Source organism: Pelodiscus sinensis, chromosome 1 (assembly GCF_049634645.1).
Source record: "Pelodiscus sinensis isolate JC-2024 chromosome 1, ASM4963464v1, whole genome shotgun sequence".
In the NCBI taxonomy this organism is placed as follows: Eukaryota; Metazoa; Chordata; order Testudines; family Trionychidae; genus Pelodiscus; species Pelodiscus sinensis.
Genome location: NC_134711.1, coordinates 68,059,104 through 68,130,979, shown reverse-complemented (window position 1 = coordinate 68,130,979; position 71,876 = coordinate 68,059,104). Strand labels below are relative to the sequence as shown.

Below are 71,876 nucleotides of genomic sequence, written 5' to 3'. Positions count from 1 at the left end.
CATGGAGGTTGGGTCATGGAGTGCTATTAGCCAGGGGGTAGAAATGGTGTCCCTGGCCTCTGTTTGTGGAAGGCTGAAGATGGATGGCACGAGACAAATGGCTTGGTCATTGTCTTTGGTCCATCCCCTCCAGGGTACCTAGTGTGGGCCGCTGTCGGCAGACAGGCCACTGGGCTAGATGGACCTTTGGTTTGACCCCGTACGGCCGTTCTTATGTTTTTATGTTCTAAGCTCAGGGCTCAGGGTTGGGGGTCTCACTGGACCACCTTGATTTTCATGCAAACCTGCTCCTGGGTGGCCAGGCTGGCAGCTATCCTGCCCTAGACGGCCACTTTCCTGTCCCTAGTGTGGAGGTTGTGGATGAGGTCCACGATGTCCACACTAGACCAGGCGGGCGCCCGCCTCTTGCGGACCTGGGCAGGCTCCCGGGAGCCCCCAGCCTGGTCACGGGAAGAGGCGGAGGGCTGGGTGGTAGCGGGTGGCTGGCTCGTGCCGTGCCAGGTGCAGGGTCTGCTGGCTGGGTGCTGGCAGGCTTGCACCTGGCACGGGCACCGTAGCCAGCCCGTGCCCCTTTAAGGGCTCCGGGGCCGCGAGGGGGGCAGACAAGTTTCCCTGGTGGTGCCCAGAGTGGCCACCAGGGAAAGCTGGGGAGGGCTAGCCTCCCACTCTTTTGAATTAAGTGGCTACACAGCCCTTAATTCGAACTACTTAATTCGAACTAGGCGTTAGTCCTCGTAGAATGAGGTTTACCTAGTTCGAATTAAGCACTCCGCTAGTTCGAATTAAGTTCGAACTAGCGGTTTGCATGTGTAGTGCCTATGAAAGTTAATTCAAACTAACGTCTGTTCGAATTAACTTTGAAGTGTAGACATACCCTGTAAGATCCAGGATCTCTGCACCTGTTCAGCATGGGGCCCACCTCCTCCGCCCTTGGGCAGGGGCTTGGGAGCTGGCTGGAATTGTGCTGGAAGCTGTGGGGGGCTCAGATTGAGCACTGTGGTCTGCCATGGCAGCAGGGAAGGCAGAGCGGGGCACTACTGTGTGCGACACACTTTTTCCCTTGAGGCTGCACTTTTAAAGCCTGCAGGGGAAGGGAAACTATAGAGTCCTGATGAGTGTGGACAGAGTGAGCAGCAAGGAACCTGTGGGAAGCCCTAGAGGCCACTTATTTTGAAATAACCACAACTACTTCATCTACACATGGCCTATTTCAAATAACTATTTTAATATAGGCATTATTCCTCGTATAATGAGGGTTACTGATTTTGGAGTAAAATGCCCATTATTTCAAAATTATTTCAAAATAATGGGTTTGCTGTATAGATGCTCACCTAATTATTTTGAAATAATGATGCTGCATACGCATGTGCTGGCAGTGCAGGTGCTAGGGATTTGATCCCCTCTGAGGCTGAGGAAAACCTTGCATGGGAACAGACGTTTTGCTTTTCAATGCTGCATGTAACACCAAAAGGCAGAATTAAACTGGCAGTCTCTGGAGCTTGGTGGGTGAACCACCACATGAGCTGAAAAGCCAGCTGGCCCTTAGCTGAGGCTGTAGAGAAGACTCATTATTCTCTCTCTCTAAGTGCCACTAGGTGGGATAGGACATCACACCCAAAAGGTGTATGGGTTTCACACAAACAAACATTTTGAACAGTCTGTTCTGCTGAGTAAGCAAGGAGGGGGACGGTTAAGTGTGTTTGGATCATACAGCACGATGCATAAATTGTCTGATTTTAAAGATGGCTTCAAATTGTGCAGCTTCCCTGAAATAGTGCTGTACCAGACAGGAGCTGAAACAAGAATAAAACAATGCACTCATCAGTCTGGTTTCTTTTCAGTGTCATGTTTAAGAAACAGGTGGCATGAGAAGAAGAGCAAACTATCATATAGTACAGTCTGGTGCCATAGAGTTGCCTGGAAGCATTTCTGTCCTTCTTGTCATTCTTTGGCAGGTGGCTCCTGCCAACAGAGAGATGCAAGAGTTCACATTTTGCACCTCATTCAGCAGGTCACATCGTATCTGAGACACTTCAATGGCATGTCGTAGGAGGTAATAGTTGCAATGGCACTAGAAGCAGAAATGTTCACAGTGGGCTACTGGAGGTAATTACAGCAACATCTCACATGAAAAAAGAAGTGAAACTAAAAGTAGACACTCTGCAGGTACATTACTGTAATTGCCTTGTACCAACCAGGAAAAATGGTAGGGCTGGAACAATTAAAAAAAAAAGCAATATCAATGAATAGATGCTAAAAGAAAACCCACCCATATTCTGAAGGATTTGGAACTAGTTGGGCTTTTTCACAGTAGAACACATTACAGGGAAATTACAGTTCTTTGACATTCCAATTTTTTAATGGATTCTTCATTCTTTAGCACTCATTACTGTCGTAGCTAAAGGCTCCTCTAAACAGGGAGTTGGTACAGTTATTCCAGAGTAACTTGCTATGGGGATGTTTTTATTTCAGAATAACAGCAGCCACAAGGAATTAACCAGCAATAGACATTTTGCTTTAAATTCATGCTCTACATAAGAACATAAGAACGGCTGTACTGGGTCAGACCAAAGGTCCATCTAGCCCAGTATCCTGTCTACCGACAGTGGCCAGCACCAGGTACCCCAGAGAGGGTTGACCAAAGACAATGATGAAGTGATTTGTCTCCTGCCATCCCTCTCCAGCCTCTGACAAACAGAGGCCAAGGACACCATTTTATCCCCTGGCTAATAGCCTTTTATGGACCTAACCTCCATGAATTTATCTAGCTTCTCTTTAAACTCTATTATAGTCCTAGCCTTCACCACCTCCTCTGGCAAGGAGTTCCACAGGTTGACAACACGCTGTGTGAAGAAGAACTTCCTTTTATTAGTTTTAAACCTGCTACCCATTAATTTCATTTGGTGTCCTCTAGTTCTTCTATTATGGGAACTAATAAATAACTTTTCTTTATCCGCCCTCTCCACACCACTCATGATTTTATAGACCTCTATCATATCCCCCCTCAGTCTCCTCTTTTCTAAACTGAAAAGTCCCAGTCTCTTTAGCCTCTCCTCATATGGGACCCATTCCAAACCCCTAATCATTTTAGTTGCCCTTTTCTGAACCCTTTCCAAGGCCAAAATATCTTTTTTGAGGTGAGGAGACCACATCTGTACACAGTATTCAAGATGTGGGTGTATCATAGTTTCATACACGGGCAGTAAGATATTCTGGGTCTTATTTTCTATCCCTTTCCTAATAATTCCTAGCTTCCTATTTGCCTTTTTGACCGCTGCTGCACACTGTGTGGAAGTTTTCAGAGAACTGTCCACGATAACTCCAAGATCTCTTTCCTGATTTGGCGTAGCCAAATTAGCCCCCATCATACTGTACGTATAGTTGGGGTTATTTTTCCTGATGTGCATTACTTTACACTTATCCACATTAAATTTCATTTGCCATTTTGTTGCCCAATCACTCAGTTTGGTGAGATCTTCTTGGAGTCCCTCACAGTCTGCTTCTGTCTTGACTATCCTAAACAGTTTTGTATCATCTGCACACTTTACTACGTCACTGCTTACCCCTTTCTCCAGATCATTTATGAATAAGTTGAAAAGGATTGGTCCCAGGACTGACCCTTGGGGTACACCACTAGTTACCCCTCTCCAATCTGAAAATTTACCATTTATTCCTACCCTTTGTTTCCTGTCTTTTAGCCAGTTCTCAATCCAAGAAAGGACCTTCCCTCTTATCCCATGGCCATGTAATTTACACAAGAGCCTTTGGTGAGGGACCTTGTCAAAGGCTTTCTGAAAATCCAAGTATACTATATCTACTGGATCCCCCTTGTCCGCCTGTTTGTTAACCCCTTTAAAGAACTCTAATAGATTAGTAAGACAGGATTTCCCTTTACAGAAACCATGTTGACTTTTGTCCAACAAATTATGTTCTTCTACATGCTTCACAATTTTATTCTTTACTATTGTTTCGACTAATTTGCCCGGTACTGAAGTTAGACTTACCGGTCTGTAATTGCCAGGATCGCCTCTAGAGCCCTTTTTAAATATTGGTGTCATGTTGGCTACCTTCCAGTCATTAGGTACGGAAGCCGATTTAAAGGATAGGTTACAAACCATAGATAATAGCTCAGCAATTTCCCATTTGAGTTCTTTTAGAACCCTTGGATGAATGCCATCCGGTCCCGGAGATTTGTTAACATTAAGTTTTTCTATTTGTTCCAAAACCTCCTCTAATGACACTTCAATCCGGGACAGTTCCTCAGATTCATCACCCACAAAGGACGGTGCAGATTCAGGAATCTCCCCAACATCCTCAGCCGTGAAGACTGAAGCAAAGAAATCATTTAGTTTCTCCGCAATGGCTTTATCGTCCTTGATTGCTCCTTTTATAGCTCGATCATCTAGGGGACCCACAGGCTTTTTAGCAGGCTTCCTGCTTCTAATGTACTTAAAAAACATTTTGTTATTTCTTTTTGAGTTTTTGGCTAGCTGTTCCTCAAAATCTTTTTTTGCTTTTCTTATTATATGTTTACACTTGATTTGACAGTGTTTATGTTCCTTTCTATTTATCTCACTAGGATTAGACTTCCACTTCTTAAAAGATACCTTTTTGTCCCTCACTGCTTCTTTTACATGGTGGTTAAGCCACGGTGACTCTTTTTTAGGTCTCTTGCTATGTTTTTTAATTTGGGGTATACATTTAAGTTGGGCCTCTATTATGGTGTCTTTAAAAAGTTTCCATGCAGCTTAATCTAAATTAATTTCCCTGTGTAGAGAAGTGCTACCAGCATTAATTAATGGTCTCTGACAACAACCTTGTGAAGTCAGGAAGTCTAGTAAGCCCCATCTTGGAGAGGAGAAAAGTGAGGCAATGAAGAGCAGATAATTTACTCAGGGTTGCAAAGGAAATGTCTACACAGCAGGGCAAAAGTTGAATTAAGCTATGCAACTTCAGCTACGTCAATTGCATAGTTGAAGTGGAAATAACTTAATTTGACTTTTGGTTCTGTCTTCACAGCAGGAAGTTGAAGGGAGAGCACTCTTCCTCTAATGTCCCTTACTCCTCATGCAATGAGGGTTACAGGAGTTGGAGTGAGAAGTCCTTCAGATTGACATTATTTCAAAATAATGGCTTGCCGTGCAGATTCACATTTTGTTATTTTGAAATAATGTCAGTTATTCCAAAATAATGCTGCTGTGTAGACTTACCCTAAGGGAGTGTGGGACAGGGCTGAGACATGAACCCAGATCTCTTGGTTCCTACTCCAGTCCCACAGAAACAGTCCCTACTTGGGTTAGCCAAGTATTTATTTCATTTATGAAAACTGGAGCATTCTAAACAAGTCATGAAAAAGGCCATGGGTTCAGGTTTTGGCTCTTCAAGCTGTGGTATGGCAGATCCACATGGGCTGTTGGCCATTCCCCTTTCCTCCTTCTACTCATGATCAGACACCCATGATCAGAGAGGGTGTGTGGCCCCTAATGGATGAAGGAGGTAGCCTAGTGACAGATGATGTGGGGAAAGCTGAAGTACTCAATGCTTTCTTTGCCTCTCTATTCCTGGACAAGGTCGGCTCCTGGACTTCTGTGCCAAGTGACGCAAGATGGGATGAAGATGGACAGCCCGTGGTGGGTAAAGAACAGGTTAGGAACTATTTAGAAAAGCTAAACATACATAAATCCATGGGTCTGGACTTAGTGCATCCGAGGGTACTGAGGGAGTTGGCAAATGTCATTGTGGAGCCTTTGGCTATTATCTTTGAAAAGTCGTGGAGATCGGGAGAAATCCCGGATGACTGGAAAAAGGCAAATGTAGTGCCTATCTTTAAAAAAGGGAAGAAGGATGATCCAGGGAACTATAGGCCGGTCAGTCTTACCTCGGTTCCTGGAAAAATCATGGAAGGGATCCTTAAGGAATCCATATTGAGGCACTTGGATGAGAGGAAAGTGATTAGGAATAGTCAGCATGGATTCACAAAGGGCAAGTCGTGCCTGACCAATCTGATTAGCTTCTATGATGAGGTAACTGGCTCGGTGGACATGGGGAAGTCAGTGGATGTTATATACCTTGACTTTAGCAAGGCTTTTGATTCGGTCTCCCACAATATTCTTGCCAGCAAGTTAAGGGATTGTGGATTGGATAAATGGACGGTAAGATGGATAGAAAGATGGCTAGAAGGCCGGGCCCAGCGGGTAGTGATCAATGGCTCGATGTCAGGATGGCAGTCGGTTTCTAGCGGAGTGCCCCAAGGTTCAGTTCTAGGACAGGTTTTGTTCAATATCTTTATTAATGATCTGGATGAGGGGATGGATTGCACCCTCAGCAAGTTTGCGGATGACACTAAGCTGGGGGGAGAGGTAGATAAGCTTAAGGGCAGAGCTAGGGTACAGAATGACTTAGACAAATTGGAGGATTGGCCACAAGAAATCTGATGAGGTTCAACAAGGACAAGTGTAGAGTCCTGCACTTATGATGGAAGAATCCCAAGCATAGTTACAAGCTGGGGACCAACCGGTTAAGTAGTAGTTCTGCAGAAAAGGACCTGGGGGTTACAGTGGATGAGAAGCTAGATATGAGTCAACAGTGTGCCCTTGTAGCCAATAAGGCTAATGGCATATTAGGTTGCATTAAGAGGAGCATTGCCAGCAGATCCAGAGATGTCATCATTCCCCTTTATTTGGCTTTGGTGAGGCCGCATCTGGAGTATTGTGTCCAGTTCTGGGCCCCCCACTACAAAAAGGATGTGGACGCATTGGAGAGGGTCCAGCGGAGGGCAACCAAAATGATTAGGGGGTTGGAGCATATGACTTATGAGGAGAGGCTGAGGGACTTGGGTCTGTTTAGTCTGCAGAAGCGAAGAGTGAGGGGGGATTTGATATCAGCCTTCAACTTCCTGAAGGGAGGTTCCAAAGAGAATGGAGAGAGGCTGTTCTCAATAGTGACAGATGGCAGAACAAGGAGCAATGGTCTCAAATTGTGGTGGGAGAGGTCCAGGTTGGATATTAGGAAAAACTATTTCACTAGGAGGGTGGTGAAGCACTGGAATGGGTTACCTAGGGAAGTAGTGGAGTCTCCATCCCTAGAGGTGTTTAAGTCTCGACTTGACAAAGCCCTGGCCAGGTTGATTTAGTTGGAATTGGTCCTGCCTAGAGCAGGTGGCTGGACTTGATGACCTTCTGAGGTCTCTTCCAATTCTATGATTCTATGATTCATGTAACCTTTGAGTGTCCAGAGTTCACCTCATTGCAATTCTCCAGTGCCTAAAAAATAACCCCCAGTTCTTATAGAACAGTAGCTGGAGAGTCACAGGTCAGTCTCCAGGGCTACATCTACACTGGCAGCTTCTTGCGCAAGAACGGCTGTTCTTCCGCAAAAACTTGCTGGCTGTCTACACTGCACGAGCATTCTCCTAGAAGTAAATTTACAGTACAGCGTTGTAAAATAGGGCTTCTTCTGGAAGAGTTATTCCTCTCCCCACAGGGAATAAGCCCTCTTGCGCAAGAGCTCTTCCAGAAGAGGCCAGTGTAGATAAGCAACATTAATTTCTTGCGCAAGAAGCCCCCATGGTTAAAATGGCCATTAGAGCTTTCTTGCGCAAGAGAGCGTCTACACTGCCATGGATGCTCTTGCACAAAAACACATCTCTTGCACAAAAGCACATGGCAGTGTAGACGCTCTCTTGTGGAAGAGCTTTTGCACATGAATTCTTCCACAAAAGAGTTCTTGTACAAGAAGCCGCCAGTGTAGACGTAGTCCAAGGGTTTTCAGTCAGGAGCGCAAAAGGGCAAACTTCCCCACCCAAGTCCCAAAAGATGTGCATTTAATTAAACAACATTATGAAATCTTATGATGAAGAAACAAAAATCTAAGTTTTACAAAATAACTTGGCTATTTTTAAACTATCCTCACAGTTACACAGAAACATAATCAAAGAAAACAAATGAAAATCTGAACAGTTCAGTTCCCACAGAAACACACCGAGAAGAAACTGAAAGTTCCTAAGAGTTTAGGTTGAGTTCACCTAAGGCCTAGTCTATGCTACACCTCCTTTTCTCCTGTTGATCTAACCTATGCAACTTCAGCTATGCAAATAGTGTTGCTGAAGTCAAAGTACTTACCTCAGTGTCTTCCATGCAGTAAGGTTGGAATGGGCTGCTCTATGGTCGACTCCAGCTACACTTCTTGACTGATGGGTACCAGAGTCAACGGGAGAACGCTCAGAGACGACATGATAAATCGACTGCTGGTGGATTGAGCTACCATGTAGTGAAGATAAGCCCCAAGCCTCAGTCTTTGATCACCAAATCTATACAGTTTGCTGTGTCTGAAACATCATCACCTCCACTTGCTTGTAGGAATCCTAAGTTGGAATCCATGCAGACTCTTCCTTTGCTGAAAGTACTGTTTTAGTCAATCTCGCAGTTAAGTGTACAGATTACAAAAAAAAACCCAAAACCCTGTTACAAGAAAATACTAAACTGAGAATAACAAAATATAAATGATTCTTTCCCCATTACAATGTTTAAAGAAAAGTTGGTGAATCATACTGTTTGAGCCAATTTAACTTAAACAGTCTGGCCAAAAATAAATAAATTAAAACCCTAGTAGCCAGACGATCTGGATACTAGGGTATCTATCTTAGGTATATAAGTGGCCCCCATCACTATAATATCTTAGTACTTAATGATTTTCATATGTATTCTCTCTCACAAACACCCATTTGAGATAGTGCAGTACTGTTATCTTAATTACACAAGTAGGAAACTGAGACACAGAGACTCTAAGTGACTCGGCCAAGGTCACACAAGATGTCTGTGGCAGAGCGGGGATTGACTCTCAAGCTATTATTCCAACCACTCAGCCATCCTTCTTCTTTGAAAGGACTAGCTCCTTGCCTTTAAAAAACATAGGCATAACCACTGTAGGGATATGTCTACACTACAGTGTTATTTCGAAATATCTTATTTCAAAATAGAAATAGCTTATTTAGAAATAACACATCTGCACACAAAATGCATTTGAAAATAGCATTTTGCTATTTTGAAATAGCGCATCCACACTGAGTGAACTCTGAATAGCATTTAAGGCTGGCTGGAACCAGTTCCAGCAGGGCACCAGGTCAGGACTTACTGTGTGGGGCTGCTGCCTGAGGCTATATGAGATCTGTGCTTAAAAAGACCCCCCCGCTCCCCTCCCCGACAGCCAGTTCTCAGGTTTCCCTGCTTGCTTGTCTACCTCAGTGAGGGACAGCAAAGCATTTTGTCTCTGTGTGCTCTGATTGCCCTCACTTGGGACACCACAGCACTCTGCAACATGGAGCCAGAGCTGCCTCTGGGCACTCTGGTGCTTCTCGTGGACACGTTGCTGCGAGCCTGGCTGCACTTTCTACAGGCTGCCATCCGGGAGGTCCATCGGAGGGAGGAGGCGGGGGAGGGGGGCTGTCAGTATCCAGGAGGCTCTGCGGGAGTGTTTCCACCCTGAGGAGCACTAAGAGCCTACCTGGGCTGCCCCACTGGGGGCTTGTGCCTCATTCCTCCCTCAGGTGCTTCCACTTACCCCTCCTTTGCCCCCCTTCCTGATGTCAAATAAAATACATGTATTTTCAGAAATATAAACTCTGTTTATTTAACAAAACTGGGAGTAGGGGGGTGAAACTTTGGGGAAACTGGGGAAAGGAGGTGGGAGAGGGGAAGAGAGAGGGTGGGAGAGAAAAAAGGGAAACCTGGGAGGAGGGAGCTGCAAGGGGGAAGCAAGGGAAGAAGTGGGAGGGGAAGCTCAGGGTTCAGGGGTGGGGGTCTCACCGGGCCAAATGTCTCCCAGCACGGCGGGTGCGGGGGCCTCAGCATCCCTGGGGGGATGGGGAGGAGGGTGTGGAGGTTGAGGAGGGAGAGGGAGGAGGAGGAAAAGGAGTGGGAGCAGGAGCGGGAGCTGGGGCGGCAGCAGGCACTGGAGCAGCACAAGGCAGCACGCTCTGCACCAGGGTCTGCAGATGGGCACAGATGGCATGACCCTGGGCAAGCAGCTCCCGCTGGAACTCCCGTTCGTCCTGCACCCACTGCTCCATGGTGCGGTGCAAGGTTCACAGGGCCCCCAAATGCTGGTCTCCATACCCCTGCAGTGTTGCAGTGGACCTGCTGAGCCCTCGGGTGCGGGAGGATGTCCTGGGCGGGGTGGTGCACACTGCATGTGCAGCTGGTGCAGCTGTGGAGAAAGAAGAGAAGTGGACAGTTCTCCCTGGGGACATAGTGAGTGAAGCCCAGCCCCCCTCTGCAAGGTGAAGATGACCGTGCCCTGCTCCGTCAGAGCCGATGTGCTTGCACAGAGGCCATGGTCGGAATGTCCAGCTATCCCCAGGAGTGGGAGCTGCCCCGAGACCGCATCCATACCTCTGTGCTGTGTATAGTGCAGCCAAGGTGGGGGGGAGATGTCCCCTGCCTCTGTGTAGAGGAAGATTGCGAAGGGAGGGCATCCTGCTGTGTCCTGCCCTGGGGTCAGGAGCATGTCAAGTCTCTTCACACACGTGTGTGGCTATCAGGCCACAGTCCCTGTATGTAACGCAGCTGGAGCCACCTGCCCAGTGGTGGCACCGCACATGATAGCAAGTGCACAGGTTGCTGTATGATCCGTGGTAAGCAAGGCCCACGCACGCGCTCCCTGGTCTCCCTCCCCACACCCTGCGGGAAGGGGACAGTGATGGCACTTACACCAGACAACCCTAGTGACTCCGCTGCTGGGACAGCTCAGGGATCCAGCCAGCGTGGTACCCTCTGTGGCAGCTCCTCCTCTGAGCCCTGGTCAGGGCCCTCCGGTCCCGGATCTCTGGTCCCGGGGTGGCACGAACCATCCCGCCCTGCATGATGAGGTCCAGGGCGTCGAAGTAGGGGCAGGTGTCTGCCCCTGCTGAGGAGCTGCCCTGAGTGGCCCTGGCGTATGCCTGCCACAGCTCCTTGATCTTCATACGCACCTGTTCTTGTGTGCGCATGTGGCCTTTGGTGGCCATGGTGCCAGCTATGCATCCGTAGATGGCAGCGTTCTTCCATCTAGTGCAGAGATCATGGAAATTGGAGGCCTCCCCCCAAACCTGAATGAGGTCCATGATCTCCGCACTAGTTCAGGAGGGCTCCCACCGTCTCCGGTCCCTGGCTGGCTCCTGGGAGCTGGGGGACTGGGTGGGGGACAGATGACTGGCACTGGTTGCCCGGCTCATTCTCTGGCCACTGGGTGAGGGGCAGCAACTGCTGGCAGGCCTGGCTCTGGCATACAGTGTGGCCAGAGTCTACCCCTTTAAGGGCTCCGGGCCTGGGGGAGAGGAGAAGAGTTTTCCTGGTTTGGCCCAGAGTGGCCACCAGGGGAAACTGGGAAGGGCTGGAGGCCCCCTATTTCGGAATAAGCGTCTACACAGCATTTATTTTGAATTAGCAATTTCAAATTTGGCATTATTCCTTGTAGAATGAGGTTTACCAAATTTGAAATAAGCGCCCCGCTATTTCGAATTTATTTCAAAATAGCGGTTTGCCTGTATAGCTGTTATTTCGAATTAACTTTGATGTGTAGACATACCCTAAGAGTATAAGATAATTCATCCCTCCATCCCACAAGACATGTGAGGACGCCTAATAAGGGTGGTGGGGGGGGAAAGGTTTACCCTCTTCCTTCTAAAATCTAGAGGTAAATGAGCATACTATTTCCTCACCTTGAAAGCAGGATAAGGAGTCTCCGCCAAGAAAGCCGATGAGAATGGCAGAGATTTTTGTTGTTGGTCGGCGGGGAGCGGTAGAGGTGGGTCTGAAGGAGCATGGAGGCTCACGTGAGTACCCTCTGTATTTCTGGATGAACATCCACACTTCTTGGTTTATTAAAACCCTGAGACTTTGGAGGCCCAGAATAAATAAGGATAGTCACAACAGCCTGAAAGTAAGCAATGGGCACCAGACCTCTAGATTTTCCAGAGATGGGTCTCTGGAAAAAAGATTCCAAATGTTGGCAGTTCTGGAGATGTTGAGAGACAGATGAAGACGTCTAACTAGACTCTTGCTTATAAAAGATCAGTGAAAGATGCTGACACGGGTACTATTTTAGGAAATCAATTCAATATCTCTTTAGGATCACTCACATTTCAGATGGAAAGGCCTATTAGGTCATCTTGTCTATCTCCATGCCAGCACAGGATTATTGTGGTTGTTTGTTTTTGAATTTGTGTCATCTCCCCTCCCGCACATACCTTCAATGCAGCCACATAAAACCATTGGCTTCACACTGTTCATTAATTTGAGCTTCTGTGACACACAGTTGCAAATCAGTAATTAGGAAAGCCCAGGGGACAAGGGAGCAACCAACTTGTGTGAATCTGCAGGTGAAATTTTCACTCTAGCTAGTTTGGTACATGTGTATCAATGGGATGGAAATTATAAAAGGAAGACTCCAATTACTGATACCAAACTTCATGAATGTATATCTCATCACACCTCATCGTCCCAGCAAAACAAGTAGCCATCCATTGTGCTGGAACAGCACACACTGAGCTTAAATCTGCATGGAGTTGAGATATGGAGGAATTGCCCTGCTCCACCCACACACCTGGAGCCCCTAGGAAGATGGCTGGGGAGCATAGAGCCCTGTTGGGGTACATAAGAAGCCTGCATACCCCACCCCCAATTATCCCAGCAGGAGTGCTGGGGGATGGAGGGACAAAAAGTGGAAACAGTAAGGCAGGGCCCCCACTTGCTCTGGCCCAGTGCCCCACAAACTCCTAATCAGCCTCTGGGCTTGCAAGCGAAGGTAGAACTGCTAACCTGCAAAGCAAAGTAAGAGCTGTCACCCACCAAGGCACCAGCAAGGCTCCCTCTGAGTGGAAGCTGGGGTGGAGGGAACAAAGTAACTCAGGCTACGTCTACACTGGCATGATTTTCCAGAAATGCTTTTAACGGAAAGTTTTCCGTTAAAAGCATTTTCAGAAAAGCACGTCTAGATTGGCAGGACGCTTTTCCACAAAAGCACTTTTTGCGGAAAAGCGTCCGTGGCCAATCTACACGCGCTTTTCTGCAAAAAAGCCCCAATCACCATTTTCACGATTGGGGCTTTTTTGCGAAAAACAAATCTCTGCTGTCTACACTGGCCCTTTTGCATACAAGTTTTTCGGAAAAAGACTTTTGCCCAAACGGGAGCAGCATAGTATTTCCGCAAAAGCACTGACAATCTTACATGAGATCATCAGTGCTTTTGCGGAAATTCAAGCGGCCAGTGTAGACAGCTGGCAAGTTTTTCCAGAAAAGTGGCTGCTTTTCCGGAAAAAGTGGCCAGACTAGACACTGCTCACTGTCCTGGTCACTCGGAGAAAGCATCACAGTACAGTTCAATTGATTCCTAGGGAAAGAGAAGGATGTGTATGATTTGAATGATAATTGGAATATGCTATGTTCTTGCGGGAGAGATTGCACACTGACCATCTGCAGAGAGAGGGCTGTCTCTCCAATTGCATTTTAATGCAAACTAATCAATAAGTAGGGTTTGAATGGAAGTGTTTCTCCACTAGTGCCATCACTGCAGTCTGACGTGAGCAGAGCTATTTAAATGATTTGCAGCCTCGTATTAAGCCCAGCATCCATCTGTCATCCTGTCTGTAATTTAGTTCTTGCTCCCAAGATGAAACATCTCTTCAAAATTCATCTTAGTTAGTGAATCAGAAATAGCTACGTTTCCATTCAGCCTTTAATTCTTTTCTTCAGATTTTTCCTCCATTCCGAGTATAATAATAAAGTGAAAACAATCAATTTAACAAATGGCCTCTTTGTCCTGGAAACTCCATATAATCCTAGACCATGCAGTTGCCTTTTCTCTCCCCTCCTTGTGATCTGCTGAGGAATAGGATTTTATTAATACTTTCCCTACAGTATGGGGATTTTTTTTTTACACTTCCTGCCTTAGTAAAGTCACATAAATGGTGACTGGGAAATGACTTTTCTTTGTCTATTTAGCAAAAAAATGACACTGCTTACTAAGGAACCAAAATGACCTTGTATCAGCTGGATAGCTCTGGATCCTGTGTTTGACTTTACTCCTGGGAATATTGCAAAATAAGCAATATCTTTATGTCCGTATACCTATCACCAGCAATGGAGGGGCTATGCATACACAGCAGAGTTTTGTTGCTATAAATGGGCAAATAATTAGCTTTGTTGGTGAGGAAAGCATATCCCTTCCTCCCATCGCTTGCTTTCTAGCCAAACTCTTTTCCTTCCTCCTTCACCAGTCGCACTGACCCCACCGACCAGTCATCCCCTTTATGCTCTTCTTCAAGAACCCCCCATCCTTCACATCCTCAAAAGGCCATTCCCCTGGGCTGTGTCTAGACTGGCCACTTTTTCCGGAAAAGCAGGTGCTTTTGCAGAAAAACTTGCCAGCTGTCTACACTGGCCGCTTGAATTTCCGCAAAAGCACTGATGATCTCATGTAAGATTGTCAGTGTTTTTGCGGAAATACTATGCTGCTCCTGTTCGGGAAAAAGTCTTTTTCCGAAAAACTTTTGCGCAAAAGGGCCAGTGTAGACAGCAGAGATTTGTTTTCCGCAAAAAAGCCCCGATCACGAAAATGGCGATCGGGGATTTTTTGCAGAAAAGCGTGTGTAGATTGGCCACGGATGCTTTTCTGCAAAAAGTGCTTTTGCGGAAAAGCATCCTGCCAATCTAAATGCGCTTTTCCGAAAATGCTTTTAACGGAAAATTTTTTCGTTAAAAGCATTTCCGGAAAATCATGCCAGTCTAGACGTAGTCCTGGTGCCTACACAGCCCACTGTGTGGCTGCTCCTCAGGGCCAATCTGGGGATTGGTATGTGTGTGTGTGTGTGTGTCTGTGCTTGTCGGCCAGTGATTGCTCCCTGGGTGCTGTTCCTCTGTAGTCATTTTGGGGTATGACTGTTCCACAGCCTCCCTTTCCTTTTGATGGGAAACAATCACATTCCAAACCCATCCCACTGTCCAAGCACACCCAACCCCAGACCCTGTTTTAAGTTATGATAAGAGGAAGCTACATGACAAATTTAGTGGTCCTGACTCTTATCCTTTAGGAGGAATTCTTGAAGAAATGGACTCACGAATGAACGGACAGACAGAGTAAGATTATATAGTATATAGTAAGATTTACAGTTTGACTCAATATCTCTCAGCACACCCATTATAAAAATTGTCCTAGCATTCCTACCTAGTGCTAGCTTTAATTGTTAGACAAAGCTTCCTTAATATTTAGCTCTACTGTCTGGAATAGGATCATCATACAACGTCAAACCCACAGAATCGGAGGGTGAAATCCTTGCTCAAGCAGCTTTAGGGGTAGAGTTCCTATCAACTTCACTGAGGCCAGCATTTATCCCTTGTGATTATTGTGATATAACTATCAATAGAGGCACTTTTACTTGTGAGATCAATCTCTGTGTAAGATCACTGATATTCTTCATTTGTTCATTAACAGTTTGGTAGGCAGAGCGCTGGTTTCTCAGAATAAGCTCATGAAAAAAGAAACAATAGATATAGACAAGCAGAGTCCTTAACCCCATCCTCAACAGATCACTTTATTAGTAGATAAATTCACTCCTTATTGGGGCTTGCCTTTGCTGGTACTCAGACATTAGAACGCATAATATAAGCACCATGTTCTGAGACAGTGTGGCCTACTGAATTGGTACTCAGGAGACCTGCATTCTATTCCCAGCTCTGCCATTGCCATACCAACTGACACTGAGCCAGTCACTTCCCCTTGGTGCCTCAGTTTCCCTGTACTTCGTAAAGTGCCATGTGATTTATTGGTGAAAAGTGCTTTTTAAGAGTTAGGTATCATTTTCTTAAGTTTCTTCCTTGAGTCAACTCTCCTTCCGTCCCAACTTCTTAGTTTCCAATCTTGGCTCCCCTGTACTCAGGAGTGACAAACAGGCAGAACTTCAGCAGTGTTAATTCCAATACCTAATGACGGCATGGGTTTACAACAGAGGCCTTCCATTTTATGCAGAGGAACCATGGGCATAGAGCTACCCCATGGCTGTGTCTAGACTGGCATGATTTTGCGGAAATACTTTTAACGGAAAAGTTTTCCCATTAAAAGTATTTCCGCAAAAGCGCGTTTAGATTGGCATGGATGCTTTTGCGCAAAAAGTGCTTTTGCTCAAAAGTATCCGTGGCCAGTCTAGACGCGATTTTGCGCCATCGGGGTTTTTTTGTGCAAAACAGTTCTTCCCTGTCTACACTGGCCCTCTTGTGCAAGTATTCTTGCGCAAGAGGGCTTTTTCCCGAGCGAGAGAGTGAAAGTATTTGCGCAAGAAGCTCTGATTTTGTACATTACAAAGTCTTGTGCAAATTCAAGCGGCCAGTGTAGACAGCTGGCAAGTTTTTGCACAAATGCGGTTGCTTTTGCGCAAAATCTTGCCAGTCTAGATGCACCCCATTGTATTCAGGCTAAAGCCTTGTTCTAAGTACTCCAAACTTTAGCAGGTCAGGCCTTTCTCTAGGAAATACAGACAATGAACATGAGAGAGTGCTGTGAAAGCCTGCCTGGCAGTTCTGCTTGTGAAATATACAGCAAATGAGACAATGCCTAGTTCAAGGCTGTCCCTGTGGGTGTTCCACCTTAGGTGTTTGGGCGCCCCAGTGCTGCCCGGCCAGAAGATTTCTACAGCAGTGCTTTGGATAGGCTGTTTGTGCATGCGCAGAAATCCTGATATGCCAGCAGCTAATGCGCATGTGCGAATCCCGCGTGGAAGCCAATGGATTTGTATGTAGCCATTTTGACCTTTTGGTTAGCCTAACCCATGCTAACTCTGAGACCTAACAACGCAGAGTACTGTGAGAGACGCTGTTTTCGCCTCTCTTGTGCTTGAGATAAGGATAGAATGCTGGCTCTAGTGAAGACCTTGAGATAAGGTGGCATCTGAAGGAAACTGTTATGGAAAGGGGAATAATTGTTTATTGTTATTATATATAAACAGTCAATATATATATTGGCTTCTAACTGTTTTGTATTTGACGATCTGCCTAGCAGCAGCTTCTTCCCTTGCAATATTGCTCGAATAAACTGTCTCTGACTATTTGTTGCTTACAAACGCAGAGTGAAGGCCTGTTTTCTTCCACACCCGATCCCCTCAGTTCCTTCTCTGCTACATCCGGTGCTGGTCAGAACCCGCCGTGAGCTCTGCATTGAGCTCTTCAATGCGCTAGATAGCCTTTTTACTTCACCTTTTAGTCAGATTTAGCCTTTTAAAACCTTTCTCCTTCACTCTGCATGAAAAAAGATTTTTTTTCTTTGCGTCACACCGCGGAACTGCGAATAAGCGGAGGCTCACTGCCTGCCGCTTTCTGCCTGCGAGGATCACCCCACATGGGCTCGCCCCTTTGTAATATTACTGATTTTACTGGTTTTGACTATTTTTACTGTTTTATTCTTTTTACTCTTTTAATCTTTAACCGCCTGAGGAAATCGTCCCAGAGTCCTCCTCAGACCTCTCCCCCAACCTCAGGCATACACAGCAGCGGCTGGTGCGCACAACGCCACCTATTTGCCACTTGTATATTTCCCACCCGGACGGGCGTTCGCTTATCTCCGCTGCCTATGGGAGGAACATGCAGTACTTCAGGGCTTTTTTCACAGAGCCCTGACGGCTGCAGCGAATACAGCGAGACAGCTGTTTCACTTCAATAGTGATCAGACCAGACTTAATCTCTGGCTTTTTCCTGCATCCCCGCTTACACTCTCTCAGCGACGATGTCAGACAAAGCTGGGGCACGTGCCTCTGCTGCGAGTTCTGCAACCTCTAAACAAACTAAGAGGGTAAATGCAGATACTAGCAGGGAATCCCCTTCACCCAAGAAAGGACAATCCCACAATTCCAAGCCAGTTCCGTCCTCTGTGGGGGCTCTGGACAAGAGCTTACTGGGGCTGCAATCACCCACTGCACCCTGAGGGTCCTAAGACCTGGTTTCAATGCTGAAACAGGTTAGCAAGCCTAAGCCCCTTGTGGCACAAAAAAACTCAAGACAGCCACAGCACCACCTATGCAGACCTTGCACACTGCCACTGATAAAAATAGCTGGTCTACTAAAGCCCCACACTCGTCTCTGTCAGCGTGCGAGCCTACCCTATGGCCTGGCAAGGCAAAAGGCTCACAGCTGCAGTACTCTCTGCCGCCTATGCCTCAAACCTATACTTTTACATCTATGGACCAGCTAAAGGTTACCTCAGTACCCACTACTCCGCTTTTCGGTACTAACGCCCCTCCCACACTTGCCAGGTTCTCTCCAGCAAATGTAAGAGCTTCTGCGCCTCCTTCATATAACGAGGAGGAAGCTGTGTCTCTTTCAAATGCTGTCCCACCCCTCCTCCCCTAGGAGGAGGTCACCTCGGCCACAACCAATGATGCCCCAGTGGCACCCTGGCAGTGACTACTGCCTCTCATGCCCATGCCTCCCACTTGGCCCTACTGGAACCCCATAGCACCTCTTTGAACGCACCAGCAAGCTGGTCAGACTCACCTGAGACACACTTTGGTGACCTCCCTAGATGTGTCCGGGGACCAAAATGACTCCGATCATCCCTTTTGTGATGATGACTCACACCTGCCAACCCAGTTCTCCTTTTCTCCTTTGGAGGATGCCCTCATGCCACCACCTCCCTCAGCAGGCGATGATCCCAGGGGTTTTCAGGACCTTTTTAGAAGGGTGGCTGAAGTGTTAGAAATCTCATTAACTAAACAGCCAGACACCCAATATAAACTTACCAGCAGGGGCGGCCCTAGACTAGTTGCCAGCAACTGGTGTCCTAGGCGAACGATGCAATCGGCGCCCCCACCTCCAAACCCCTCAATGATATTGCGCCACCATTTGGCGCCCCATTTAACTTCGCGCCCTAGGCGACCACCTAGTTCACCTATATGGATGGGCCGCCCCTGCTTACCAGCATCCTGCAAGCTACACCACCAGGAAAATTAGCGCCACCCGTGGACCCTGCCCTCATGGATCCCAGTAAACACCTGAGGCAAACACCAGCCACCATATCGCCAGTGGGTAAAAAGTTGGACAGAAAATATTATGTCTTCTCTCAGGGTGTGGAGTTCCTTTTCACACACTCTCCAGCCACTTCCCTCATAGATGATGCTGCCAACCAGAGGGCCAAACATACTTTACCAAAATCTACTCCCCTTGATAAGGAGTGGAAAAGATTTGATCTCATGGGTAGGAAAACCTACTCATCTGACTCCCTCTAGCTACACATCTCAAATTACAAGGCTATTCAGGTAAAATACACACATCACATTTTTGAACAGATATCCACCTTTATTAAGAACGTGCCAGAACACAAAACGGATCAGTTTAAAGCCAACACAAATTAGGGCTCCTTCATAGCCAGGACAGCCTTACAGGCCTCCTTTAACTTTGCTGACACTGCTGCTCATTCCACGAGGAGTACAGCTAGTTCGGATTAGGAAGCATAATCCAAACTAGCTACTCCGTGCCGCGTGTAGCCGCGCGGCACGGGGTTCGAACTGTCGGCATTTAAAAATGGCACCGGCCGGCTTCATGCAAATGAAGCCCGGGAAATTCAAATCCCGGACTTCATTTGCAAGTGCGGAATTAGGAGGGTAGTGTAGACATACCCCTACAGAGCCAGAGCCCAGTTCTGCCACACCTTCTTGCATGGAAGATCTATCCATGGCCAGATTTCAACTAGACTAACTGAATAAAACACAGATTACTCATGTGAGTTAAGGTTGCAGCATAGAATTTGGCTATTCATATTTCTGTTGCTCCCATCTTCAGTAGTCTATTTGTGTAACCCAGTATTTGCGTATATAGAAGATTTTGATCTGTTCTGAATGGAAAATTGCATGCAGTTCTCATATGTTGGAAAATGGGGAACTTGTAGCCAAGTAGCAGTTTGCATGAGTAGGTCCTTTTGTTCTGTTTAATGAGCCTGCATTTCTTTCACTTCAGGGAGCAAAGTGGAAGAGAGAAGAGTAGTAAACAAAGAAAACTACCTATGTTCCTCTCACTCCTGGCTAGAAAGGGGTGGCAGCAGATAGTATCCTGCTACCTTAGGAAATCAAGGGGGGGCTGCAGCCCCTACCCCCCCAAATGACACACATGGGGGGCAGGCAGCACCACGGAGCCGCTGCTGGGGAAAGCGGCTTTTAAGCCGCATCCCCCCAGCACTGGCTCTTGCCTCTCCCCTTCCCTCCCCCCCGCCCCGCAACCGCCTCTGTAGTAAAAAATCAATTTGTAAACACAAAGGCTGTGTCTAGACTGGCAAGTTTTTCCGGAAAATCATCTGCTTTTCCAGAAAAACTTGCCAGCTGTCTACACTGGCCGCTTGAATTTCTGGAAAAGCACTGACGATCTAATGTAAAATCATCAGTGCTTTTCCGGAAAAACTATGCTGCTCCCATTTGGGCAAAAGTCTTTTTCCAAAGTGTAGACAGCATAGTACTGTTTTCTGCAAAAAAGCCCCGATCGCGAAAATGGCTATCGGGGCTTTTCTGTGGAAAAGCGCGTCTAGATTGGCCACAGATGCTTTTCCGCAAAAAGTGCTTTTCCGGAAAAGTGTCCTGCCAATCTAGACGCGCTTTTCCGAAAATGCTTTTAACGGAAAACTTTTCCGTTAAAAGCATTTCCGGAAAATCATGCCAGTGTAGACGTAGCCCTAAAGGATAATAGAGTTATAGGTATTAGCCAACATGGATTTGTGAAGAATAAACCAATCCAATTTCCTTTTTTAATATAGTGTGCGAGTGCGTAGGAAGTGATAAAAATATTTCTTGGTTTTAGTAAGGATTTTGACACTATCCTTGTCATGAAATGTTCTCACAAGCAAACTAGGGAAATATGGTCTAGATGATACTTTTATAAAGTAGGTGCATGACAGGTTGCAAGACTGTACTCAAAGAGTAGTTATCAATGGACAGACTTGGGGATGGATCTACTGGGCTCCTATAAAGCAGCAGTTCCTAACTGCATCCCACTGTAAGTCCATGAGCCCTTTTGGGTGGGGGGAGATTGTGCACCTGAAGCCTAGAGTTGTGGGGTTGAAACCCCAAGTACCAGCTCTCGCTGTGGGGATAACCTGGGAGATATGGGACTGAATGCTGGAACCCCGAGTTCTATTGCTCCCTGAGAGGCAGAAGCCCTGAACTCATGGGCAGAGTTGGGAGCACAAGAGCATGCCCCATCCCCAAACTGCAGTATCAGAAAGGGGCAGCCCTGCAGGCATCTCCACATCTCTCTCCTCTCCCCTGAGGTGCCACCCCTTCATCTGATCAGAGACAGGAAACTGGAACCAGGAAGTGTGGGGTGGGTGTTGCACTGGCACTTTTAATTGAATTCTTGGTCCAAGTGTTGTGTGGTTCAATTTATTTTAGATCCAAGGGAAACCAGGACACTCCAGGGCTACTTATCCACTTTCTTATTTATTGCAAGTATAACCCTTCTGCCAGGTAGGCCCAGCAGCAACCAGGGCCAGGTTCAATATCTAGGGGTCCATCTCACACAGAATCAGCTCGAGCCCCCACCCAGTAGCCTGGGAAATTCACACACCCATGGGCGCCTCTGAGAGGCCATGCTTCCCCACTCGCAAGCACAGAGTCTGAGTGTAGGAAAGAAACATTTAATGAAACAGAGAGAGAAGTCACATGGCATTAACTTGGGAAAATACCACAGAGTTCATAGCTCAAACCATGAGCAAAGTCCAATACCCCAAGACTCTCTGGAGTCCAGCAGCCCAAAATCTCCCAGAGTCCAACACCCCAAAAATCTCTGTCCCTGGTCCATGCCACCCAGAGTTCAAAAATTCACCTGCAGGGTTCTACCTCCCAACCTGGGTGGAAACGGGGGCAGCGAGGTTGATAGGGGGACCTTATGTGGTCTGAGGCCGATGGCGCCACTTCTCCATACGATTCTCCTGCAGCCTTTACCACGAGCCACTCCACCACGCTCCAACAGCTGTCTTGTACCACTCCACCGGTCACTTCGCTAGCCACTCCCATCGGCTGCTCCGCTGGTCACCTGCTGCCGCTCCTACTGGCCACCCGCCAGTCATTCCCACCAGCCGCTCTGCTGGCTGCAATAGGTCTGGCTCCCAGCCCAACCAGTGATTTTAGCTCTTAGTGATTTCAACTCTTTAGCCATCACCTAGACTGGCAAAGGATTCCAGCTTCCACTGGACTAGCAAAAAGACTCCTCATGGAGTCTACTTCAGGTCTGTCCTTAAAACAAAAGGGAGAAAGAGGCAGGTTGGGCCAGTCTTACCACTCACACCTGGCAGGCATGAAGCAGGCTGACCTAAGCCCTTTAGCCCTTCCACCCAGCCTCATTCACGCAACTCTGGAAGAGGGGAGGCTTGTTCCTCGGAGACCTCTTACAGTGATGGTGTCTCACCTGCAAGTACTGGTGCCATGTTTTATAGTCCCCACATTTAGGGGTAGTATGATTTGTGACCCCCACAACAGCCTCAAATTATTTACAATATACCACATTCCATTCCAACACTGATCCTCCATCAGTCCTGGCTTAGTTGGATTTACATAACCACACCTCGGCTTCCTTCCCCCTCCTGGCATGAGCTGTATTTACATATCAACAGTTAATAGTTACTTATCTTGCAGAGCTAAACAATTGGAGTGAGCACACCCACCCCCAGAGCAGCTCCCTCCTGTTAGCTGGCTGATAACAAGCAGTAGTTCAGCCCTTGCTTACACAAGCTTTAAGCAGTTAATACAGTTGTTTAAGTTTTACAAGCCTTAAAAACAATTACTATACAATTTAACCCTTAAATACCATAGACTCTAAAGCAATTACTACAGTACGAAACTATGCAAAAGCAATTACTAAAAGATATACTATCATACAATAATAAAGCCTAATTCACTTACACTTCACTCATATGCTATCTACAGTACCAGGCAGGAGGTCGTGGTTCCTTTTCTTCCCATGCAATGGACTGCCATGCACTGGGTCGCTGGTGTGAAGGGCCTATTTACTTCTAGTTACCTCGAGCAGGATATGTGGGTCAATCCTGCCCATTCCCTCCCATCAATTGTTCTTACTAAGCCCAATTTTATAGCAAAGAGAGACTTGGTCGTTCTAATAATATTTACCAATTGATTATGTATCGTGTAGGATATGTAAAATGCCCAATGCCCCTATTTAGAGTACATTATACTCTGGATGTTGCTGCTATGTGCGTAACTGACAGTTTCATGGCTGCATCTGTACTTTTTTGCTTATCAGAAACAGAAGTACCAGTACAAGGTTGCTTGTCCTGTGTTCTTGACATGGTCTTGTGTACCATGCTTACTCTGCATTGTTCTTTAAAACATTTCCTGACTCTCACAGCTTCCCTTGACCATGCCTGCGTGCTTTGGTGCACCAGACTTGAGACAGGTCAGAAATCCACACTTTGGACAAGACAGACATCACCATTTATTGCCAAGGCAGAGTAGTCCAGGCAGGGCTGGCTCTACGGAGCGCGGGGCCTGATTCCGGAGGTGGGGCCGCATATGCGCGGGGCCCCGGGCAGCACGGCGCATGCGTCACGTGCCGGAGGAATGATGCATGTGCTGTGCATCCAGGATGTCACGACGCATGCGCAGTATGCCTGGGGGCCCATGCATGCGCAGTGCCCCGGGAGTACAATGCATGCGTGGCCCCACCCCGGGCGTACGGCGCATGTACCATGCACTGGGATGTCACGAAGCATGTGCCGTGCGCCTGAGGGCCCCATGCAAGTGTCGTGCTCCCGGCGCACTGCACATGCTTTGTTTCCCTGGATGCAGGGCCCCCTCAGGTGCGGGGCCCCACGCTGGGGAATCAGCTGAATCGGCCTAAGGCCAGCCTTGAGTCCAGGCTCCCCTATACCAGGTACTAGTATTTGCACAACTACCATGATCTGCTAGCACAAACGTTGCAAGTCCAGAGAAGGGAGTTCAGGGCTCAACCTTTGGAATTTTACCTCAAAGTACTGGAATGGCCTATTATATCAAACTAGGGGAGGAATACAAGAGAAAAAAATAGGTCAGTTAGGGTGTGTCTATACTACACTCTAACCTCGAAATAAGCTACGCAATTTGTGCTAAGCAAATTGTGTAGCTTATTTTGAGGTAATTCCAAAATAGCTTATTTTGAAATGTGGTGCTGTCTACACAATGCCAGATTTTGAAATAAAGCGTTATTCCAAAATGTCCCTTAACCCTCATGGAAAAAATTTACAGAGACATCAGAATAGCGAGCTTGTTATATTGGGCATGCTCAAAAGATGCAGAATAGCTATTTCAGGATATTTCTGGTATCCCAAAATAGCTCTGAAGCGTAGATGTAGCCTCTTAAACTAAATATAACCTTACAGGCAAATATTATCTCCCAGGGTATGTCTACACTACCCTCCTAGTTCGAACTAGGAGGGTAATGTATGCATACCGCACTTGCTAATGAAGCCCGGGATTTGAATTTCCCGGGCTTCATTAGCATAAGCGGGGAGCCGCCATTTTTAAATCCCCGCTGCTTCGAACCCCGTGTAGCGCGGCTACACGGGGCTCGAACTAGGTAGTTCGGACTAGGGTGCCTATTCCGAACTACCGGTACTCCTCGTTTCACGAGGAGTAACGGTAGTTCGGAATAGGACCCTAGTCCGAACTACCTAGTTCGAGCCCCGTGTAGCCGCGCTACACGGGGTTCGAAGCAGCGGGGATTTAAAAATGGCGGCTCCCCGCTTATGCTAATGAAGCCCGGGAAATTCAAATCCCGGGCTTCATTAGCAAGTGCGGTATGCATACATTACCCCGCTAGTTCGAACTAGCGGGGTAGTGTAGACATACCCCCAGTGTTTAAAAATATGCTACTGATTATCTGAAGTGATCAGCCTTACTCTTCCCTTCCACCTCTGCCCCTTAAAAATCTGATTAATTTGAATGGGAAAATATCAATGGAAGCAATATTGTTTGACAAGTTTGTTTTCTTGGCATCCAGACCACCGCAGGAATCCAACCTTGCTAAAGCAGACCCAACTAAAGGAGACTGTGAGATTCTGCAGCTATCCCCATAAAAGATTTGAACCTTTACTTTTACAGGATCAATAATTACATTATCTAAGTTAAGACTATCCCATTAGTGTAACCCATAACTGGCATTATACCCTACCTTAAGCTGCAAATGTTTGGCCAAAGAATGTGAGATGAATACTAATGATGTAAACTTAATACAGGTACAATGAAACATCTTTAGGGACCATTCTAGTCTCAGGATTTTTGGAAAGAAGATATGTAATTTTTTTTAGATGCTGGATTATAAAAAAAAAGAGCTTTCTGATTAATCTAACTCTCCAAGGTGGAGAGGGGCCACAGTGGTCACAGTGGTTTCCCTCTCCCTGAAACCCCCATTGAATTTCCCTCTACAGCTTTAATCTCCTCTGCACCATATGGCAGCGGAAGCAACTGATTTGTAGTGATCAGTGTCATCTTCATCATCAGCTAATATGATCTCACAATAGGTAGAATGTAAAGTTAAATGTAAATGATGGTTCCCTGAAGTTTTGACAAATGAAAATCCCACTCATCTTGAAGTCAGCTGGGCAGCTACTGTCCTCCACCCCTTTTCCCAGGAAGTCTAAAGCTTCCTTATGTACCACATTTTCAAGTCTCTCAACAGACAGCAAAGCTCTTTGCCACCTCAACAGTGTCAGCCACAATGGCTTCTCGGACTGTTTTGTTGTTGCTATTGCTAAGGCTATGTCTACACTGCACACTTATTTCTAAATAACTCATGATATTTTGAAATAACAGTGTGCATCTACATAGCAAGCCCATTATTTTGAAATAATGGGCTTCTTACTCTGACTTCTGTAGCCCTCATTTCACAAGGAGTAAGGGAAGTTGAAAGAAGTGTTCTTTCTTTGACATCCTGCTGTATAGACAGCATCAAAAGTCGAGTTAAGGTACTTCGACTTCAGCTACACAATTAACATAGCTGAAGTTGCGTATCTTAACTCAACTTTAGCTCGCAGTGTAGATGTATCCTAAGAGATTTATTAATCTGCTCACATAGTGCATAAATTCAATCAAATTTAGGCCTTTTCAGTGTATCAGAGAACAACCTCAATATTTCATCCTTAATCTCTCATATATGAACTTTGAGTCCCTGATCAGTTTCAACGTGATGAAAAAAGCAGGAAGGTTCCATAAACATGTCCATACAGTGACACAAGTGTGTGAATAACTGACGTGGGTCCAGATTCTGAATGAAATATTGCAGGCCCCGCTGTGTTGTGTACATAACACCCACCAAGACTAGAGAGCAATGCAGGATCCATGCTTTCAGGCAGAGATGGCAGGTGCAACATTTACTGGAGCTGTTGAAAAGCAGCATAAAACATAGCTGGAAGCCCAAAGAATGATAGGATGGAGCAAACAGCATCATGAGATGGTGAGCCTGCCTCCCTCAGGCACTGCAATCCCTTCCCAGAATTCAAAGACAGAGGCACAAACTAAATCTACTGGGTGCTTAGTACTCACCTGCAGTACTCACCTCCTTCCTCTGCCCAGCACTTATTCCTGCCAGCAGCTCTGATGATTAACTCCACCCCTTGCCTTCTTCCTCCCCTCCCTCCCAGGGTCTACCACTCACTGGAATCAGCTGTTATGTGGTGTTCAGGCAGCTCTGAGGAGGAGCAAGTACAGGGTGTAAGCAGGAGAGGGGGTGGGAAGAGACAAAGAAGAGATGAAGCAGGATGGGGACCTGGGGAAAGAGTCGGGTAGGGGTGGATCCTGGGGCAGAATGGGGGCAGGAAGAGATGAGATAGGGGTAGGAACTAGGCGGAAGGGGAGGTGGCGTGGAGCCTGGGGTGGATCAAGGGTAGGAACAGATGGGATGCTCTCGAACAGCACCATCCTGTGTCCATTGACATCAATGGTGAAACTTCCATTGACTTCACTAGTTCAGGGTCTGCCTTAAGAGTGATGGAAAGGAAAGAATGCTGTACCAGCTAGTGGTGTTGAGTAGATCTGGTTGGGAAATTTAGTTTATAAAAACTGAAATGGTTCACAGGAAAGGGTTGGGTGTGACTAATTATTTGACTTCAAAATGTTGAAAAAATTGTTTTCAGATTTTCTAAATGAAATATTCTAGTTTTCCAGTTTGAAAGGATTTTTCATTTTGAAATTTGAACTAATTATAGTAGAGATGTTAATAGTCAAAACTGAAATGAAATGTTTTGAAATTCTCAAAAAAAAGTTGTAATTAACCTGAATCAAAATATTTTTTTAATATTCAGATCATAGATATTTTTAAGATTTTGAATTTTTGTGCTGATTCAAGATAGGGTTTTTTTAATATCAGAAACATATTTACAGGATAGGAAAACTGTTTCCTGCCCAGCTCTCATGCTGACCTTTCCAGGGTGAAGTACACACTGCATTCTCTTTCATGTTTGTGCAATGACTAATCTAACTGGGAATCCTGCAGCACAAGCTTACCATGGATTCTGTTACTGTGCAAAAATTGAAGGTCTACCCTGAAAACTTAAAGTGACATAGTTATGTCTCTCAGGGGTGCGAAAAATCTACACCCCTAAGAGATGTAGCTATGCTAACTTAGCCCTTAGTGTAGCCAGTGCTAGAGCTACTGCCTTTTGGGAAGGTAGATTGCCTATGCTGACTGGAGAATCCTTCCTATCATGGTAGTGTCTACACTGAAGCACTACAGTGTAGTATCTAAAGCACAGCAGCTGTGTCACTGTAGGCTATGTCTACACTACATGTTTTTGCCTGTCCTGGAGAGGCATAAGGATCTTATGCAAAACAGGGTTTTTGCACAAAAAGGAAATGTCCATACTGCTTCTTTTTGCGCAAAAACCCCTGGCACAAAAAGAAACAGCAGAAAATATGCTAATCTTGTCACAGTTTATGCTAATGAGTCGCTCATTAGCATATTTTCTGCCACAAAAATGTGTAGTGTAGCCGTAGCCATAATGTTTAAGTATAGACCTACCCGGAACTAGTGAGATTGTTCTTTTCAGTTTAAAGCAAAGTGAGAAAGCTACATGATCCTCAGTGTTGCCATACTTTTGACCATATAACACACAAATCAGATGAACCTTAACTGCATCACAATAACTACCCAAAACAATAAGGACACTGACTTTCCAGTACATAGAATTTTCTGTGAAACTATTAAGTAAATTTGGGATAGTTACACGCACTCCAATGGATACAGCTATTTCTCTTCCCTCACCTCCTTTAGGCCCATTTTTTCATGTTCACTAATAAAATTATTTGTCCTATACTTTATTCTAATGATTTTATATAGCAATGGAAATAAACTACTTAATGTGGAATTTCTATCCAAGACTGATATTTCATTTAGGACCTGACCTTTCATTGCTATTTCCTATGGCTATGTATGCCACAACAAACACAGTTATTTACAAATTTGAATTCCAATCCATTGTTAGTTTGTGATGCTATATGGAATATGTGTGACTATATATAATATTATTGATGCCAATGTTACAAAATTGCAGTGCTTCTTACAAGATATGCCATGTAAGGTATCAGTGGAAAAGTTATGATGGCTAAATATGATAATCATGTTTATATGCACATATCATCTTTGTCTTGTAGTTATAAATGTGTGTGATATATTGATATTTCCAGCTTGTGCTGTGTATCTGGGTGACACCCTCAGACAGACTGGCATCAGCACTATGACCAGCATGCTCAATGACCTATTGAGTGCAATCAGATATACAATGAACCCATTGAAAGAAACATGGGGCTACACTTAAGAGTCAGCCAAACATGTCATGACATACCTGTGGACAGGGGACTCATGCTTTTTCTATGCCACATGCTGTGAGTTTGTGTTTGGGACAAAAGATATAGACACCACTGGCAAAAGATATAAAAAGCAGCTGCATCTTCTCCATTTTTCTTCACTCCTGTTTCTTACCTCTGGAATAACTTCTGTACAACTAAAGCTCTGAAAAAAGAACTGATAGACTTTCCATACTTTGGATATGTTTCAGAAAGACATTGCAAGCCAGAAAACTTACCAATGCAACTAAGAATCTGAAATACGTAATCTGAAGTCATATATATGTATCTGATTTCTCTGACAATTCTCTACTTGTTTTTTTTATATAATAAACCTTTAGTTTTATATATTAAAGGATTGGCTGGTAGCATGGTACTTTGGGTAAAATACAAACTAGTATTGATTTGATAATGTGGCTGGCCCTTTGTGGATCCGAAAACATTTTGTATGGTGAACAGTTTTAATAACTCCTCCCCTTACTGAAACTATTTGCTAATTGGGAGACAGAGAACTGAATGCAATAAAGGGGTTGTGTGATATTTTTTTTAAAAATTTAGCTTCTTGATAACTAGCATAGGGATCAAGAGCTCACTTTGGGTGCTATGCAAATTGCATAGCTTATTTTGAGGTAATTTCAAAATAGCTGTGTCTACATAGCACCAAATTTCAAAATAAAGCGCTATTCCAACAAATTCCTTAACCCTCGTGGAACAAGGGTTACAGGGATGCCAGAAGAGCACACCCATTATTTTAAAATATATTTAGAAATAACGGGCACGTTTAAAGATGCAGAATTGATACTTCCAGTATCCCGAAATAGCCCCGCTATCTAGATGTAGCCTTTGTGACTAGATGGTGAATCTAATCACAGTTTGTCACTAGTTTTGGGAGAATTTGCTCTCCTTTTCTCAGCCTACATTTTGACATTTTCAGTGTGGGTTACTCAAGGTCCCCCTCCAGTCACATAATAGTGTATTGTATGCAATCTCTAGTATATTTCATTTTTGAAATTATCACTATAACCAGGGGCGTCAGATCTTAACTTTTCTTCTCATATTTAATCTTATTTCAATTGTTTTCTTTTTTTGAGTTTATCAACTTTACATTATATCTTCTCCACATCCTGAAATTTATTTGGGCTTATGTCTAATGCCAATTTCTAGTTTATTACTTTTTGCTTCTGTTTTCTAGCTCCATGAGCAGCCTTTGTAATGTAAGACAAAAGTCACAATTTATCCTTGGACAGTTACAAATATTGAGAAATGAAGGATACTGAAAGTCTCTTATGTCAACAGGTGCACAATCACATCTCAGCATTTCATTTTATTCAGACCATGTCATTTTCTTTTGCCTTCTTCTACTGTATTCCAAAAGTTCCATACAGTATATTTCTTTAAATTGCTATCTTGAAAATATGCTTCTTGTGAGGAAATTTGTTCTCATTTCACAGAAGCAGAACCAAGTGCAAAACAAAAAGTTAGGAGGGAACTTCATTCAAATCTACACAGCAATTTGCATGCGTTGGTTGCTATCTCATGTGACAGTTCAACAGCACTTCTGTTGTGTTATCTGCAGAACTGTTTATACACAACAGTTTGTTTTCTGAGTTAGTGTTTTATTCTATGCAGGAGGGGATTGGACTGTGTTTGTCACCCTTTGGCTGGTGGGGTGTATGTTGTGTTTTGGCCTGCAACAGAGTGCAGGTGTCATGCGTCAGCCTGGAAGGGACATGACTAGCCTTAACATGAGGCAGAAGCGGCCTGAGGCCAGCTGTGACAGCTGGCGCCCCAGACGGAACGCGTGATCGGCAGGGCCATCAATGGCCTGACGTCATCGTCGCGCACCATGGGCGCCCCTGTGACGTCATCATCGGGCGACCCGGGCGGTGGCGCACTAGGCAGCGGCCAAGTCCGCCTATAGCCACAGACCGCCCCTGCCATGAGGTGAACTAAGGCAGCCGCCTCCGGTGCCAGACTGGGGGTGTGTGTGTGCCACTAGCACCCAGTGTAGAAAATTGTGTCTGCTGCTGGTACATGCGTATTCTCTCTGCAGTACCATGAGAGGAGTAGAACAGGAAGAAGGCAGAATTGAGACCTTTCAAAGTTTTGGCCCAAGCTAGGGACATGAGGGTGTCATTTGAGCTCCCTGCCTCAGGTGCCAAAATGTTGTGGGCCGGCCCTGTGAAGGGAATTTGTGTGTAGTATGCTCAGCCTGCGCTGCAGTGCACTGGTGTGTGATCACACTTGGGATTTGGTGGGATGGCTGTGTGAGCCAGATCACACTCAGGCACGTGTTTGCACTCACATTGTGCGTGTCTGTGAAATCTCAGGTGGGACCTGGGGGGAGGAGGCTGTGGGAGAGATCTCACGCGGCCCGGGCAGCTGCGGTCAGGGCGTAGGCGATGCCCACATGTGGGGTCTGGGGCTGTGCGCGCTACGCTCTGCGAGCTGCTTCCCATGCTTCGGCCGGGCTGCCCGAGGCTGTGCCCCGCCCGCGAGCCCGACCTCTTCGCGCGCCCGGTTGTCCGACCCCTCGCGGGACGGAAAGGGGCGGGGCCGATGCCGGACAGCTCCCGCCCAGTCACTCATCCCGGCGCGCGCGCGCGTTGCCTAGGGACAGGCATAGGCGCGCGGGGGAAGGGGGAGGAGGGGGCAACGTGGTGACGTTATTTCTATATGAGCGCGAGCGGCGGGAGCTTGGGTCTTTTTTACCGCCAGTCGCGCGGCGGCTTCTTCCTCGCTCCTGAGTCACTGCGAGCCCCGGCCCGGCGCAGGTAGCGGGGAGGCGGCTGGCGGGGGCCGTTGGCGGGATGAGCGGCCCGGCTGTGGACGGGCGGGGAGAGGCGGGCGGGCGAGGGGGGACTCGGCCGGGCCGGGCCCCTGTTCCGGGGTCGGCAGGCAGGGGCCGCCACGGGCAGGGCCGGGCCGGCAGCGGATGCGGCTGGGCCGGACGGAGTCTGCTCCCCCGGTGTCTGCGCGGCGCGGGGCCCCTCCCCTTTTGCGGGGCCTTTCTGCCCCTCCCCAGGGAGCAGCGCCGGGTCTGCCCCTCCCCCGGGGCCGCCATGCTGCTGGGGTCGCGCTAGGCCGCGCTGCCTCGGGCCTGGCGGCGGGGAGGGGGGAGGCTGCCTGCTCGCAGCACGTGGGGATGGCGCTGCTCCGGCCTGTGCCTGCGGGGAGGGATGGGAGCTAGGGGGCGGGGTGGGTGGATGGGGGAGGCTGTTCTTAGGCGGACTGGGGGGGGAGAGTGGGCTATGTGCGGTGGGGGGGGGGTGGGCTGAGGAGTGTCGTGGGGGGTGTGCGCCTGGGGTGGGTAGCGAAGGTGCCTTGCTAGCTCTGGCTCCTTGCGCTCTCCCTGGGAAGCGTGGCGGCTTCTGTGCTGCGCAACTTGTTACTGACAGGCGGACCCAGCGATTCAGAGCCTGGCGACAGATAGCTTGTTCCCCCTTCCTCTTCTTTCCCCCCGCCTTTCGAAGAGCTGGCTCTAGTCACTTCATAGCTTCCCCCCTAGTCATGGTACCTAGTGAGTTGGGCGCTGCATGCTCCTCCTTCTTGGTGCTTACTCACCATTCCAAGTAATGGTCTGGGTTATGGAGTGGTCACTTGTCAAAACGGAAACTTGATGTATTGGTAACCTCCATAACCTGAGCACGTGCCAAGCAGTGCAGAGGGGTTGTTTTTATAATGTTGCCAGTTGGGTAATACTACTTCTATCAGAATATATTCTCTGGTCATCTGAAGAAGTGGGCTGTGCCCACGAAAGCTCATGATACCATCTACATGTTTTGTTAGTCTATAAAGTGCTACCAGACCATTTATTGTTTTTTAAGTTTATCCCAAGAAACCAGGAAGGCACTTACAACATGAATTTCTATGGCAGTTCAGCTTAATAACATACACACAAAACCAAACCTTCTTTGGTTGGTAAAATAACTCTCTGAAAGTAAACGGAGGATAATCAATGTACTGATATTTTCCTTAATGCGTAGCCAAAAATTCAATATCTTTGCAGTAGCAAAGTGAAATTCATAAGATTTGTTAGCTGTTTGGAGCTTGCTGGATGGAACATTCATGTATAAACATCTTCATAAATGTGTAAATGATTAAAACAATTTTTCTAAGTTTCTAAGGGACCTAAAACAAGTCTATCTCCTGTTTCAATGCATTCATGTATAGCATGCTTCTTGGGAAATGTTAAGACCACCAACAGCAGAGGTAAATACTGAGATCCTCAGGGAAAGAGGAATCAAAAGACCAGAAGACTGGAGTACAGGCAGTCCCCGGGTTACGTACAAGATAGGGACTGTAGGTTTGTTCTTAAGTTGAATCTGTATGTAAGTCGGAACTGGCGTCCAGATTCAGCCACTGCTGAAACTGACCGCCAGTTCTGACTTACATACAGATTCAACTTAAGAACCCCAGGCGTCCCCAAGTCAGCCGCTGCTGAAACTGATCAGCGGCTGATTCCAGGAAGCCTGGGGCAGAGCAACTCTGCCTCGGGCATCCTGTAGTCAGCGCTGGTCAGTTTCAGCAGCGGCTGACTTGGGGATGCCTGGGGCAGAGCAGCTGGGGTGCTGCCGGGTTGGTCCAGTAGTGCCCAGAGCGGTGCTGCGGGACCAACCGGCAGTGCCCCAGCTGCTCTGCCCCAGGGTCCACAACAAAAGCCTGGTCTGCTGGGGGTCTCCAGCAGATCAGGGACACCAGGAGCAAAGCCAGAGGCGTGGGACCCCGCCGCGGCTGCGGCTTTGCTCCCGGTGTCCCTGGTCTGCTGCGGACCATCTCTAGCAGACCAGAGACACTGGGAGGAGGAGGAGAAAAGTAGACTGTCTGGCTTAAGAGAGTAGAGGCTCTGGAAAGTGTATGGAAGCACCCTTTTTAGCAGGTAGAGATACTAGGTTTCTTACTTGGCCTTGCCTGGGGGGGGTTGTGTCTGGTAAACTTTTCAAGCTCTTACCAGAATTATACTGAATTTAAATTGAAACAGGAGATGGACTTTTTAGGTCTCTTAGAAATTTAGAAAAATTGTTTTAATCATTTACACATTTATGAAGATGTTCGCTTATGTGAAAAGATGATATTGAATAGAGGTAGGCATTGTGCATTTGTGTGGCAGAGCTCTCCTGCAGCTCTTCTTTCTTGATCTGAGATTACTATTCTAGGTGGATATCACATTCCTGAGAATGTAACCAAGTGTTGCTAAATTAAATTTCTGCAGATCATTGACTTTGGTAGGAAGTTGTCCATTATCAGATTTTCCAAAGTACAAACTAACTACATGAAATAAATTCATTCAGAGATGTTAGAAATTAAACAGATGCCAAAGGAATAAAAACAATGTTGGGATCTTGTGTCGAATTAGTCTGTATTATCCCTATGGATGCAAGAGACCGCTTCCATCTCTGATGCATCACCCAGGAAAAGTCAGTTCTGCTCCACTGGATGTTTCAAAAACGTTTAGGTATTTGTCTATGGTAAACTGGGCTATGCATCTGTCCATCTTAACCTAAATTGGTCAGTAGTTGTATGGTGAACTTAAGGGAGAGCTAGGTGCTCCAGAAAGTGATGGAACTTGTTGGATTTTGAATGTGTTCATCTGTGGATTAATCAGATTTTGCACATGCTCACAAAATAACAAAGTGGGCAGTATATTCATTTCTAAATTGATACTGAACCAATACTTCAGGCTGTCACTAGGATTTAAGGAAGTGCCATCAGATGAAATATTAAAGCTGGTTCCTAATTTGTGGTTAGAGCCCGTGACTTTTAAGAGTAGGATATTGAACCAGTTGTCTGGTCACTTTCTAGTTTGGGTAAATAAGTTCAATTTAACTACTTTCCATCTGTCTTGGACTGTAGATTTGCTCTGCAGTATCTTACAACAGCCACCCATTTTACTCTAAGTGTGATGGTTGATAGTACATGTTATAGATGAGTTTTATTTATAAATTGCTTTGGGATTCTCAGAGCTCTAAAGTAGTGTATAACTAAAATTTGTTAATCAAAAATAATTTTTTAATGCTACTTAGCTGACCGTGGCCTGCAGATGCATAAGGTTAATGAATGAATGCTCCTTACCACCTAAACCCTGTCTAGGTTTTAGCTTTTACGTACAAATGTATGGAAAATTTTTACAAAATGCACTTGAAGACTTCTGTGTTTAGCTCCTGACTGACTTGGAAACCTGTTGAAGATTTCTTGCATGCATTTAACATGGGTTGGCAACCTATGGCTCACTAAGGAGCCAGATATGGCTCTTCTGGAGTTCTAACCCACAATTGGTGACCACACAAGTGAGAAACAAAAACAAAACACAACCCCTCCCCAACCCTCACTGATGGTGCCCTCTCCCCCCCACTAAAACACCTCACTCCCCTGGTACTCTTCTGGAGTTCAAGGGTTAATGGATTTTGTGCCCTCCATTTTCCCCCGCCCCCCTCCACAGGCTCTAGGTGGGGTCCAAAATGAGAGGTTAAGTGTGTGGGACAGGGCTGCCAGTGAATGGGATAGGGGTGCAGGACCTAGACAGGAGTGGGGTGTGCAGGAGGGTGTGAAGGTGCAAGGTCTGGGTGGGAAGTAGGGTGCAGAAGCAGGCTCTCTGGCCATGAGAGAGGGAGGGGGGAATAAAGGTGTGTGGGTGCAGGGTCTGAGCATGAGAGGGTGGGGGGGGGGCCACTTACTGGATTTTGCACCATGTCACAGACACCGTGTAACAGAGCCTCCCACTGCTCCCATTCACCAGAAGGAAGCCCTCAGGAAGGATTTGCAGGAGAAGCCTCCATGAAGTGTCGTCAAGGGAACGAAAATGGTAGCATGCACAGAGCCATTTTTCTCTCTGTTTGTTCCCCACACGTCCGATCCAGCAGAGAGGCAGAGGGCTCTCTTCCCCTGCACTCCACCCCTGCAGGAAACTGGGCCAGATGGGGACAGACCACAGGACCTGCCCCAGGATCGGGGCCCAGGGCAGGACACTGTGGCAAGGTGGGGGCTGGCGCCTTGTTGGCCAGGCTGCTGCAACTGGAGCCTAAGCGGGGATGCTGCAGCCTGGCTGTTGCCAGAGTTGTGAGACTGCCATGGCCAGGCCGCAGGGTCTGCCCCAGGAGCACAGCATGTGTGGACAGACTGCGACCATCAGATGAGGCCTGGAGCCTGGCCACTGCCTCCAGATGGAAGCATCTGCTGCCTGCCCGCCCCTCTCACTGTCCCAGCTTGGAGTGCGCATGTATCCCCTACAGTGCGACCTCAGCCAGCCCTTTAAATGAGCAGAGTTCCACAGCCGTCTCTTGCCAGAGTGCAGCCTGTTCTTACCGGAGTGCACCGCCTTACATCACTTCTGGTTAAACGTGAAATAGACAAAAAAAAAGACTATCTTGATGTCAGTAATCACACATTTTAAAATTTTTGAACTATTTTTTCATTTTAATTTAAAAAGTTGGGTGTATTTTGGGAATGACAAAAGAGCCAAATTTGGTTCCATATTGAGCCATGGGTTGCTGACCCCTGCATTAGATCATTCCACTAATCTGGAAAGAACCAGTTATTCTAGAATCTCAGGACTCCTTTGCTAACAAATAGCTGTGAAACCGATTGGCAGAATGTCTCTATCCCCCTTTAGTGGCAAGTTCACAGAAAAGTTAACAGCTTTCTGTTGCTCCCAATTACTCTGTTAGCGTAAGTAATAGAGGACAGTGCTGGGGAATCTGATGATTCCAGTCCTGTCGATGATCCATGATGAGAGGCATCAGTGTGGTTCTGTACGACTTACACTTTTGTTAGTATTTTAAAATCTTCACATAACAAACTACCTTCATTGTGCAGTCTCGGCTATGTTCTTAAGAGGAATAAGGGTTGAATAGTCAATCATCCTTACTTTAGTTGCAGAAGTTGAAAAGTATCATGAATGAGGTGATGAACTGTAGAAAGAAAAGATTGTTTCATAGAGGCTGTTAAATGCTGCTCTGAAGACCCATGTTTGCCCAGTACAATACAGAAATTGTGCCAGAGGCAAGTCACACAGAGTAAAACTTTTCACATGCTCCTTTGTCTGTCCTCCCTCCCCCCCCCCATGCATCCAATTTGGGGGTAGGGGTGTAATTGACTAGTCGATTATCAGTTCAGCAAAAGCTTATTGGATAGTCAGTAGTGACTCAACTAGTGCCACCCTTCCCCCATCCCCCCCCAATAGTTGCCTCTGTCAGAGGCAGCAAGGGTGGGGCACAGGAGCCGGTGTTGGGAGAGGGGGGGAGCTGGCTTAAAAGCTGGTTTTCTCCCAGCACTATCTCCAGGGAGCAGGGGAGGCAAAGGTACAGTGGGGAAAGGGTGCAAGCTGGGACTGAAGCAGTCCCACTCCTGCCGGTTCCCACTGTGGTGCTTCAGCCTTTGAAATGTAACAAGAGCCTGGAGCTACCTCCATTGCGACTCTGCAGAGTGGTCTTATTGTCTTATATGATTAGTTAAACCACAATTTAACATCCTTACGGGGAGGGGGGGGGAAGCATTTACAGAAGCACCGCACACTTGCAGCTTCAGCCAAAGTCAGAGGGAGCTTTGTTGTGTTATGGATGTTAAAGTGTAACTGTCACTATTAAAAATTCTGGTGGTTACATGTGCTGTGGGCTTTGCAGTATAAATCTTATATAAAAGTTTTATACTGCAGAGGCCACAGTGAATCAAGCTCCTCCGGAGTGGGGCCAGCTGCCAACCATGCTTCTGGGGAGCTGACTTCACTGTGGTCTCTGCAGTATATCTTTATAGTGCAGAGCCTGGGAGTGACAGCTGACTCCCTGGAGCAGGAACCAGTGCGAAACCTTAACAGAAACCGATAAGCTGATGCGTATAGGTTAGCCGTTTAAACAGTTACACTTTTACATACCTACTGTGAATATATGGAGTGCTATACAGTTTTAGGTACTCCATTCAAAAAAATCAGACACTGGGTACTTCAAACTGGGCACCCCAAACTAGTAGTGATTTCATACAGTCTTGGCTTTTAGCTCGGTCAGTTCTCCCATGTGTAGAATCTAGGTAATGTCACTTCATATCAAGGGACATTTCGGAGATAAAAGTATTAATGTTTTTAAAGAACCAATGTACTAAAATGCGTACCATAAAGCTCATGAAGCAATGAATAATTGCAAGGTTTGGATGGTATACTGGGGACACACTGAATGATGAGTAAGACGAAATATAGGTAGCTACCAATTCAGTGAGTACTGTTCAGAATGTGCACTAAACAAGGTTTAAAAGTTCTATGGGAAAAAACAATATGAGATTGTATAGTTGAAGACTGTCAAATAAACATGCCCAAGGGAGCTGTGTGGGCTCCTCTAACTCTGGCATTTCCTAGTTTTTGAGTGTTTGACATTGCAACCTTTAATGTCTTCCATTGACTCTTTTGGATGTAATATGAAAAAGCAGTCCCCTGCAGCAAAACGGTCCTGGCCAGAAAAACCCTTCAACGGTTACTCATTAAAACTGTTAAACAATTAAGCAATTAAATGATATAATTTTATTTGCATCCCTAATTCATGTCTTTTAAGAGGAAAAGGACAACATAAAGGGGAACCAGGGACAGAGTTCCAATTCTTGTTAGTTTTTAATGTACCATAGCAGACTACTGCTACTGATTTTTTTTAATTAATTTTTTTAAAATTCTGGAATTTTGAGGGCAATGCTTGCATAATCTTATGCCATCTTGTAATTACAAGAATCTATGGTGTCTTGGTGAAATGTGGAAGTGGTTTTCACAGGTTTGACTGTGTGGCTATTTCTGCATTTATGGTAGGGTGTGGAATAGAGAGGTTACATGGTCTGATGTATATGCTGTAGTCGTGAAAGCAGGCTGCATCCATAATTTCACTGCAGTGTATAGCTATGTGGTGTGATGCTCCAGTAGTGGAAATACAGTAGAGAAGAGGTAGAACAAGTGGAGATGAAAGTTGCTCTTCTGTTAAGTTACATGGTTTAGAATATCTTAGGCACTTGTTGGCATTCCTGAATAAGAGCAATTCGATGAGATTTATAGAACATGTGACAAGATGTGTACTCTTTTCTTGACACCCATTCCACTGCTGGTGGTAGGTAGGTTTTTCATGAATATGACTACAAAGCCCCTAAGTAAGAAGCCCTTAAACAGCTACTAAGATGCCACAGATCTGTGCTAAGTGCACTGTTTGAACTTTACTGTGTGTTTTGCCAGATACATTTAATACACAGTACAGAGGGCTTCATAACTTCTACAGCAGATTTCAGTTCAAAATAGGGATGTGAACAGGTAACTAGTTAACTGTAACCTAGGAGAAGGCCACAGCCTGTTGCCGAGAATTTAGTAGTTTCCCTCCTTAATATCATGGAAGGGGAAAATGATGTGAAACACAGACATTGTAAGGTGAATTGTGATTGGGATTCCCAATAATCTTAATGTGTTTGGATTTCTTGGAATTTGTTTTAATTGTTAAAGTCAAACATGAACACTCAACGGGAGTCTTAGAATGCTGCCATGCAGTATTTCTAGTGATTTGAAGATATGTAGTTATCAACCTTATATAGCTGTTTATTTTGGTTCTTAAAGACAGTCACTGACATGCTGGGAGGTTCTATTTAAATTGGGCTTGCCAAAGGAATAAAAAATCCCATTTAACTGGTTAACCATTATGTTTAACTGGTTAATCGATTAAATGGGAGGGAGTTGCTCCAGCCCAACTGGGTTACAGTTGTATCACCAGGGCAGTTGAAAACAACTGGAATGTAATTGTGAATCTGGCCTGTTAGTTTGCTGTTGACTTGTTGGTTTATGAGAACTAGCACAACTCAAAGGAAAATGGGAGCATGGGGAGCCCAGTCATAAGACCTATCTCTGCACTTTTAAAAGGTCCTCTTATTCTTTTGCTTCAGTTCACATGTCAGTGCTGCCTTGGTGCACAGTGGAGCCAAGACAGCACTGCAGGGTCATATGAAGTCTGTAAGGCACTGATGACTAAAGCTCTCATAGCCATGGGCTTTAAGAAGTTTAACAATTGCTGCTGTCTGATCTGTCATTCAAAACTCTTGACATGTTGTAATAAGTTAGTGGTTAGACTAGACAACTAGAAGTGTTGCATGCAGGTTATCTGTAGAGCAGGGGCGGGGAACCTTTTTTGGGTCGGGGCTGCTGACGGCTCTTAATACATTTAAAAGGCAGAGCTGCAGTGGGAGCTAACCCCTCTGTGGCTCTGCAGTTTTCTTCTTATTGATTAATCGAGTAGTCGATGGAAATTCCATCAGCTACTTGATGAGCTGATTATCCACAATTTAACATCTAGTTACCGGCACATATTGGGAGCCTGCATGTAAGCATGTATACAGTTACTTACACATCCCTAGTTATGAGCACCACATTTTATCAAAGATGGATGAATCGGAGATAGTATAGATGAGAACAACAAAAATGATGGAAGGCTTAGGCAACCTAACATGAAAAGGGGCTTAAGAACATGGCTAGTCTTGTTTTCTTAAGTCTAACCATGTCCAGAGGCCAGACCTGATGGTAATCTTCAAATATGTTAAGACCTGTTATTTTAAAATGGTGATTGGTTGTTCTCTAAGTACACCAAGAGTATTGTTTCTTGGCATAGGTTTTAGGGAATATTGGGCGGAGGGGGGAATGGTTTAAAGAGTAACGAAAGAGAGGCATATGATTCTATCACTGAAGATTTTAAAAACAGGTTGGGTGATCTAGGTTAGTTGGTCTTGTCATAGCACAGGGAGCTGGAGATGGCTGGCAGGAACTTCAAGAAGTAACCCTTTACTTTTGTGATTCTGTGCAGAGTACACACCTAAGAAATGGGTACTTCTGTGACCTCAGCATAGTAACAGTGTTACTACAATATCGTAAGCTACTGATAAGCTTTGACAACTATGATAGTATGTCTTACGTGGTTCCTAAACTTCATTTTTAATTTGTGATATTTGATGTGCAAGTCTCTGTACATAAAATCATAATACTGTTTTGTTTTTGTTTTTTTAAAGGCTTTCTGAGGTTTAAGAACATGGCAGACATTGATAAGTAAGTGTACTCTTTTGGACATTTACTTTGACTAAAACGATTATAATATGTATTGATTAATCCCATGCTTTAAACTGCTGTGATCGTTAAATAGTTTTTTTTTCCTTAAGGTATGTATTAGGTTGGTGTAAAATGTGCAAACGGATTCATGTTTGGAGACTGTAACAGCAGTCATTAAGCAAAATATAAACTAACAATATTCTAATTACTTCAATTTTATTTTGTAGGTAATGTACTAAATTATGAAAACTAGCAGCATCACTCACACCACTGTCATGTTAAACATGACTTTTCCTTTCCTTGTCTTTCTTTTTTTGTCAGTGGTGCCGAGCCAAAATGGAGGGCTGTTGGTCAGTCTTCTAACTATGTAGTGTTAGTTACTAAGCAGTCTTCAAAAGTGATATTGTAAGTTTAAAGTGTTGCAAAACCTTACAGGATAAAAATGAAAACTTCTATGTATAAAACAGTTTCTGTGATTTAACCTCAATAACAGTGCTGTTATTTAGACGGAGTAATGCTGAAGCATAGGTAGAGAGTTAAATGATTTGACCAAGTTCACAAAGGGCATTTCTCCAGGATAGGATTGGAGTTCTGATTCCCAATTATTAGACTTGTATGCAAACCACTAAACTATTTGCGCTTCAAGATGTTGGAAGTGAAATTTTTGGTAGGGAAAGGGTTTTCTCCACATTTGAACATCACTATTTTGGTCAAATTTGCCAGTGGAAAAAGTTACAGAAGTTCAAAGAGCAAAATACAAACTGCAAAACAGAGTGCCTTAGTTTAGACAACATCTGTAATGGCAGCTTTTACAAGTGTATCTTTTTCAGTTGTATTAATATACAAGTTCTTTAGTTTAAAATTTAAAACCTAGAAATCCTCACTTCTTGAATTGACTGTTTCTACTAGCAAAGAACAGGCTGAACTTGACCAACAGGATATGGAAGATGTTGAAGAAGTAGAAGAAGAAGAAACTGGTGAGGATGCCAACAGTAAAGGTAATGCTGTAATTCACTTGATTGGGAAGACATGTTAAATGGATTTCACTTCTCAATTTAAACTGAATGTAAATGATAAAAATATTATTTTTAAATTTTGAAACCAGAAGGATATTTTGCTCATTCAAAGGGATTTTTAATGATCATTCAGTTCATGCTTGTGTCTGGTCTCATTCAAATGAGCAACAGCAGTCCAAGAAATGTTACCTATGTTAACATCAACCAGTCAGTGCTTCTGTCAGTAATCGAATGAACATTACTGCCCACTTAATTTCATAATCAGTCTGCTTCAAAATGATTCCATCAGAATTACAGTAAAACTCCAGTGGTCCGGCATCCAATGGTCCAGCACTCCTGATATTCTGGCACCATCTGCCCCAGACTTCCCCAAGTCAGCTGCTGCTGAAACTGACTAGCAGCTGACTCTGGAAAGCCGGGGGCAGAGCACCCCAGCTGCTCTGCCCCAGGCTTCCTGGAGTCAGCCGCTGGTTAGTTTCAGCAGCAGCTGACTTGGGGAAGTCTGGGGCAGAGCAGTTGGGGTGCTGCCGGGTTGGTCCCGCAGCGCCGAGGGGCGCATCTCCCCAACTCCATCCCAGACCCCTCATAGTTCTCTCCCCCCCCCCTTCCAATAGTCCGGCATATTTGATAATCCGGCATCCCGTGGGTCCTAAAGGTGCTGGATTATCGGAAGTTTACTGTAGTACAAATACCTGAAATTGGTTAAAAAATAGAAACCAGCATATACATTTCCATCTAGTTAATACAGTATTCAAATATGGATAATGAAAACACAAGTACATTAGACATGACCAATTGTTTTTAGGACATAAATGTCCATGATTTGTCCAGTTAGAAAGAAGCTTCTCTACTAAGTTATTTAAAAAAAGCTGGGGGGGGGGGGGGCGGGGGGAGAGCGGTGTGAAGGGAGGAGGGCTGAGTGAGGGGGTTGCAGATTTCTTATACCTACTTCTGAAGAATCTGGTACTGACCAGTTATAGCTATCTTTATTGATTGCTATGGCTTAGGTGCATTGCTGGACTGGTATGGCAGCTTGATTCTACTGCATGTTATGTTTTTTTGATAAGTCCCATCTTTTACTAGCATTTTTCAATGCAATCTTGTAGGGCAATTACTGAATCCAATTCCAGTTTTGACTGTTGTTCAGAAACCGAATATGATTTTTTGAAGAACATTAACTTATTGCACAGTCCCTGCCTTTTCCCAAAGCATCAAATACAAATCTCTGTATCCTGTATTTCTTTGCATCATTTAGTCTGAAATTTGTGAGACAACTTTTTTGGGGGCTGCATTTCTGATTACCTCTTTTAAAGCTGTGTTTTTGGCAAGAACTTATTTTAATGACTGGGACAACTTTTCATAAAATGAGAATTTCAAAGTTTTATCTTTCTGGAATGGTCAGCTTTTAGATTTTCCAAATACAGAATAAGATGGATCGTCACTAACTATTTAAAAAGAATATTTACGGCACAGTCAGTGGGGAAATGGAAGTGTGAAATGCTTCTATTTGTGTTGCACTTCCTTTGCAAAAGTTTGAATATCAGGGATTATCAACCTGGCATCTTTCCCTAGTACTAAAATATGTTCCTTTCCAGGTTGGCTATAAGATTAGCATAATGCATTTGCAAAACCTCTCCTTTTCATGGTTTTACTTAGCTCGACAGCTGACTGTCCAGATGATGCAAAATCCTCAGATTCTTGCAGCCCTTCAGGAAAGACTTGATGGCCTGGTAGGAACGTCTACAGGATATATAGAAAGGTATAATTTGTTGTCATTCAGAAGTTATAGTATCTGTGTATTATAATCTTGCTGCTTGTGGAAATGGCGACACCACTCAGTTTCTTCATTTTCAGACACATAGTATTAATACAACTTACATTAGGCCACAGGAGGTAGTTTATCAGAAACTAACTTTGAGAAGAAATCAGGAACTGAATTCCCTTGAGGTGTGGGGTTTTTTACTTGCGGAATCTTGGTAAAGAGAATTAAATAGGGTTGACATGTTAAAATGTACCTTTGGAAGTTACTTTAAGTTTGGCCTCTGAGGTTTTCAGTTTTGTGGTATTTATTGATGAAATAATTGGAACTGCTTTACAGAAATTGATTCACACATTTCAAAATCTGGTTGCCTAGTGGCTTTTCCTGGTTTCTGTTTTACAGTATCATCAAACTTGTAGAATAGCAAAAATGTCATTAATGACGTGTTAAGGTTGCCCGGTTGATAGCTCATGCACTTCTAGAATGTAGAGTTCAGCAAAATTAAAACTTCAGAAAACCAGGAAATAGAATTAGACTGTACAAGCATTTTACGTTTTAACTCGGTTGGTATTTAGCCTGGACCTAGCAATAGACCCTGGGAATTACTTGCATGGACTAGAACTCCTTTCACTGTTCAGTGTAGATGTACTGAATAGTGGAGGAATAAGCTAGAACAATTTAGATGAGCTGTGTAGTTTTAGGAGGAGATCAGGGTCTGTATCCCTTCTGCCCCTTCCCACCACATATACTATCAAAGGAAAGATACACATGTGCCTTGAGATGCATCACTTTGATACAGAATTTGATAAGTTGTCAGTAGCTGTGTTCTAGGGTCATCTTGCTATGGATGTTGTCATCAGATGGGAAATGAGAGCAATTGGTTGATGAAGTGATGGGTTGGTGGAAGTTTAAGGTTTGGGTGATATATGTACAGGTATTAGTGGGTTGTAAAAGGGTATGAAGTGGTTGGTATTCTGTCCAGGAGGAGTATTAGTGTAGGGCAAGGGTAAGTAACCTGTTCACTGCAGTAACAAGGCAGAGTGCAAATAGGTATTGTGGGACACTTAGTCACATCAGTAGGAGTTCTTAAGTTTTGTAAGAGCTTGCTGGAAATGGAAGTACCTTGTCTGTGGAGAACTTCAAAAATTCCTTCTATTTAAAACAGCAGCAAACAATTTTGAAACTTTCTGCAAAGAACAGGAATTTCAAAAATTTGGATTTAGTTCACTGCTCTGTTATGGAAAAAGTGGTGTAATTTTGTTTCAACCTTTTCAGAATGTGTGAGATTAAAGACCGCTCTCTGTTTCCGGGAGTCCTAACTCAGAGGCAGTCTGTCTGGAACTCCAGGCTTCTAAGGATCTGAGCAGGCCAGCAATCAGTCAGGAAACCAAGCGAGCTTCCATTGAAAGTCTTGAGTTCAGCTGAAATCAATAAATTACTGTGAAATGTTTGGATTTTGACAAATTTGTGTTTTCTGGTAGAAAAGTATTTTCTTTTGCCAAGTTTAGGTGTATCTGTTGCAACCAGACAGGTACTCCTGTGTCTATGTTTATTCCAGTGAAGATGGACTTCATAAGCTGATCTGAAGTCTTTTTTTAGGTCAGACAAACTTCCTAAAGACTCACCCTGCTTCTCATTTGGCCATACGTTCATTAAATTAGCTTGCATTCAGAGGAACAAATGTTAACTTAGTCATCTTGCATGTGTTCTATTCCTTCACTTTGATTCTTTTGGACTGCTGCCTCTCTTTAGAGCTATTGCAAAATGCTACCTTTTATAAAACTGCTTATAGATGACGCTTTGTAGATAATGGATATATAAATCTCAGTTAAAGTTTGAAATGAGCTGGCATTAGCAGGTCTGTATTTTACTTTTATATTCAATGTGATTTATATTAAGGAACCAAGATGCTGCTGAAAAAGGGGTTAAATTGCATTAAATCATTCTGGGTGGAATTTGCATTAGATATCTAATACTAGCTATAGCTCAGCCTTGGGGGCCTTAATATTTTTATTGTACATTATTGGAGCCCAATATATAAGGAGAGCACCTAGTTGATTACCAGTAAAGCTAATAGCTCAATGAGTTGAATCTGATTTAGTGTGTACTATAATCACGGTTATTGCAACACTTTTCCCTGCAAGTTCACTTAATACATTGGTCTTCTTTAGGACAGGGCTTGGCAACCTTCAGCAGGCACTGGGAATTGCGGAGGGGGGGAGGGAAGTGTGCCTGTGGATGGTCAATATCAAGGTTCCCTCTAAGTTGCGCAGTCAGGGTGCATATACACAGCACCCGTAGGTTGAAATAAGATCACAATTAGCGTAGCTCAAATTGTCATCTTATTTCGATCTAATTTTGAAATAAACTGCTATTCCAAAACATCCTTTTGAAATAACGGGCTAGTTCAAAAGACGTGGAACAGCTATTTTGGGATACATCTGATATTGCAAAATAGCACCGCGGTCTAGACGTAGCCCTACAGGGTCAGAGGAGTGTGCTGTTCTCACAGCCAGGGCAGAGGCACACTCCTCCAGCCCCAGAAGGGAGCTGTCATGTCCAGGAGAAAGCTTTGCTGCTCTAGCCTGAGCAGGAAGGCTGGATTAAGAAAGGGGGTTTAGGGGGCTCATGAGACTCTGTTAGCCTGGGACCTTAGACTACAGCCTGTAAAGCCCCTGTGTTCTGGGCCAACCCTTCGGGGGCGGGAGGGGGGAAGGAGAAGACAGGCAGCTCCAAGTGCCTCCCCATCCCCCAGCTGGAGTGCCAGGAAGCTCTGTCCCCATAGTGCCCATTGGCTGGGAATTATGGCCAATGGGGGGGGGGGGGGGGGGGTTAGGGTTAGGGAGGAGCTAAAAGGTGGTGAAGTGGTGCAATAATGTTTGCTCCACCCCCTCCCCCCCATCAGTGCCATAGTGGGGGAGGAGGGGCAGTTGCCCCTGGGTACCAAGCTAGGGGGGCGCCAGGCTGGAGTGGAGTACACAGCCCCACACGGCGAGCCCAGCGTTGGCGGGCCACTTGTTCCCTGCAGACAGGCCACTGAGGCAGGGCTGGGTGGCGGGAGTAAGCACTTCAAAGGTAGGGTTACCGTTGGTGCCTGGCTCTGGGGGAGGGGAGGCACATTGGGTTAGAGCGGGAGGGCTGGGGGTGCCTGGCTCTGGGGGTACTTATAACTTTTTATTTTGGAAAGAAGGGTACTTTATATTAAAAAAATAAAAAAACAGTTGAGAATTAGAGCAGTGGTCTTCAACTTTTTTAAGTACAAGATCACTTTTTGAATTTAAGTGCAATCAAGGATCTACCTCAAACCCAAATATCCTTGCCCTGCCTCCTTCTCTCCCCTTCTCTGAGGCCCCACCCCTGCTCACTCCATCCTCCCTCTCCTATCCTCCCTCAGTTTTATCAGGCTTGGGGCAGGGGTTTTGGATGCAGGAGAGGTTCAGGACTGGGGCAGGAATTTGGAATGCGGGCTCCAGCTGGGCACTGCTTACCACAGGTGGCTGCTGGGTGGTGGTGGTGCATGGGACTAAGGCAGGCTCACCCCTGCTCTGGCTCTACACCAGTCCCAAAAGCATCCAGCAAACTCTCCATCCCTGCCCCCCTCTGTTCTGTGGAGATGGGGTACAGGATGGAGGGAGGGGCTCCCTGACATCAGCACCCCCTCTTCCTCTTCTTCCCATGCCCTCCACACCAAGCAGGAAGCTGCGGGGGGAGAGGGCAGGCAGTGCCAAGGCAGAGGGCAGGAGCAGCACGGTAGTGCTGAGAGGGGCAAATGCAGTCCTTGCATTTGATAGCCTCCTGGCCAGATCTCTCATGATCACCTGTCAGAGGCTCCAAGATCTACCAGTATCTACTGGGTGGTGACCACGAATTAGAGGGAACACTGGTCAACATAAGCAAAATGTCTCACGGCCCACCAGTGGGTAACTGTGATGGGCCACGTGCTGAAGGTTGCCAATCCTTGGTCTAGGCAAAAATCTTTTTAATTAATGAAAATGTTTTGAAGTGTTGACTCTCAAATGGTTAATATACAGATGTAAATCCTGAAGCTACTTTATTTCCTCTAAGAAAATAGGAAAAACAGTAGTTTGTCAGGATACTGCTTTCTCCCCCTTTACAAAAATTGGCCAGTGCATCAACATGACAATCATTTAATAAATAACTTTTTAAATTCAGTTAATGTTTTTAGAAAGCAGTCTAGTATTATTGCTTTGGGTCTTTAGACAAAACTTTTTGTAAAAAACTTACTTTTGTCTCCATTCTTTGGAATGCTTTACCCCTAGCCTTAATGAAAACTCAGGTTAGTTTGAGTTTGCACTACCCTTTAATCTCAGTGAGTCATGTTTTCCATTGTTCTTCTTTTTAAAGCTTATGAATGAGAAGTAATACAGCATAAAACAAAATCAATATGTGCCATAGAAGATGGCTGAAGGGGTTGGAGAAAGATTGAGAAGGGAATCGGTGTGTGTTATGAAACATTTTTGTTCATATTTATAATGCTGTAATACTGAAACTTTCAGCTTGCCTAAGGTAGTTAAGAGACGTGTGAATGCTCTCAAGAACCTTCAAGTTAAATGTGCACAGATAGAGGCAAAGTTCTACGAGGAAGTCCATGAGCTGGAAAGAAAGTATGCTGCTCTCTATCAACCTTTGTTTGATAAGGTAATGACTGCTAATTTGACTTATTTGAAAGCTCTAGTTAATTAAAATCCCCGAAGAAAAGATTACGGTGGGAATGAATATCTGTGGTGATAACTGTAGCTGTACAGTGTTAGTCCCATGTGGGGCCAGACTGTGAACCTCTCCATCCCCTGAGTGAATTAATTTCAATAGGACCACCTATGAGAGTACTTTCTAACGAATCTGATTAAGTGTCTCATGACCTATAGCTACCAAAACAATTGTTTTGAGAGTCCTGTCCAGTCCTTTGTAGTTTGATATCCAAATCAGGCCTCTTAGCAGTGAGTGGCTGTTTTGAGGAGGATAGGAGTAAAATGTAAGGTTACTGTTGCGTGGCAGATGAGGTCAAGAAGCAAATGGAATTTCTTCCCCAAAGGGAGAGCTTTGATTGTGATAACTTACAACCTACTCGGAAGAGTGGTTTTTTTTTTTTTTTTTTTTTTTTTTTTTTATGGGCATTACATACTTCAGATTCAATATTAAAGTTATACAGATTTAAGTAAACCTGAAAGACTTTATGGCTTTATTTTCCAGCGAAGTGAAATCATCAATGCAATTTATGAACCTACAGAGGAAGAATGTGAGTGGAAAGCAGATACTGAAGAAGAAATTTCAGTGAGTATCTTCACTGTAGCTGAAGAGAACTACTGATGGACCATTTCAAGCTTTAACACACTAAGGCTACGTCTACACTGTGCATTGTTGTGCAAGAAGATATGCAAATGAGGCATGGCAATGAAGGAGCTGTCTATGCTGCTCCTTCTTGTGCAAAAAACCCCTCTTGCGCAGGAGCCGTTCTGCTGCTTATTTTCAGGAAAGAACGGCTCCTGTGCAAGAGGGGTTTTTTTGCACAAGAAGGAGCAGTGTATTCAGCTCCTTCTTGGGCAAAAGCCCCTTGCGCAAAAATGGTGGCTCATTAGATATGCAAATGAGACGCGGTGATATACATCGCTGTGCCTCATTTACATATCTTGCTCAACAATGCGCAGTGTACGTGTACGCTGCCTAAGGGTACGTGTACACTGCAACACTATTTTGAAATAACTAGCACTATTACGAAATAATGTAGTCCAAGTCTACACAGCAGGCAGTTATTTGGAAATACAGGCAGTCCCCGACTTATGCGGATCCGACTTACAAACGGGGCTTTCTTGCCCCGGAGCTCGCAGGCAGCGGTCCCGCCACCTCGACCTCCGGGGCGAGAAAAGCTGCTCCCGGTGCCCCTGGTCTGCTGGGGACCGTCTCCAGCAGACCAGGGGCACCGGGAGCAAAGCTGCAGCCGGGGCGCGGTCCCGCGCCTCTGAGGCTTTGCCAGAGCAAAGCCTCAGAAGCGCGGGAATCCGCCATGACTGCAGCTTTGCTCCCCGTGTCCCTGGTCTGCTGGGGGGGGGGGGGCGCAGCTAGTGTGCCCCCCCCCCCCAGCAGACCAGGCTTTTGTTGTGGACCCTGGGGCAGAGCAGCTGGGGCGCTGCCGGTTGGTCCCGCAGCGCCGCTCTGGGCACTACTGGACCAACCCGGCAGCACCCCAGCTGCTCTGCCCCAGGCGTCCTGATTCAGCCGCTGCTGGTCAGTTTCAGCAGCAGCTGAATCAGGACGCCTGGGGCAGAGCAGCTGGGGTGCTGCTGGGTTGGTCCAGTAGCGCCAAGGAGCAGCGCTACTGGAGCAACCCAGCAGCACCCCAGCTGCTCTGCCCCAGGCGTTGCCAAGTCAGCCGCTGCTGAAACTGACCAGCGCTGACTACAGGAAGCCCGAGGCAGAGTTGCTCTGCCCCGGGCTTCCTGGAATCAGCCGCTGATCAGTTTCAGCAGCAGCTGACTTGGGGACGCTTGGGGTTCTTAAGTTGAATCTGTATGCAAGTCAGAACTGGCGGTCAGTTTCAGCAGCGGCTGAATCTGGACGCCAGTTCCGACTTACATACAGATTCAACTTAGGGACTGTAGGTTTGTTCTTATCTTGTACGTAACCTGGGGACTGCCTGTAGTGTCAAAATACTGTCAAGCTGGAGGACTTCTTACTCCGACTTCTGTAACCTTGTACAAGGAGTAAGGGAAGTCAGAGGAAGAGTGCTCTATTTCAAATAAGTGCTGTGTAGATGCTTCCTATATTGAAATAAGCTATGCAATTGACGCAGCTCAATTTGTGTAGCTTATTTTGACTTAAGCCCTGCAGTGTAGAAGCACCTTAAGCAAGACCCACTACTGTAGCAATATTTAAAGTGCCAGCAGTGAAATTTTCATGGAAGCTTTGTGTAGTTCTGCAAAGCTTGGCTTTCAGTTGTGGGCTCAGTGATCTTAGCATAATGTTCTTTAACAGAGTACATGTGATAAAACTCCTGTTAAATTTTAGAAAGATTAACATTTTTATTTTATCAAGGAGGAAATGAAAGAGAAGGCCAAGCTTGAAGAGGAGAAAAAAGATGAAGAAAAAGAAGACCCTAAAGGAATTCCTGAGTTTTGGCTAACAGTATTTAAGAATGTTGACTTGCTTAGTGATATGGTTCAGGTAGGTGGTGACCTGAAGTTTAAATATAATCATAAGTCTTTAAATTTGTACTAGTGTGCTCCTAGAAGTTGTGGAAGTAGTGATTTGATTTGTCTGTTTACTGGTAGAATTAAAATATCTTGTATCCCATTTCAAAGTGCTTTGTCAATGGAGTGATGTACCATGCTCCCACGCCTGTTCAGCCTGACGCATCTTATTCTTTAGTTGCCAGTTAAATTACTTACACATCTTCACATATTCAGCAACTAATTGACTAACAAATCATGATTGAATAAGAAGCTTGTATTACAGTTGAAATTCTTTGCTGTGCCTATTACTTGACTATTTGCCTTTGGTCAAATATTTTTATAAAATTATTCAAATGACCATCATAGGTTATTAGCTAATGTAAAACAAATATTAAATGTATCTGAGCAACTTCCACCCCAAGGCCTCTTTTATTATATAACTAACTTCACTCAAATTCTGTTTGTATGAAAAATACTATGCATTAATTTAAAATAATTTATTTAAAGGAACATGATGAACCTATTCTGAAACACTTAAAAGATATTAAAGTGAAGTTCTCAGAAGCTGGTCAGCCTATGGTAAGCTTACATCTTAGACAAACTGTATTTTTGCATAAGATTAAAATTGACACTGGGTACACAGAAGTGGTCTGGGCCACTCAAATATTTGATGGTGCCTTTTGGAGTCTGAAAAATGTTTAGTTTGTTCTTAAAGAGAAATGACACTAACATACTGTTAGCACAATCATGTATAAAATGGGCATGTGTGTCTCTTGTATTACAACAGTTTAATCAGATACAAAACCTAGCATTACTTAGTATTTGCAGATAGATATTTCACTTTCATTTTTGGACACCATTATCAGCACCTATTTTTTTTAATTATGTCCTTTAACTGATAGTCTATATGTGGATTGCAAAGGAGTTAAAAGGACTATTTCTTTAGTAGCCCCCAGGCTTAGTTCTGCATTATAGTGCACAGACCACTGTTCATCAGGTAGTCTCACTGCAAACTTCAAAAAGGTATGAGGCAGAAGATCAAAATCATAATCTAGATGCCGGTATGAAATTAAGAGAACTTTGTTGTAATTTGGGGAAAATATTGAGAATTTTCAGTGAAATATATTGAGCAGAATTGACATTAAGCCAAGAGATATACATTAATTTGAGATCCGATTCTTGGATGTTAGGTGTTTAATAGTGATTGAAATGAAACATGAATAAATAGTGCTCAGTTACTAATGACACTATTTCTGCAATTGTTTTCAGAGTTTCACGTTAGAATTTCACTTTGAATCAAATGACTTCTTCACAAATGAAGTGTTAACAAAATCATACAGAATGAGATCAGAGCCAGATGATTCTGATCCCTTCTCTTTTGATGGACCAGAAATTATGGGTTGTACAGGGTAAGTATTTATTAATATTGAATTCTAACATAGCTAACCTTTTTTTGTGGCTGCTCTTGAATATTTGGGTGAACTTTCAATGGCCTTATATTCAACTTCCTGGTCATTTCTGCTTGGTTGCATATGAAATGTATTAACTTTTGAACACTACATCCAATCAGCTCTAAAATTTCAGACAATGTGTTAGGCAACAATGGTCAGAACCTTGTTTCCCTCCAAGTCAACAATGGGGAAGGGCTAAATGAGGGATACATGAAGCCCTTCCCCACTCTTTAGTACAGTCACAGCCTCAAACACGCCTGCAGTTATGTAAAGAAGAAAAGCTGGCCCCTACACCTGTGAATAGAGTTTAACTGATTTACATTTTCAGGCTATATCTATACTGCATTTTTCTTAATGCAGAAGCCTATGCACTTCATATGCATAATTAATTAGGGGCTGCTTTTTCACAAAAAGGAGCTGGGTAGACAGCTCCTTTTTGCACAAAACCCTCCTCTTGCACAAGAGCCGTTCTTCCTGGAAAAAATGAGGAAGAACGGCTCTTGTGAAAGAGGGGTTTTTTTGTGCAAAAAGGAGCAGTCTACACAGCTCCTTTTTGTGCAAAAGCCTCTTGTGCAAAAACAGCCCCTAATTACGAAAATGAAGCTTGGCAATATGCGTTGATCTTAATAAAAAACACAGTTCAGGATGATGGCCATAGTTAAATTGAGACTTTTCAAACTTAACTTCTGAGTGTAGGATCACCAGCAATATTCTCCAAATATGGAGATCTTTGCAGTCAATGCTTCAAGAATGTTCATTTACTGACTTAATTTTTGCTGTTTGCCTGAACTCCCTGCCTTCCTTCCCAACTATTTTTGGGTCTTAAGTTCATTTATGTAGCAAGTAACTGAGTGGGGTCTCTTCTTGGCAGATTGTGTACTTAATTTCAGTGATTACGATCTATAATGTACCATGAGCCAATATGCAAATTAGTGTGCAGGTTTGCAGGCAATCCTTACATTAGCAAGTAACAAGTCTTAGCATTTGAGACTCTGCGCATCTCTATTCCTTCTAATTTTCCTCCTGTGTGTCTCCATTCTAGCTTAGAACCAAATATGCTAAATGATACCTTTATGTTTCAACTTTTTTTTTATTTTTATTTTTTTTTGGTGGCCTTTGATTGAAAAGCCCTCACACCTATCCCTGGTGCCAACTAAACTAATACCCCCTATTCAAATCATTCCAGGAAAAAGTGTTTTGTCCATGCAGTGTTTCAATGGAAAGTGGCATCTGGTCAGCATTGACAAGATTTGTGGGATAGGCACTGTCCTCCATCATCCTGTACAACATTGAACAAATTAAGTGTTGGATAGTCCTTTCCTAGAGTAAAACTGAGCTATGCTCTTGTCCTTCCATCTGCCAGGCTTAAGAGTGAAACAATAATGTATATGAAGGGTTCCAGAAATTATTAATGCAGGAAATAAACGTAGTGGTATACTTTTCTATAATTTCAGTTTCTATTCTTCATTTCTGATGTAAATATTTTCAGTAAGAAAAGCGTGTGTGTAAATTCTCTGGATTGGAAGGAATTTGGGGAGTAGAATGAGTATACTCATGAGCGGTGTGGTGTGGCTAGCCCACAGGCTTTTCTCCAAATACATAATAATGTTCAAGATCACCTTAATTATTCAACTGGCTATACTCAAATATTTATTAACTATATCCTTAGGCAAGTAATAACTTTAGTATGGAAGAACAAATGTTAAGTTGTAAGCATGTCCCAATTTTATATCTATTTTCCTTAATTTCTTGCAGGTGCCAGATAGACTGGAAAAAAGGAAAAAATGTTACTTTGAAAACCATCAAAAAGAAGCAGAAACACAAGGGACGTGGGACGGTTAGAACAGTGACAAAAACAGTGTCCAATGACTCTTTCTTCAATTTCTTTAGTCCTCCTGAAGGTAAGTATTGTGTGGATTTATTTGAAGTGAAATACATGAAGTATCTTTTAAATTACTTATTTTTTTCCCTGTTTTTTCTTATAGTTCCTGAAAGTGGAGACCTGGTAAGTTGAAGAAATTCAGTACACCAGATTTGAACATAAGAACGGCCGTACTGGGTCAGACCAAAGGTCCAGTCCAGTATCCTGTCTGCCGATAGTGGCCAGCACCAGGTGCCCCAGAGAGGGTGGACCGAAGACAATGATCAAGCGATTTGTCTCCTGCCATCCCTCTCCAGCCTCTGACAAACAGAGGCCAGGGACACCAATTCTATCCCCTGGCTAATAGCCTTTTATGGACCTAACCTCCATGAAATTATCTAGCTTCTTTAAACTCTGTTATAGTCCTAGCCTTCACAGCCTCCTCTGGCAAAGAGTTCCACAGGTTGACTACACGCTGTGTGAAGAACTTTCTTTTATTAGTTTTAAACCTGCTACCCATTAATTTCATTTGGTATCTTCTAGTTGTTCTATTACGGGAACTAATAAATAACTTTTCTTTATCCGCCCTCTCCACACCACTCATGATTTTATATACCTCTATCATATCCCCCCTCAGTCTCCTCTTTTCTAAACTGAAAAGTCCCAGTCGCTTTAACCTCTCCTCATATGGGACCCGTTCCAAACCCCTAATCATTTTAGTTGCCCTTTTCTGAACCCTTTCCAAAGCCAAAATATCTTTTTTGAGGTGAGAAGACCCCATCTGTACACAGATATGGAGAGAATGTGTCTTAACTTTATTATTTTCCCAAATAGCTTAACTGTTTCAGCTATTTCTTTGTAATAGGGAACACCTTTAGCTCATATTCTGGCTTATTTTACAAGAAGATATTGAGGTTGGCTAAGAACACTTAGTAGTAAGAGTTGTAATGAGTGTATTTTGGGATTGTTGATATTTATGAAGGATAAACTGGAATTTTCTAGTAAATGTAAATGTTAAAAAGCATATTCTAAATTGAATAAATAGGAGTCTTGTGTAAGTGAGGAACCAATAATATCAGCCTAAGGTGAGTGTCAAACTAACTTGAACTTAAATCTCCAGAGGAGAGAGGTTAAATCAAATCTATTTAGCTATTTACCCCCGTCTCTGTATCTTCTCTATCCACTTACCCTTTCCATCACTACTAAAACTGGTGATGCGTCAGATGCCCACAAGTACTTTGTCAGCTCTGCTGTTCCACTTGACTTTCAATAATTGGGGGGAGGGGAAGCTATATCTACATGACAGATGTCTTAATCCTATTGTCATAAATATTTAATGACCTGCTTTTTAGCACTGGAGAATGCTGCCAGAAACTCCACTAGTACAAATTCAGTTTGTAAGTGTTTTGGCTTTTTTTTAAATCTAGCCCTTTTTGGGTCTCCCCTTCCTCCCCCACATGTAAATCAGTGAAGTTCCATTTGCCTGAATCTCTAGACACTTGATGTCATTCCTGTTGCTCCCATCTCATATATTACTGTCATTGTGGTTGTATTAATTGGCAGATATTCATTATCAGGGCTTGACAAATAATGTAATCTACTCGCCTGTGGCGAGTAGACTACAGTCCGGAGGAGCCGGCACAGAGCGATTCGCGCATGCGCGGAATGATCTGCGCATGTGCAGGACACAGAACCACACGAAACTGCGCGGCTGGCGACTGGGGCTCGCTGCCACTTGGCAAGCCCTGTTCATTATACTGAAGGGGTTTTAGTGCTAAGTAATTTTAGGAAAGTTGTGAAGAACTCTAAAATGATCTGAAGAAGCTAAACATTGGAAAAATGGGGAAACTTTCTTTTTAATAAGTCTGGGTGAAAATTTTGACTTAAACTAGGGTATGTAATGTATAGAGATTTCTGTGTCTTTTAATTTGCACAGTATGTCAGACTTTACACAGGTTTCTTTTTTAATGTGGGCAATGCATACGTTGTCTGCTTATCATAGTTTGCAAGTTGTCCCTTAGTTATGATCTAATAAATGTAGCAATCACTGGAACATATCCCATTTGTGCTGAATTCTCTTGAATATTTGGTCACCTCAGTCCTCATGAGATTAGTTTGTGTTCAGACTCCTAAAACAAATGAGTTATGAATGTATCACTTTACTGTTTCTTTTAATATTTTATGCAGGATGATGATGCTGAAGCAATTCTTGCTGCAGATTTTGAAATCGGCCACTTTTTACGTGAGCGTATAGTTCCACGATCAGTATTGTACTTCACAGGGGAAGCTATTGAAGATGATGATGATGATGTAAGTTTTAAACTGGCTAAAAATGCTCCAACAATTAATATTTAAGATTTCTAATGTATGAGATTGCTTTAGTAGTGTTTGTGGGGATTTTCTTCATGAATCTATTCTTTCTTGACACTTCTTTCAGCTCTTTTCAGGGTAGGCCCCTTCATCATGTTACAAAATCCTGAGAGCTATAGTAGACGCTCCAAGGTACGTCTACACTAAGACTACAGCAACACAACTATAGCTACTCTCCTCTAGTACTTTAGCATATGTCTACGCTATTTAGCAACAGAAGGAATTTCTCTGTCACTGTAGTAAATCTCTTTGGGAAGCGGTATCTAGGTTAACAGAAGAATTTGGTTAACTTCAGTGCATCTACATTGGAGTTAATCTTAACTGAACTGTTTCATACAGGGTGTGCACTTTTTCATCGTGCTAAAAGATGTAGACAAAAGGTCTTAAAGTGTGTGTGGTGGTGGGGGGGGGAGAGCCGAGGCAGACTGGCCCAGCAGGATACCGGGAATTTCCTGGTGGGCTGTTGTCCGGTGGGCCGTTGTGTCCGCACACTGTTGCCCCTCATTCGGAGTGGCTCTGCGTCCGTGCTGTATGTGGCACGTAGAGCCCAACCTGCCGCCTGTGCTGTGTGCCGGACATGACGCAGGGGTTGGGGGGGTGATGTTATGGGAAGGGCTGTTCTCAACCCATTTCCTGGGCCCATTTTGATTGCCAGTATGCTCCGGGGGAGGGGAGGGCACTGACCCACAGAAAAATCAGTTGGGGGGCTGCACACAAGTGAGATACAAAAAAACCCTCTCAGTGACTGGGCCCTGACTGATATGGAGAAAGACACTCCAAACATTCCCCTCACACACAAGAGCCTAGGGGGGACCCAGCCTCGTAGATTTTTGTGTGCTCCAGCCCCATGTTGGGATGGCAGATGAGCTATAGCGCCAGCATGGACTCCCACTTCCAGCATTGGGGCCATAAGCCTTGGGTTGGATTTCCCATCCCTCCTTACAGGTTTGAGGGTATAATGACATTGATTCTGTGCCATCCGGGTATGACTCTTACACAGTGGCATGAGCTCCTCCAAAGATGCATATGGGTTCAGAAAATACCAACTACAGAATATGGTCCAAAGAAAGTTAAGGTTCAGAAGTTAAGGAATGCCACAGTTAAAGTTACTTTGGTAAAAGTAATCTGAAAAATCAGGTCCTGGATTACTCAAATTGGGTACATAAAATTAGTGTGAATTTGTGACCTTAATCTCTATGCTTTAGCTTCCCGTCTAAAATGAGCGAGAAAATATTCCATCTCAGATGTGAAAAAGATTGATGTTTGTTAAATACTTGGTTACTGTAGTGATGAGCACAGTAGAAAAGCATGTGAGGAGATAATTAATTTTGTTTTCAAAGCAGGGGTCAAATAATATAAATGAGGCCCATACTGAGCAATTAGGAGAAACCAATTTTGAAGTGCTGCTCATTAAATGAGCATAGTTCATTGTATTCAGAGAATGAAACAGATCTTAAAAACTAGTACTGTGTGTGATTAAGGCTGCACACAGAACCGTAATTCTGTAACTTCCTAACCTGAATTCTTGATATTTTTGTTTGGTTGGTTTTTTTGTTTCAATCTGAAAGTTCTCTTTTTACAAGTTTTTAGTTCAGACTTCCTAAGCTTTCCAAAGAGCAAACTGGGAAGAAAATGCATCATACTGAGACATTGATCATCAGTAGTGCTAGAACTTTTAGTTCTTCTTCGAGTGATGTCTCCATGGGTGCTCCACTGTAGCATTAGAGATCCAGATCTCCACCACGGTCAACATATGGGAGTCTATCTCTTGAACATTCCCCTTCTCAACCTTCATCAGTTCTGGAACAAACACCGTCTCTCCTCAACCTCCTCCCTCTGACATCAACCAAAAACAGCCCACTGCAGTGCAAGTACAACCACCTGGTATATCTCCTACCAATCAGTCCTCTTCGTCACCTGACGAAGCAGTTATCCTGGGAGATGCCTCCTCCCTCTCCCCCCCCCCCCCCCCCCGATGATTTAAAACCATTTCAGGAGTTGTTCGAGAGGGTGGTGGTTACTCAAGACCTACAGTTGTCTGAGATTAAGGAGGAGATTTTTTCCTTAAGAATCTCCAAATGTCCCAATCCGCTAAGCTGGCTATCCCGCTTGACGAAGCCATATTGGAAGTTGCGGATGAGATCTGGCAAACACCGGCAGCTGCCATTGAGAGCGGATAAAAAGTACTTTGTGCTACCCAAGGGGTCTGAGTTTTTATTCAGTCACTCTCAACCCAACTTCTTGGTAGTGGATGCAGCACAACGAAGGGCAAAGACACCCCAATATAGGAATTGCACTGTAGACAAAGACTCCAAAAGACTTGATTTATTTGGCAGGAAGATTTACATGTCATCCACACTTCTCCTTCGTATAGCAAATTATTTAGTGCACCTGTCAATCACAATTTTGACAATTCTACTAAATTGACACAGCTCATGGAATCACTGCTAGAGTCCAAGAGACCTGTTTTGAGAGTGGTCATCCAGGAAGGGTATGCCCCACCAGAGCTGGTCTGTGGATAAAGATGGATGTCACAGATACGGCAGCGAGAGCAACAGCTACAGCAGTGGTCATGAGACGAGCCTCTTACCTCCAATCTGCATAGGAACTGTTGAAGGTGGAAGAGGGGAACGTTTGAGACACTCCCATATGTTGAACGTGGTGGAGATCTGGATCTATAATACTACAGTGGAGCACCAAATGGGGAGGGACATATCGAAGAACGACAGTTACTGCACCAAGGTGAGTAACTTTGCTATCCCCTGCCACTTGTGTTAAGGAATTTTTACTGATAGAGGATGACAATCTATTGCTGCTGTGTAAACTTACTTAAATGAGGATGAGACACTTTGCCATTGGAGTTCACAGATGTTTGACACTGACTCTCCCTCTTCCCCCCCACCTATCCCTCCCTGCCTGCCTCCTTGCCCTTTCAGTTGTCCCTCCACATACCCAAGCTTTTTGTCCAACCTGTGTTCCCCATCCCCTGGCTTGCAATTCTTTTGCCAGATAGTCTCACTCTTTTTTCCTCTTCTCCTACCTTTGATCTAGATTTTCTTCCCCTTTGCATTCAAATTAGACTGTTTCTTAAGCAATAGTGCCCAAGGGTGGGACTGCCACTGAGGCCGCCTCCTGTTCTCATCCTAGTGATTCTCTCCTCCCTCCCTTGCCCCCCGAAACAGCACTTCTGGCGAAAGTTTGGCCTCACTCCTGTAGCCCTAATGTGGGACTGCACAAGTTTGAGCTATGCTCAGTGAAGACAAGACTCTTTGGAAATTCTACCTGTTAAACCTGTAGCAAGCCTTTACTCATTTTTTTGCAGACTTCACTAAATTTGGGTGTATTTTTATGGAGACACTGAAGGGCACATCCCAGACATACCCGCTTCCAAACTTTCAATCGCTGTTCTAAAGTTTTGAGAGCTATTTGGAGAAAAGATTACTATAACTTAGTTTTGTCCATATTAATATCTCCTTAGCTATATTCTTTAAAAAATTGAGCATGAGGCTGATACTTGGCATGGAGACTTTCAACCCAAGCTGTTAGAATTTTGCAAACCTGTAAGCAACCGAAAGTGGCTTCTGATTGGGGGATGTGCCAGACATATGCATGCAGAATAAATGTTAATACATAACTATAGATTTTATTCTTAAAATAGGAGAAAACTTTATCTGTCAAAGCTATATTTTAAATTCTTATCTGTTTAATAAAATGGATTCAGTATTAACGATATTGATCACTTCAACCCAGATCTAGAAAGGTTTTTTGACAAAGTTAATTTGCCTTAAATGCCCCCCTTTTTGGAGTACTTAATTTTAACATGGAAATTCTTTGGTTGCCATATAATTTAAACAAAACCATTAGGAAGATGGTGTTCACAATGTTTTACAATAAACTATTTTTCTTTTAGTATGATGAAGAAGGTGAGGAGGCAGATGATGAGGTGAGTTACAAGATGGGTTAGACAAAAAAAATTATACATGAACACACTTCACTTATGGAGGCAGCTTTTCCTCTTTGGGATGGTAGCTGAACAGTTGGCAAGTTTAAGTTTCTTGTTTCATTAACTGTAAATGACAAACATTCTGCAGTATTTCTCTAGTCTATGTAAAACTTTATTGGTTCAGATATTTTATAAATAAGTCTGAAGTGATGATGAAAGCAAAGATGCCAATTATTAATTTGGTGTCAGATGCATACAGAAGTTGTACTAGTTTCCAAGTATATTTAAGAGCCAAACTTTATGCTAAATGCAGTACAGAAATTTACTCTAAAAGCTGAATATGGGTAAACAGAAAGATACCCAATTCAAAGCTTTTAATTCAAATCCTTAGTTTTTGTTAGTTGCAATTAGGTATACGCATGCTGCATGTACAATTGTTAGGAGGTTTTTCCTTTGTGGTACCTATTTGGCCAGCTGTGGAGCCCCTGGAGTGAAGGCGGTTTATATGCTTCCCTGTTGACCTGCTGCCTTTCTAGTTCCTTTATACCACTATGATGGCATTGCGTTACTTACTTTCTGTGACTGTTGAAGATTTGTTGCTTATATCCATTCCAAGACCCACCCACCCACCTTGCCTCTGTCAGAGTATCTAGCAAGAAAGAACTGAAGAGGTGGTGGGTCAGCAGGGACCTAATATACACGGCCACCACGGTGCCACTCCAGGGGCTCCACAGCTAATCCAATGGGTACTGCTAGAAGAATAGCTTCTGATGATTGTATGTACATGCCTGCTTGAAATGCATATGAGCAATGCATCTTCAACAGTTACTAAAGGTAGGTAGCAAAAGCAGCGAGGAGTCCTGTGGCACCTTATAGACTAACTGAAGTGTTGGAGCATAAGCTTTTGTGGGCAAATGCATCTGACGAAGTGGGTCTTTGCCCACAAAAGCTTATGCTCCAACACTTTAGTTAGTCTATAAGGTGCCACAGGACTCCTTGCCACTTTTGCAGATTCAGACTAACACGGCTACCCCTCGATACTTAAAGGTAGGTAATCCATTTATTTTTGCACGGATGCAATCTTACACATATCAGAGGAATCTGTTAACTGCACCAAATCCTATTTAATCTGAACAAAAGCATTTTCTATTTGATATTTCTATCTTTCAGGAAGGTGAGGAAGAAGCAGATGAAGAAAATGATCCAGATTATGACCCGAAGGTGGGTAATACCAATGTATGTATTTTATTAAAATAGTTTACACAATTAATTTAAAGCAACCATTTAATCTGAAATAAACAATTCATAATTTCTGTAACTTGTTTTGAGTAAATTGTTCTCTGAGATGGTTTTAATACCCCACTTTTTACTTCTAATATTTGCCAAGTAACATGGTTGTCACTCTAATTTTGTTTCAGTAATACCTTTTAAAATATGTGGTCAGGGATCTTTTTCTTTCCTCCACAAAGAAATTGAAGTATTACAGTAGACTTCTGATAATCCAGCACTTTTGGGATCCAGGGGGTGCCGGATTATTGGATATGCCGGAGTATCAGGAGGTACTCTGACAGAGGGGCTGTGACAAGTCTGGGGAGGGGGGTCGGCTGGGAACGGCGCAGCATGGGGCAAACCCTCCGCCATTTTGCACGGAGGCGGGGGAAGCCCTGCGCAGCTGCTGGCGACAGGCCAGCTGGGGCTTCAAGCAGCAGCGGCAACTTGGGGAAGCGGCAGGGCACAGCAGGGCAGAGCAGCTGGGGTGCTGCCCGGTTGGTTCCGCAGTGCCGCCCCTCACCCCCCTGCTCAGCACCCGGCAGCACCCCAGCTGCTCTGCTCTGCAGCTTCCCCAAGTCCACCGCTCGTCAGTTTCAGCAGCGGCAGCAGCAGACTTGGGGAAGCGGAGTGGAGCAGAGCAGGTGGGGTGCTGCCAGGCGCCAAGTAGGGGTGCGAGGGGTGGCTCTGCGGGACCAACCGGGCAGCACCCCAGCTGCTCAACTCCGCGCCGCTTCCGCAAGTCCACCGCTGGTCTGTTTCAGCGGTGGCAGCAGCGGATTTGGGGAAGTGGCACGGAGCACCTCAATTGTCCGGCTGGCTGGAGCACTTCCGGGTTCCAGTTGGTACTTTAAAGTAGGAATAAGATCCTCCGGAAAAGGGCGCTTTTTCCGGAGGATCAGGGCCAGTGTAGACGCTCTTTTCCGGCTTTTCTAAAAGCTGGAAAAAAGCGGTGGACATTTTTATTTAAATGCCGCGAGGGATATTTAAATCCCCCGCGGATTTCCCTATTACGATCTCTGAAATTACCATGCCCCTTTCGGAAAAGGGGCCAGTGTAGACGTAGCCTTAAAGTATATGGGCACCTCTTCTATTTCTGTGGCATGCTAGTTTTGTTCCAATCCTCTTTCTCTTAAATTTTTGAAGATACCACCTTGCTGTAATCAGAAATGCGGTGTTGCTTGCTATCAATGGCTAATGCAACCTTTACCCAAAGGCAAAAATCAGGTATCCTCTTGAATGTAGCTATTGAAAGATAGCTTTAAGCTTTAGTTGCTTACTACATAGAGAGGTTTGAATGCAAGGTGGTATAGTATTATGTACAGGGGGATAAAAGAGAGAAGCAAGATTCTTAATAGCTAAATTGTTAATTCTGAAGAGCTTTAACGGAAGTGTGATTTTTTTTTTTTTTTTTTTTTCTTGACAGCTTTAAGTGGTTTGGAAAAATAACTTGATGTGACATCTGTACACTGACTTTTTTTTCCATTCAACAGAAGGATCAAAACCCAGCAGAATGCAAGCAGCAGTGAAGCAGTGTGTATGTGGCCTTGAGGATTACCTGCACTGTAATAGCCTAAACACAACTATTAGTTACTTACAGCCTTATGTTTTGTATCTTCTTGGTAGAACTAAGTAAATAATTTGTTAAAATAAAATCAAACACAAGTACCAGTTTAAAATGTAGGTTCATTCATTCTACCCAACATTTTAATAGTATAATTTTCTGCCAATATGTAGAATGCAGTAAATCCCCTAAAGCATGAATGTTAATTCATTGCTACATAGTTTGGTTCTTGTGAAGTCTTTTGTCATGTAGCTATTAGACTGCAGCTGTGAAGATTATCAGAACTGTTAACTGAGACCAATATTTGTTTAGAGAAAATCCTCTCCTGAAGAACCAACCAAAGTATTTTCAGCCCAGTAGTTTGAAAGGGTTTGTCTGCTTGCACTAGCTGTGCCCTCATTCCTTGTTAGAGAAATGGCAGTGACTTGTACTAACTAGGAGATGATGCATTTTTGGATTTGACTACTTCAGAAGGCTAGTATAATTTGTTTAACTTCCAACAAGACCACATTAAATGTTCATAATTGTCTGCTTGTTTATGCTATGGGTTTTGTATTTTATGTGACAGTGATCTACAAAAGAAAACTAGTAATCATATTAAGGTTGTTTACCACTGGGGTGTGAATAAAACTTAGTATTTTCAGAAATTAGTCTTGTTTTATTATGCTGTATACATCTGTATATGTAAGATGTTAACAGTTTATATGCTGCAGTTTTTTATTAGACAATCATTTTGAGAACTTATAAGCAAATAGTTTAATACGCTCAGTGATTTAAAACATGAACTCAACTGCACTATTCTCCTTCCTGGGTCATCTTATCCAGGCTCTTCATAGCCAATATAATTGGGATAATACAGTCATGCTGCCACTTGTGAATTTGAGCTACCTATTTAATTGACTACAGTTTGTCATTTGGGTGAACAAATTCAATTTCAGCTGCAGTTCTGTATCTATAGGCAAACCTGGAACCATGGAATAAAGATGTACAATACTCTTTTTTTTCATAATGTTTTAGTGATTTAAAGAGGTCTCCATTTTGAACACATCAACTCTGGTTTATATTTTAAATTGCTGTACAGGACTAATGTGTTATTTCAAAGAATCTATACAAGTGTAGAGGAAGTAGTAATCCTTTTAATAAGTCAGTCTAGACAGTTCTCCAAAGTGGAAAGCTCTGAGTTTTTTGTTTTTTCTTCAAACTATGACTCTGGGAAGTTGAGCTTGAGGACTTCTTAGTGCAAACTGCTTGGTCAGTTTGGGACCAATATTCATGTATAGCAGGTACAAGGGGAATAGACAACTGTTGGTAAATAATGGAGACAGGTAACAGGACTTAAAAAAAAATCTAGATGAGGGTGCCACCTCAAAGAGAAGGAGTTACTCTCCTGGGTGGTCCTTGAGAGGAAATGCTGGTATAACCAAATCTGGCCACTTTGTCAGCTGAAGTCCGTGTCCAGGACCAACCATCAGCTCCCATCTGATTAAACCAAGTCACTTTCATATCCTGAACAACATCCCGGGTCTCTTTTTGCTAGGCCACATTGCAACCAGTACTACTGTAATGGGTTTGCTAGGTTCCAGCTCCATTGTCTGGAGGCCTGGCTCTGATCTCTGTCTGTCTGTCCCAGACACAGCATGAACAGTGTAGTGACAATTGCCATCCGCGCCAGGATGTTGATCATCTGGTAGACAAACCAAATATGTGAGCATTGGAGCGTTTCTTGCCTCCCAGACCTGACATGACAATCATGGACATATTCCTCGTATTTGTGCAAGAGGGCTTTTGCCCGAATGGGAGCAGCATAGTATTTCCGCAAGAACACTGACGATCTTACATGAGATCGTCAGTGTTCTTGTGGAAATTCAAGTGGCCAGTGTAGATAGCTGGCAAGTTTTTCCATAAAAGCAGCTGCTTTTGTGGAAAAACTTGCCAGTCTAGATGCAGCCATTGTGTATAGAGGCAATCAGTTTACAGAACTAGTATATCCAGAGCCATACCCCAGCTTCTGTTGTGTACCTTCCAGGGGTTCAGAACTCACTAGCAGATACCCATAGTTGGCATTTTGCCACCAAGCAGTGGAAGTTACACAATTCAATACTGAACAACCTCTTACACAGTGGAGCACATCATCTCAGAACTAGTTTGCCTCTCAAATGGAAAAAGATCAGCATAATTGGTCCAAGCAATGCAACAGCAAGAGTCTAAGAGTGATGCTTTCATGCCCTGGATGGGCCACTTGAATATGCCTTCCCTCACATCCCACTGTCACCTCACTTATGGAAAATTCATTATGACAAAGCATGATCATTCCATTGCAGTCAGTTGGTCCTGACATGGCCCGAACTATGGATTTTTTCTGACTCAAAAATGTCCCCCTTAATAATAATTCACTGTTCCAAGCTTCCGAATGAGTGTCACTTCTGCTATCAGTGCAGCTCTTCTGGTGTTGGTGGGCTAGGGCAAGCTTAGCAGGTCCAGGAATGTGGCCTTTCACATGCAAAAGTTCTGCAGCCACCGATTTTAAAAAAGTGCAAAAATAATGGGATATGGCTGGAGAATGTTGCATGCTAGGACATTGATCCCCTAGTTCAGAGATCCTTGGGTGACTCATTACTGTTCCACGACAGATTGTGAAAATTTCCCAAAAGGCATTTTGCCTGACCAGAGAGCATGGCATGCTGGGATATCTACTTGTGATGCATCACTCTGCATCAGTACAAGCTCTCTTAGGGTACATCTACACAGCAGCATTAGTTCAGAGTAACTGATGTTGTTCTGAAATAACAGTGCATAGCTATGCTACAATCCTTTATTTCAAAATAATGTCAAGCTGGAGGACTTCTTATTCCAACTCATGGTAGCCCTCATTTCACAAGGAGTAAGAAGTCGAAGGAAGAGTGTTCTTCCTTTGATTTCCTGCTATGTAGATGCCACCAAAAGCCGAATTAAGCTATTTTGACTTAAGCTATGCGATTGACACAGCTGAAATTATGACTTTAACCCTGCTGTGTGGATGTACCCCTAGTAAGTAGGTGTGTCAACCAAATTTAGTAGTATAGATGTGGCCTAAACATATGTTAAGAATTTCTCTTTTGCTTTTTGGAGTGACTGGGCATGGAGGGAATATTAAAAGTTGCCTAGATTACCTAACCTCTGCATAGCTATATTTCCTTCATATGGTTTTAAACATAGCTGACCTTATTTTGAGAACTACAGTATTTTGAAGGTATTTTCCCAGCTAAATAATAGATATTGTAACCATCTTTTTTAAACTTAGGAACTGCCTATGTTAACATTCAATAATTGCTTTGGGAAAAGTTGCTATATGATATACAGAAATTAAACCTGCTCCTGCAAAACTACCCTCATGTTCTTTCTGATGCTTTCTCTTTCATTTGCCCTGAGACTTACAATCCTGGGCCAGATTCATAATCTGGGTTATTAAACACTCTTCTCTCTCTCCCCCTCGCCCCCTTTGTACTACAGAAGTGGTGCAAAAGCACTATAATCGAGCTGCAAATGCCCAGCAGAGGAGAACACCTAGAGGTGCATCTCTGCCATAACTCCCTCCTCTGCCTCAGTCCCAGGTGTGTGGGGAGGTATGATGGAGCTCTGCTCGGTCACATTTCTTCACGGTCTTAAGGAGCCATTTATGGAGCCTTACGATATGTGCTGTGCTACAATGTAGCTGCTTCCTTCAGTGGTGGTCAGGGTTATCCCAGTGCTGTAGGTAACCACCACCATGAGCACCAGTAGCTAGGTCGATGGAAACATTGTGTACCTAGTCATGTCTACAAGTACTAGGTTGTCATAACTTTGATGCCGGGAATGTGAATTTCACATCCCAAAGCAATGTGGCTATGTCAATCTAAATTTTAAGAGTAGACCAGACCTAAATTGTACATACTAAGGGTATGAGAGTTCTAAAGAGGAAGGGTCCATTGAGGTCTCAGAACTTACAATTCTAGTAGCAACTTTAAATTGTGAGGGTCTGGGCTGGTCATAAAAGTCAGCGTGTTGGAGTCAGAACCAACTCCCACTACTTCCAGTGCTGAACAAAGCTTGATGTGAAAGAATCTAATCCCACAGGGCATGGCTTCCTCCCACTGGGATAATCTCTGTATAACTCCCTCTACATGGATTCTTGTAGTTGTTCCACTCAGCTGGAGGTGTATTGGCTTCCAATGAACATTCAAGTAGAATTCAAGGTGTTGGTTTTAACCTGGAAAGATCTAAGTAAAACTGAAATAAAATTGTCTTTTGTGAACAAGCCCCAAATGGTTGGGCACGTGGTTACCTCAGAGACTGCTTTTTTCCTGGTGCCATATTCGCACTGCTGAGAGGAACACCAAAGGTACTTAAGTTGGAGCCCCTTGAATGTAAATAAGCGGGTGCTGCTAGAAGGTTATTCTTTGTGAACGGATTTTAATTTTGGAATGTTTGTCCCCACCAACCCACCCTTGCTCTGGCTCTGGCCCTGGCCAGTTTTTATCTTTCTGAACTCTGTGACAGTGGGATCAGTCCGGGAGGGGTGGGGGTGGGAGGGGGGGGGGAGTGTGGGGGAGGCTGGGCTGCTCGCTTGTTCCTCCTGGCCTGGCCAGGTGACTAGGCAAACCTGAGCCAGCATTGTCCCCAGCTACCGGGGAAGGTGTGGCTGGGGGCCTGGGAGCTGCCCTGCACTGGGGCAGGTGGGAGGGCTGAGACCTGTCCTGCTCAGAGAGGAGAAGTGCTGGGAGCCTGGGAGCTCCAGACTGGGATCTACCCTGCAGTGGGATGGGGAGGGGTGCGCTGGGAGCTGTCTTGGCCGGGGGGGGGGGGGGCGGTTAGCTGAGAGGAACACTCGTCAGGGAGTGGGGCAGGGAGCTGCCCTGGCTGGGGAGCTGGGGGAGCTGCCCTAGCTTGGGAGGGCTGCCCAGGCTGGAGTAGAGCAGGGAGCTGGAGGGGAGGGAGTGCCATGCCTCCACTCTGCCAACCCTCTCCCCCAGGATTGGGAGCCCCTCTATGGCAGGATTGCCCCACACATCTGTCTCTGGCTTCAAAGTTGAGAGTCTTGTAATATTGTGTACACAGCTGTAGTGTCTGTACCACTGCACTCTTCTATTAGCAACCTCACTGGGCAAGCAAACAATAGGGGGAAATACAAGAATAAGAAGGTCTATCATTTATATTTTCAAGGATCAAGTTAAAAATTCTTCCATCTTGCAGTTTTAAATTTTGGCACTAGGAGGCATCTAAACATCAGCTATATCCAAAGAGCTTGCAGAATAGGAGAGTATAGAAACCGTTCATAGGATATCAGAACTAGTAGACCAAGTAGATATACATTTGTGACACAGAGGTCCCTTGGTCGCTATTCCTTGCAAACAGCTCTCAGTTCAGACCCTACAGACTTATTACACTAACCACATCATACAGAATATTTATCCATAAAAAGTAACATCTATCTACAGAAAACTTATAATTTGTCAATAGTCAGAATCATTGCAAGATGTATGTATGGTATGGGCAATATTTAAGGAATAATGTATTGAAAGTGTGCTTTATGGATTGGAATAAAAATTAGTCACTAGGGATACTGTGGCTCATTGATGACCCATTCATGCAGGGAGAACTATCAAGACACCCTGATTTTATCTGGCCTTTCTCCCTCCTAAGCTTACCAACAGGAAATGATTAGAGATAACTACAATTGAAACCACTTGGGGATAGAAAAGGAACACTACAACAGATAGAGGTTTGCCCTGTCTGAATAGGAAACAAAAGGCCTTTTTCAGTATAACACACAATAGGGGGGAAATATTTTGGATTCATTCACTTAGGAGCAAGGGAGCTTTTGTGAATTTGGATTCTGGGTCTTGTGAAACCAGCCAGCTCTAAAGTCTACTGGGTTTGCAGTTTATGGTTTTGGTTGCATTGTGCCCCTTGTTTCAATCACTTTCTTTTTTTTTTTAGTTATTTTTTTATTTTCACTTACAATAAAACAAAAGTTGGTTTATTTAAGGGCTCAAGAGTGTTGTGTGGTTTCCAAGAGTGATGTTTTAAGATAAAACCTGTAAATGGGGGTATGCTGTACCTTTGGGTGGAAAGGATCTGGAATTTCTGTAAGTAGTCAGTATCAGAGGCTAGAGATCATAGGAATAAGATTCAAAGTGGACTGGGGTGCACCTCTTGTTAACCTGCAAGGGGAAGTTAGGGCTGGTAATTGCCAAATTGAGAGTTCTTGAGTTTCTGAATCCTGGTTGAGTGAGAAAGCTGACACAGTCTGGAATAAGCAAGACAGACTCCTTCATGCTGGAGACAGGGTGTACCATAGAAACTCATAGCCCTGGGTGCCCTGAGAACCATCACAATATTTACAGTAGTTTGAATGGATACTGGTGCAGGAATGACCCTATATATGTCAAAACTCTTACAGCATCCCATGTAATTCAGCATTATTATATCTTGTTCTTCTCAAACAATTCAAAGAGCTGTAAAGGAGTTTTGTTTCATAAAGTCACTAATCCCAATATATCAGTCTAGGAACTTGGATATTGTTCCATTTTAAAAGTAAATATTTGGATCTTTAACTGTTCAAAATTTTATTATTTTACTGTAAGTCCAAGTTCCACAGAAGGGCTGTCTACATGACACCTGCTACAGCAATACAGCTATTGTAGTGTAGATGCTTCCTTTGTTGATGGGGAGGGATTTATCTCTTGCTGTAGTCGAGCCCACAGTAACAGCAATTAGAGTCCCACGCCACTTTGAATCCCACTGGAGTGCTGCTCTGTGCGACTCTGGCTATGTCTAGACTGCAGCTCTTTTCTGAGATACCAGAGGTATCCCGGAAAAGCTATTCTGAGTCTAAGGAATGCATCCGCTTTTCCAGAAAAAAAATTCAGAAAAGCAGATGAGTTCTTTTGCCATCCCTATAAGCCTCCCTTCATGAGGAAGAAGGGATGGCTCAAAAGAGAAGGTTTTTCTGAAATTTGGCGTCATGTAGACACACCAAATTTCAGAAAAGCCTCTTTCAAAAGAAAAGCAGAAAAAGATACTCAAATTGCTGTTTGCAATTTGTGTATCTTTTTCCGACTTTTCTTTGTAGTGTCCTACCCTTTGAGAGCTGGGTGTGTGTGTCGGGAAGGGGGGGGGGGCTGCAGTCCAGGTATCACTGAGGGCAGGCTGCTCCTGCCCCTGCCCCTTCTGCCCAAGGCCTTCCAGGGCAAGGGTGCCCCCCATATACACACACTTTGCCCAGAGTTGGCCCTGCTGGTGGTAATTATTTCACCTGTCTGAGGCCAGGTCTACACTACACCCAGAAGGTCACAGCTAAGGTGTGCAACTCCAGCTACATAAGTAACATAGCTGGAGTCAACATACCCGAAGCCAAGACAGTAGGAGGTGAACTGGAAAAATGCTTCTGTTGACTTCCCTTACCACTCATGGCAGAAAGGAGTACTGGTGCCAATGGGGGCACCCTCAGTATTCGATTTAGCGGGTCTTTACTAGACCTGCCAAATCAGACTTCAAAAGATCAATCACCAGCATGCTGATCATAGTTCCTGCTAAGGTGTATGCCCCCACCCACCTCCTCTGGAGATCCACACGTCCGCACTTGGGCAGCAGGCGGTTGCTCTAGCAGGCGGGACTGGCTGAGACAGTGTGGTGAGGGAGCCACTGGGGCAGGAGGCCAGGATGTGCCTCAGCCACATGACAGGGCAGGAGGGAGGCCTGCTCCAGTGGCCGGAGCTGCCACATTACAGGAGGAGCTAGGGCGTGTTCTGGCGGCTGAGACTGGGACCTGCTGAACGATGGGGGGAGATAGGCTCTTCGCCAGAGGCTGGGAATGGAACATGCCACATGGTGGGGGACAGAGGGAGTTTTGCTCCAGCAGCCAGGAACAGGACATGCTGCATGGTAGAGGAGGCGGGGTCTGCTCCAGAAGCTGGTAACAGAACATACTGAATGGCCAGGGGAAGGGGGTTCTGCCCCGGCATATGGGAATGTGTTAATAAATTGGGTGCCACAGTGGCACACATCCAAACAAGAGCACATGACCTCAATATTGGTGCACAAGCCAAAACTCACTCCACTCATGATTGGAAAATCTTAGAGTGAATATTGGTGTTGCTCCTCCAAGAAGTGAAGAGGTGGCCTGAGAGGTGATAGCTGAGTCAGCAGAAGAATTCTTCTATTGACCTGGCCTCCAATGCCTACAGCAGAGGTTAGGTCGACATAACTGCAGTGCTCAAGGCATGTCATTTTTCACAGCACTGAGCACTGCAGCTAAGTTTAATCTAATTTTTAAGTGTAGACCAGCTCTTAACTAAGTTTGTATCTATTTTTTTCTCTCTCTCTACTTTTCCATTTAGGCTATGTCCACACTGGATTTTTGGTCTTCTTGTAGTGTATGTTAGAATGCCAGTTAATGTGTTCATTAACAGCCTTGTCAGTGTTTCTGGCCATACATTACGGTTTGTTTCTTATCAGTTTTCTAGGGTGAACAAGCCTCAGGCACAAAGGTTTGTGCTGTGAGTATACTTTTAATGAAGTATGTCCATTAGCTTTAATGAGCAGTTGACCTTTGCATGTTTTATGGTAGG

At 44.4% G+C, this 71,876-nt stretch overlaps 1 protein-coding gene across 3 annotated transcripts; it reads left to right on the top strand.

Moving 5' to 3' along the window:
- The first annotated feature begins 31,461 nt into the window (after nucleotides 1–31,461).
- NAP1L1 (nucleosome assembly protein 1 like 1) lies at nucleotides 31,462–64,284 on the top strand. 3 transcript variants are annotated; one of them, XM_075932097.1, is made up of 15 exons: nucleotides 31,462–31,605; nucleotides 40,832–40,868; nucleotides 41,778–41,866; nucleotides 43,541–43,643; nucleotides 48,161–48,302; nucleotides 48,855–48,935; nucleotides 50,697–50,822; nucleotides 51,338–51,409; nucleotides 52,100–52,239; nucleotides 54,037–54,182; nucleotides 54,267–54,286; nucleotides 56,330–56,452; nucleotides 60,423–60,455; nucleotides 61,626–61,691; nucleotides 63,218–64,284. In XM_075932097.1, exons 2-15 carry the CDS (start codon nucleotides 40,852–40,854, stop codon nucleotides 63,251–63,253), a joined length of 1,194 nt encoding a protein of 397 aa, XP_075788212.1. In that variant the 5' UTR covers nucleotides 31,462–31,605; nucleotides 40,832–40,851; the 3' UTR covers nucleotides 63,254–64,284. The 3 variants fall into 3 exon arrangements, with proteins under 3 accessions (XP_075788212.1, XP_075788203.1, XP_075788217.1); XM_075932088.1 differs by having other exon boundaries at nucleotides 31,463–31,605; nucleotides 50,694–50,822; XM_075932102.1 differs by having other exon boundaries at nucleotides 31,464–31,605; nucleotides 50,694–50,822; nucleotides 61,626–61,676.
- The last annotated feature ends 7,592 nt before the right edge of the window (nucleotides 64,285–71,876 follow it).

Bases quoted from the DNA above. Each gene is read 5' to 3' on its own strand.
- NAP1L1 (XM_075932088.1), top strand. The intron at 52,240-54,036 runs GTAAGTATTTAT...AATTTCTTGCAG, and splicing joins GAAATTATGGGTTGTACAGG to GTGCCAGATAGACTGGAAAA. The intron at 54,183-54,266 runs GTAAGTATTGTG...TTTTTCTTATAG, and splicing joins TTTCTTTAGTCCTCCTGAAG to TTCCTGAAAGTGGAGACCTG.